The sequence below is a fragment of the Porites lutea genome, chromosome 14, assembly GCF_958299795.1.
Source record: "Porites lutea chromosome 14, jaPorLute2.1, whole genome shotgun sequence".
Lineage (NCBI taxonomy): Eukaryota > Metazoa > Cnidaria > Anthozoa > Scleractinia > Poritidae > Porites > Porites lutea.
In genome coordinates, this window is record NC_133214.1 from 18,987,521 (window position 1) to 19,059,609 (window position 72,089).

Consider the following 72,089-nt stretch of genomic DNA (forward strand, 5'->3'; position numbering starts at 1 on the left):
TCCTTCAAATGCGCTGAAAAAACTGCTTGTGAGGCTAAAGGACGATTATATACCACAGGTAAGGTAATTCAACGTTTATTTATTATAGATTTATATACATAGTTAGCGACATATCGGTATGGGTAAGGCAAACCGTAAATCCAGTAAATCTACTATAAAATAACAATTGGCTACACAAACAGATTGTGTGGGCGCCCTGTGGCAAGATTTGCCCTCCGAGGCAAGAGCATTTTCTTTAACTTCTTTTGAAACGCAAAGCTCTTCTTGCGACTATGTAAGGGTTTCAGGCCGTTTAATTTATTCTCCATGAGTGTCTCCTGGATCTGAATAACTTAAAGCGATTTTCTTTTGTCAGGGAATGTGATGGTTTCCAGCAATGTCATGCCGAGCCCAGCTTATTAGTGTTGTTGTTTGGTGGGATGTTAAATTCTCTCGGATAGTGATTTACAGATTAAACAAAAAAACTGAAGCTACATAAACTATAGAGAACTGCATTATGACTCAGTCAAAATTGCTGATTGGTTCTCCACGCTAACTTCATCAGTTGCCGGGTTAGCTTTGTTCTTAGATGCTTTTACAAGAGCACTCTAGTTGTCTGTGCCTTGGCGAGAACGGTAAGCCGTTCTGTCTAGCTGAGCTTTGACCTGCATTGATCGTTCGGATTCATTGGGATTTCACCATTAACGCCGTCCAGCGTTCCGAAATACAAAAAATTATATATTTTGGTTTCACACACGCGCCTTTAAAGTTCATTTCCGCTCCACGGAAAGACAAACATTTTATTGGCCAATTATGACAGCTGATCACAGCATCAAATGTCGATGGGTGAACTCAAGCATGACAGGCCAAGAGGGTGGTTTTCAAAATCGAGGGGTTTGTCTGCAAGCGTTTCCTTCCTTTCTACCCCACCCCTCCCCGCTCTTTTACTTACGCCATTTTTCGCGCGGTCTTTGACCCTCGTTCCTCGTTCTTTTCTCCTAAACCGCACAGAAAGGCTATTCATCAGGTATTATTATGCGAGCTCCCCGCACTGCCGACAGGAGCTATACAACTGAGCTAAAGCCAACAGCATCTTTTCCTTTTTTCGTCCTTAATAGCACACTGTTTTATATTTTCCTTTACACACAGTGTAGTGAGTTTCCTTGACGTCCTATAGAGAAACCTGTATCCCACAACTAACGATACGTGCGGACGGTTTGAGATTTACAGTCAAGCGACGATCCTGAAGAAAAAAATCTTGGGACAAATTTGTAGTTGTGGGACTTTTTTTAATTCACACATGCCCAACCCCTCACTTCACCCCTCAAACATTGTTGGAAGTTTGTATCCAGTAGGGTTCCAGAGTTTTAACATTGTATAAGGTGGGCATGGAAAACTGCAAGCAATTCTCAAAAGTGATGCACTGTTTGACAAGGCTAGGGCACACAGAAATTAAAGGAAATTATGAATACTGCATTACTGTCCCAAAGACTATTGCCCAGATTGTAGGCCAAACGTACCCCCAACGTTACATTAATGAATTTTGAATTTCAAAGTTGAATCCGTTTGTTAGTGCCGCAACTAGAGTCAAATAAACCAATTTCGACATATCAAAATTCAGATTAGGCATCGTGGCGTATGGGAATATAATAAAACAAGAGAATTATTCATTGGTGAGGCTCGAAAAGATTTCTTTTGCTTTATTTCCCCTAAGCCTCTGTGCCGAACCCGAATTTTAATATATCTCTGGTTTGAATATCTATTTAAGTCTGCATTCCTGCATGCATAACGAGAAATGAATTTTTTACGACAGCTTCTTTGTATTCTATCAGATTGAGATATCTTTGACAGGACAAATGGACAAAATAGCGTCAATGACATCTACATCAAATTCAGGAAAACTGAGCACGAAGCAATTTCATGACTATCTTGCCTGCTCGTTACGTGTTACGCACGCAGCAACGAAGAAATGATTCTGGATTCTACAACTATCAACGGATTCAACTTTCGAATAACAACTTCATTAATGGAATCTTGGAGGGTACGTTTGACCTGGCTTGACTGTAATTTTATCATGACTTTATTGTAACAAACCCCAACTTTGCTCAGGCTCCTTTAAAGCAACCTGCAGAAGAACCTTCAAATGATGATCGGATACATGCATATACAAATGTAAATGGGCCATCCGAGTATGCAGGCCGCTATGATCCGCACGCGATCAGCGCTCCGCGCGCACAAAAAAGTTCACTTTGCGAGAGTTAACAATTACAATTAAATACACCGTTGCAAAGTAAAGTAGCTACGCATTATCTCACCTGGTAGTGGGGAAAGAAATTGATATAATAGTCGATAAGGATGTTGACCGTGATGTGAACACTGTTGACAATTCTGTTTCCGTCTGAGGTGGGAACGATTCCGAGCTAGTGACAAAAACAGCGTTTCTAGTTAGCAAAGAAAATTATTAACTGTAAGTATCATAAAAATCGAAAAAGTGGTCGGGAAGTCGTAATAATGGAAAGGTTTAATGCAGTAATTTCATAGCTTCAATTGTGATTTATCATCAAACAGTTATTGAAATAAGGTATTTCTGGAACAAAAATAGTAATTTTAAACTGATTTCCGATAATGACATAAATCTCTAGTTTAAAAGATATTACAAGAAAGTCACTTAATAAAAATCCGATCTGTAGTGGTGTGTTGACAAACTAGTGGATATTAGAACCAAAAAGTATAAGGGCCACTACCTAATTGGAGGTGCAATTGATGATGTTGTTGTTGGTGTTAACACCGGCCTCAAGGTCGACACCCTTGACATTTTAAAATATCTTGTTGATTACCTAGTGGACACGATCGTTGCGTTTGAGATTTCTGTCACTGTCAGAAGTTTATGTGTTGTTGTGGTCCTAATGCCTCCTTTTGTCTTTCAACTCAATAAACGAGGCAGAAGCTTAGAGAACATTATAATTCCTACCTTGTAAAAATACTCGTTGTCGACACAGATGACAATGTGGAGACAGAGCTTAATGTTGAAACACTTGATGATGTTGATATGGAGGATGAGGTTGACACAGAACTTGAAGTTGACACACTTGAAGACGTCGACGAAGACGTGGAAGTTGAGACACTTGTGGTAGTTGGTGTTGACACACTTGATGATGTTGATACTGACGAGGATGTGGACACAGAGCTTGAGGTCGATGTACTTGATGATGTGGACACAGAAGAAGAAGTCGACACACTTGACGATGAGGACACCGAGCTCGAAGTGGACACACTTGATGATGCCGAAACAGACGACGATGTCGAAGTGCTAGTTGTGGTTGGTGTTGAAACACTTGATGACGTTGATATCGAGGACGATGTGGACACAGAACTTGAAGTCGACACACTCGAGGACGTCGAAACAGACGACGAAGTTGAGATACTTGTGGTGGTTGGTGTCGAGACACTCGATGATGTTGATAGTGAGGAAGATGTGGAGACAGAACTTGAAGTTGAAACACTTGATGATGTAGAAACACTCGATGAAGTTGATATGGAGGATGATGTTGACACAGAACTTGAAGTTGACACACTTGAAGACGTCGACGAAGACGTGGAAGTTGAGACACTTGTGGTAGTTGGTGTTGACACACTTGATGATGTTGATACTGACGAGGATGTGGACACAGAGCTTGAGGTCGATGTACTTGATGATGTGGACACAGAAGAAGAAGTCGACACACTTGACGATGAGGACACCGAGCTCGAAGTGGACACACTTGATGATGTCGAAACAGACGACGATGTCGAAGTGCTAGTTGTGGTTGGTGTTGAAACACTTGATGACGTTGATATCGAGGACGATGTGGACACAGAACTTGAAGTCGACACACTCGACGACGTCGAAACAGACGACGAAGTTGAGATACTTGTGGTGGTTGGTGTCGAGACACTCGATGATGTTGATACTGACGAAGATGTGGAGACAGAACTTGATGTTGAAACACTTGATGATGTAGAAACACTCGATGAAGTTGATATGGAGGATGATGTTGACACAGAACTTGAAGTTGACACACTTGAAGACGTCGACGAAGACGTGAAAGTTGAGACACTTGTGGTAGTTGGTGTTGACACACTTGATGATGTTGATACTGACGAGGATGTGGACACAGAGCTTGAGGTCGATGTACTTGATGATGTGGACACAGAAGAAGAAGTCGACACACTTGACGATGAGGACACAGAGCTCGAAGTGGACACACTTGATGATGTCGAAACAGACGACGATGACGAAGTGCTAGTTGTGGTTGGTGTTGAAACACTTGATGACGTTGATATCGAGGACGATGTGGACACAGAACTTGAAGTCGACACACTCGAGGACGTCGAAACAGACGACGAAGCTGAGCTACTTGTGGTGGTTGGTGTCGAGACACTGGATGATGTTGATAGTGAGGAAGATGTGGAGACAGAACTTGATGTTGAAACACTTGATGATGTAGAAACACTCGATGAAGTTGATATGGAGGATGATGTTGACACAGAACTTGAAGTTGACACACTTGAAGACGTCAACGAAGACGTGGAAGTTGAGACACTTGTGGTAGTTGGTGTTGACACACTTGATGATGTTGATACTGACGAGGATGTGGACACAGAGCTTGAGGTCGATGTACTTGATGATGTGGACACAGAAGAAGAAGTCGACACACTTGACGATGAGGACACCGAGCTCGAAGTGGACACACTTGATGATGTCGAAACAGACGACGATGTCGAAGTGCTAGTTGTGGTTGGTGTTGAAACACTTGATGACGTTGATATCGAGGACGATGTGGACACAGAACTTGAAGTCGACACACTCGACGACGTCGAAACAGACGACGAAGTTGAGATACTTGTGGTGGTTGGTGTCGAGACACTCGATGATGTTGATACTGACGAAGATGTGGAGACAGAACTTGATGTTGAAACACTTGATGATGTAGAAACACTCGATGAAGTTGATATGGAGGATGATGTTGACACAGAACTTGAAGTTGACACACTTGAAGACGTCGACGAAGACGTGGAAGTTGAGACACTTGTGGTAGTTGGTGTTGACACACTTGATGATGTTGATACTGACGAAGATGTGGACACAGAGCTTGAGGTCGATGTACTTGATGATGTGGACACAGAAGAAGAAGTCGACACACTTGACGATGAGGACACAGAGCTCGAAGTGGACACACTTGATGATGTCGAAACAGACGACGATTTCGAAGTGCTAGTTGTGGTTGGTGTTGAAACACTTGATGACGTTGATATCGAGGACGATGTGGACACAGAACTTGAAGTCGACACACTCGACGACGTCGAAACAGACGACGAAGTTGAGATACTTGTGGTGGTTGGTGTCGAGACACTCGATGATGTTGATACTGAGGAAGATGTGGAGACAGAACTTGATGTTGAAACACTTGATGATGTAGAAACACTCGATGAAGTTGATATGGAGGATGATGTTGACACAGAACTTGAAGTTGACACACTTGAAGACGTCGACGAAGACGTGGAAGTTGAGACACTTGTGGTAGTTGGTGTTGACACACTTGATGATGTTGATACTGACGAGGATGTGGACACAGAGCTTGAGGTCGATGTACTTGATGATGTGGACACAGAAGGAGAAGTCGACACACTTGACGATGAGGACACCGAGCTCGAAGTGGACACACTTGATGATGTCGAAACAGACGACGATGTCGAAGTGCTAGTTGTGGTTGGTGTTGAAACACTTGATGACGTTGAAATCGAGGACGATGTGGACACAGAACTTGAAGTCGACACAATCGACGACGTCGAAACAGACGACGAAGTTGAGCTACTTGTGGTTGTTGGTGTCGAGACACTCGATGATGTTGATAGTGAGGAAGATGTGGAGACAGAACTTGATGTTGAAACACTTGATGATGTAGAAACACTCGATGAAGTTGATATGGAGGATGATGTTGACACAGAACTTGAAGTTGACACACTTGAAGACGTCGACGAAGACGTGGAAGTTGAGACACTTGTGGTAGTTGGTGTTGACACACTTGATGATGTTGATACTGACGAGGATGTGGACACAGAGCTTGAGGTCGATGTACTTGATGATGTGGACACAGAAGAAGAAGTCGACACACTTGACGATGAGGACACCGAGCTCGAAGTGGACACACTTGATGATGTCGAAACAGACGACGATGTCGAAGTGCTAGTTGTGGTTGGTGTTGAAACACTTGATGACGTTGATATCGAGGACGATGTGGACACAGAACTTGAAGTCGACACACTCGACGACGTCGAAACAGACGACGAAGTTGAGATACTTGTGGTGGTTGGTGTCGAGACACTCGATGATGTTGATACTGAGGAAGATGTGGAGACAGAACTTGAAGTTGAAACACTTGATGATGTAGAAACACTCGATGAAGTTGATATGGAGGATGATGTTGACACAGAACTTGAAGTTGACACACTTGAAGACGTCGACGAAGACGTGGAAGTTGAGACACTTGTGGTAGTTGGTGTTGACACACTTGATGATGTTGATACTGACGAGGATGTGGACACAGAGCTTGAGGTCGATGTACTTGATGATGTGGACACAGAAGAAGAAGTCGACACACTTGACGATGAGGACACCGAGCTCGAAGTGGACACACTTGATGATGTCGAAACAGACGACGATGTCGAAGTGCTAGTTGTGGTTGGTGTCGAAACACTTGATGACGTTGATATCGAGGACGATGTGGACACAGAACTTGAAGTCGACACACTCGAGGACGTCGAAACAGACGACGAAGTTGAGATACTTGTGGTGGTTGGTGTCGAGACACTCGATGATGTTGATACTGAGGAAGATGTGGAGACAGAACTTGATGTTGAAACACTTGATGATGTAGAAACACTCGATGAAGTTGATATGGAGGATGATGTGGACACAGAACTTGAAGTTGACACACTTGAAGACGTCGACGAAGACGTGGAAGTTGAGACACTTGTGGTAGTTGGTGTTGACACACTTGATGATGTTGATACTGACGAGGATGTGGACACAGAGCTTGAGGTCGATGTACTTGATGATGTGGACACAGAAGAAGAAGTCGACACACTTGACGATGAGGACACCGAGCTCGAAGTGGACACACTTGATGATGTCGAAACAGACGACGATGTCGAAGTGCTAGTTGTGGTTGGTGTTGAAACACTTGATGACGTTGATATCGAGGACGATGTGGACACAGAACTTGAAGTCGAAACACTCGAGGACGTCGAAACAGACGGCGAAGTTGAGATACTTGTGGTGGTTGGTGTCGAGACACTCGATGATGTTGATACTGAGGAAGATGTGGAGACAGAACTTGATGTTGAAACACTTGATGATGTAGAAACACTCGATGAAGTTGATATGGAGGATGATGTTGACACAGAACTTGAAGTTGACACACTTGAAGACGTCGACGAAGACGTGGAAGTTGAGACACTTGTGGTAGTTGGTGTTGACACACTTGATGATGTTGATACTGACGAGGATGTGGACACAGAGCTTGAGGTCGATGTACTTGATGATGTGGACACAGAAGAAGAAGTCGACACACTTGACGATGAGGACACCGAGCTCGAAGTGGACACACTTGATGATGTCGAAACAGACGACGATGTCGAAGTGCTAGTTGTGGTTGGTGTTGAAACACTTGATGACGTTGATATCGAGGACGATGTGGACACAGAACTTGAAGTCGACACACTCGACGACGTCGAAACAGACGACGAAGTTGAGATACTTGTGGTGGTTGGTGTCGAGACACTCGATGATGTTGATACGGAGGAAGATGTGGAGACAGAACTTGATGTTGAAACACTTGATGATGTAGAAACACTCGATGAAGTTGATATGGAGGATGATGTTGACACAGAACTTGAAGTTGACACACTTGAAGACGTCGACGAAGACGTGGAAGTTGAGACACTTGTGGTAGTTGGTGTTGACACACTTGATGATGTTGATACTGACGAGGATGTGGACACAGAGCTTGAGGTCGATGTACTTGATGATGTGGACACAGAAGAAGAAGTCGACACACTTGACGATGAGGACACAGAGCTCGAAGTGGACACACTTGATGATGTCGAAACAGACGATGATGTCGAAGTGCTAGTTGTGGTTGGTGTTGAAACACTTGATGACGTTGATATCGAGGACGATGTGGACACAGAACTTGAAGTCGACACACTCGAGGACGTCGAAACAGACGACGAAGTTGAGATACTTGTGGTGGTTGGTGTCGAGACACTCGATGATGTTGATACTGAGGAAGATGTGGAGACAGAACTTGATGTTGAAACACTTGATGATGTAGAAATACTCGATGAAGTTGATATGGAGGATGATGTTGACACAGAACTTGAAGTTGACACACTTGAAGACGTCGACGAAGACGTGGAAGTTGAGACACTTGTGGTAGTTGGTGTTGACAAACTTGATGATGTTGATAGTGACGAGGATGTGGACACAGAGCTTGAGGTGGATGTACTTGATGATGTGGACACAGAAGAAGAAGTTGAGACACTTGACGATGTCGACACCGAGCTTGAAGTTGACACACTTGATGATGTCGACACCGAGCTTGATGTTGATACACTTGATGAACTGGACACAGAGGACGATGTTGACACACTTGTTGTGGTTGGTGTCGAAACACTTGATGATGTTGATACCGAGGACGATGTCGACGCCGAACTAGATAAAGAAATAAAGTTAATTACGTACAATAATTTACAGACTCAATTGTAGAATGTAAAGCAAGGAGCACCAAATAGTAATGTTATTGCTTTGATGTCATCTGTTTGTGATAATGTCTCAGGGGCTTTCTCGCGAATAGTGTTAATAAAGACCTCTGTAGAAAAGGTGTGCCAGAGTTAATATATGCGTTACGTACGTAAGAAATACTTAAAAGTTGGGTGAAATATGCTGAAATGAAACCTTAAAAGAGAATCTGACCTAGCTGGCAACGTTTCTGAAAACCGCACTAACATACAAGTGAGCGTATTTACCATTACCTGACAGATTTAAGCAAGGGGATTTATTTTATTGTTTTATTATCATTTTGCCAAAAAACACAAAATATACTTATAACATAGCGCGCGTGCTTGCCCTATATAAGTCCTATTGAGCCGCTATGAACAAAATCTTTATTTACGCACGGGCGTGCGTAAATAAGATGACGTGAGCATTTTTTTTTACCAGGCTGCAAGGTTGTCGTCTTTCAAGCTGTAGTGCACTTTTCCTTCTCTTTAAAATATGGAAGAAACCAGCGAAGAACTGCCCAATTTTTCTATCGGCATTGACCTTTTAGGTCCTGATCCAACAAGCAGCAAAAATAAAGCCGAATTAAAAAAAAACTCGCAAGTTGCGCGCTGTTCGCAAATTTGTCGAAGACCAGCGGCAGCAAATTTTGGCCGAAAGACATTCACTGGGAACAGAACAGACACCAACTGGTCATCAACAACACTTAAAGGCAAAATTTCCGTTTTTATTGTTGTTTTTAAATTTGTTGTGCACTTTGTTATCTCTGGACAATCCGACTGAAGCAGGAAAATTTCTGTCGCAATAACAACACAAATTACACAAGAAGACATAAATTTATTACTCACAAAAACAACTGCTGCCAGGTCTTCTCAAGAAGCCGTAATGACCAGCCAATGTTCGTAAATGAAAATAAGTTTAAAGAAGGATGACAGTCGTCTTCGCTAACATGTTTTCTGGATTTCGCCGAGCAAAACGTAAACATCTTTTCAGCAAATCCAAACCATACTCCACGACTTCTTATGAACAGGTTAGTTTTAACTTTAGGTGAACTTTAAGACTCTTTTACCTTTGTTTCTGCTTAGTTTCCATTGATCGTTAACGAATAAAGAAGCAAATTTTCTTTCTCACTTTTACAGAAAGAATATTTTCATTCAAACTAGACGATTGTGGCGTGTTCGTGATCAGCTAATAGAACCGTTTGTTATTGTGTCGCGCGTTACGAGAATTTTGCAGTTAATCAAAAAGCAAGCATTATTGTGAGCTGTGTTATAAAAGAATTTGCTCATGCTTTTAGCTGTGCGTATATCGAGTTATGGACGCACTTGAGAAGTTTGGAGAGAACTCAAGAAGCTAGAGTTGCACTCGGCTATTGCCTCGTGCAACTCTTACGCATCTTTCGTGCTCTCCAAACTTCCCGCGTGCATCCATAACTCGATATACGCACGCTAAGCATGAACAAATTCTTAAATTTTCAATTCTACAAAAAAGATGAGGAAAGGGAGCCCAAGGAAGCCAATAAACCTTTTGTATAGGACCACCTTTTAAAATTATGTCATCCAATTACTAATTACAATACTGACATCGGAAATTTAACTCTAAGTTCACAATTTGTTTGGAACATAGAAAATGATCATTAAATAGGATAAAAATACAAACGGCTGAACGTGTAAGTGCAAAAACGAGAAAGAAAAGCAAGAAAAAATTATGCAAGAATAAACGAGAAAAAAAGCGAAAGAAGCGAAAAACTACACACAAGCATTAGGAGAGCTAAAGCGTGCTTATACCAAGAAAAGAGAGACTTAAGTTTAGAGTTAAACAAAGCAGCACCAGAGGCATTTTGAATTTCAGGGCTAAGGGAATTAAGAGCGACGGTCAGGAAAAATCGACCAAAATCTTAATTTCGTGGCAAGAGTTTAAAAATCAATTTCTTTCATTTTTTGTTCATAGATAGCTGTTAGGTAGATAAGAAACCTAATGTAGTTTGTCCCTGCCAAAAACCTTTTATTTGTGAGAAAAATTAGAATATCGGTTTTCGATGTCGAAGTCTCAGACTGCCCTAATCTTTAACCCGAAATTCGCTAAAATCAACTTTCCTCGCGCTCGCAAAAAAAGCCGCATGGAGAAATTTGGACACTTTCAATGAACAGAAAAATTCTCCTTCTTCCACTAAAAGATACTTTCAGGGCAATAGCGAAGTTCGTCGTACAGAAATAATGAAAAAATGAGGGATCGGTTTTCAGGATGACAAAAACTTAAGTTCCTTACTCATTTTCGACAGCAACATTTAACAATGGTATAACTCCAAATTCTCTTCATGCTATTTAAATCACACATTTAGACATTGATTTAAAACATACCTGGGAATTGGCTTGTGTTATTAAAGGAAATCTCTGTAAGACACCATCGAACTTCAGGAATTTTCATTGTAGGCCGGCGGTAATTTTGTAAACACTTCCAATTTTGAAACGCACAAAAGTAGATATTTACAGCCTTTTTTTCTGCTTCTTGTGGGTTTTCCCAATGCAAAGTTGCTTTTTTTCAACCAAAGAGTGGGGTAAAAAGGTGAAACTGGGTCAATTTTAGCCACTTTGAAATACTGAACTCAACCAGCCGGCGACTCTGCGTGACAATCTGTTCCATGACTGCACGTGACACAACATACAGCCGTCAAAATGACAGTCACGGAATCAAGGTAGTAACGCAACGCAATTCTTAAAATAGGAACATTTTCGATGCCGACAGGCAGTTTTGAAGAAGAAAAAATCAAACGTACTAGTATTCTGGTACTCACTTTTTATCGAAAAATAAGGACTTTAACAATCGTACTTCGCTAAGGATGGGGGAACAGGAAGATATTTCTTCTTGTTACTTCACGATCGAGGAAACTTGGTGCCGTTAAATATGTTATTTTGGTCCACTTCACTATATTTACCGGACTTCGATGCTTTCGTTTGGAGGCTGCCTTCAGGAACCCAAGCCAATTCTCAGGTATGTTTTAGATGAATGTCTAAATGTTTGAATAATCGAGGACTGGGAAAATTTGGAGCTATACCACAGGAAAAATAATGCCGCAGAAAACAACTACTAAATTAAGGTTTTTGTCACCGTAGAAAAATGTTCTTCGTTTTTGAATTATGTCAGTTCAACGAGTCTTGATATTGCTTTGAAAGTATCTTCTAGTGAAATAAGAAGAGTTGTTCGATTGATGGGAAGTGTCCAAATTCCTCCTTGCGCTTTTATTTGCGAACGCGAGGAGAGTTGATGTTAGCAAATTTCGGGTTGAAAAGACAGCCATTTTAAGACTCCGACCACGAAAACTAATATTCTTACGTTTCTCGAAAATAAAAGGGTTTTTGCGAGGACAACTTACATCAGATTACTTATCTACCAAAAAACTATTTATGGACAAAAAATGAAGCAAATCGATTTTTCAACTCTTGCCACTCGATGGTCGATATTTCCTGACCATCGCTATTAAATATTTTGTGCCCTTGAAAACGAAGTGAAAATTTTCTTACATTTGTCCTACAGTAGGGCAAACGGAAGGAATTCCTACTTTAAGTTTCTATGTTTTGTTGGAGCCTCAAACAAAAAAAAAAGAAAATAGTCAAATGAGTTGCGCAGAAAATGATTTTCGAAAGTTGTTCGCACATAAATAAAGGTACTACAGGTCCGTTTTCCACTCGCCTAACGAATAACACATATGTTATACAACAAACATACCACGCAAGGTAGAAACATTACCGTCATAAACTCTCCTGCTGTTGAGAATTTGTAGTTAGATTTTCTGTGAATCAACGCCGGCTAGCGGTTAGAGTGGAGGGTAAACCACAGCTCTCCAGATTTAAAGTTACGTTAAGAAATCGAAAAATAAACGCCACATAATTAAAATGTCAAAGTACCTAGGGCTATAGGGCTAATCGAAAACAATATTTTTAGAAACGCCATTTTACAGGGTCATAAAAGCTAAGCTGAGGTCTAGCTTTTGTAAAGAAAAAAGCATCAGCTTCTTTCAACAGGAACTTCAAGACCTTCAGAATTTTTTAGTGGCACTGGCCGGGTATGTAAACTCTATCCACGACCTCCCCGCACTGCCGCCAGGAGCTCGACAACTGAGCTAAAACCAAAAGCATCGTTTCCCTTTTTCGTCCTTATAAATAGCACACTAGTGCGTTTCCTTGAGGTCCTATAGAGAAACCTGTATCCCACAACTAACGATACGGGCGGACGGTTTGAGATTTACAGTCAAACGACGATCCTGAAGAAAAAAATCTTGGGACAAATTTGTATTTGTGGGACTTTTTTTAATTCACACATGCCCAATCCCTCACTTCACCCCTCAAACAACGTTGGAAGTTTGTATTCAGAAGGCTTCCAGAGATTTAACTATGTATAAGGTGGGCATGGAAAACTGCAAGCAATTCTCGAAAGTGATGCACTGTTTAACAAGGGCACACAGAAATTAAAGGAAATTATGAATACTGCATTACTGTCCCAAAGACTATTGCCAAGATTGCAGGCCAAACGTACCCCCAATGTTACATTAATGAATTTTGAATTGGATAGTTGAATCCGTTTGTCAGTGCCGCAACTAGTGTCAAATAAACCAATTTCGATATATCAAAATTCAGGTTTGGCACTGTGGCGTATGGGATATAACAAAACAAGAGAATTATTCATTGGTGAGCCTCGAAAAGATTTCTTTTGTTTTATTTCCCCTAAGCCTCTGTGCCAAACCCGAATTTTAATATATCTCTGGTTTGAATATTTATTTAAGTCTGCATTCCTGCATGCATAACGAGCAATAAATTTTTTACGACAGCTTCTTTGTATTCTATCAGATTGAGATATCTTTGACTGGACAAATGGACAAAATAGCGTCAATGACATTTACATCAAATTCAGGAAAACTGAGCACGTAGCAATTTCATAGCTACCTTGCCTGCTCGTTACGCGTTACGCATGCAGCAACGAAGAAATGATTCTGGATTCTACAACTATCAACGGATTCAACTTTCGAATAACAACTTCATTAATGGAATCTTGGAGGGTACGTTTGACCTGGCTTGACTGTAATTTTATCATGACTTTATTGTAACAAACCCCAACTTTGCTCAGGCTCCTTTAAAGCAACCTGCAGAAGAACCTTCAAATGATGATCGGATACATGCATATACAAATGTAAATGGGCCATCCGAGTATGCAGGCCGCTATGATCCGCACGCCATCAGCGCCCCGCGCGCACAACAAAGTTCACTTTGCGAGAGTTAACAATTACAATTAAATAAACCGTTGCAAGGAAAGTAGCTACGCATTATCTCACCTGGTAGTTGGGAAAGAAATTGATATAATAGTCGATAAGGATGTTGACCGTGATGTGAACACTGTTGACAATTCTGTTTCCGTCTGAGGTGGGAACGATTCCGAGCTAGTGACAAAAACAGTGTTTCGAGTTAGCAAAGAAAATTATTAACTGTAAGTATCATAAAAATTGAAAAAGTGGTCGGGAAGTCGTAATAATGGAAAGGTTTAATGCAGTAATTTCATAGCTTCAATTGTGATTTATCATCAAACAGTTATTGAAATAAGGTATTTCTGGAACAAAAATAGTAACTTTAAACTGATTTCCGATAATGACATAAATCTCTAGTTTAAAAGATATTACAAGAAAGTCACTTAATAAAAATCCGGTCTGTAGTGGTGTGTTGAGAAACTAGTGGATATTAGAACCAAAAAGTATAAGGGCTACTACCTAATTGGAGGTGCAATTGATAATGATGTTGTTGGTGTTGACACCGGCCTCAAGGTCGACACACTTGACATTTTAAAATATCTTGTTGATTACCTAGTGGACACGATCGTTGCGTTTCAGATTTCTGTCACTGCCTGAAGTTTATGTGTTGTTGTGGTCCTAATGAATCCTTTTGTCTTTCAACTCAATAAACGAGGCAGGAGCTTAGAGAACATTATAATTCCTACCTTGTAAAAATACTCGTTGTCGACACAGATGACAATGTGGAGACAGAGCTTAATGTTGAAACACTTGATGATGTTGATATGGAGGATGAGGTTGACACAGAACTTGAAGTTGACACACTTGAAGACGTCGACAAAGACGTGGAAGTTGAAACACTTGTGGTAGTTGGTGTTGACACACTTGATGATGTTGATACTGACGAAGATGTGGACACAGAGCTTGAGGTCGATGTACTTGATAAAGTGGACACAAAAGAAGAAGTCGACACACTTGACGATGAGGACACCGAGCTCGAAGTGGACACACTTGATGATGTCGAAACAGACGACGATGTCGAAGTGCTAGTTGTTGTTGGTGTTGAAACACTTGATGACGTTGATATCGAGGACGATGTGGACACAGAACTTGAAGTCGACACACTCGACGACGTCGAAACAGACGACGAAGTTGAGATACTTGTGGTGGTTGGTGTCGAGACACTCGATGATGTTGATACTGAGGAAGATGTGGAGACAGAACTTGATGTTGAAACACTTGATGATGTAGAAACACTCGATGAAGTTGATATGGAGGATGATGTGGACACTGAACTTGAAGTTGACACACTTGAAGACGTCGACGAAGACGTGGAAGTTGAGACACTTGTGGTAGTTGGTGTTGACACACTTGATGATGTTGATACTGACGAGGATGTGGACACAGAGCTTGAGGTCGATGTACTTGATGATGTGGACACAGAAGAAGAAGTCGACACACTTGACGATGAGGACACCGAGCTCGAAGTGGACACACTTGATGATGTCGAAACAGACGACGATGTCGAAGTGCTAGTTGTGGTTGGTGTTGAAACACTTGATGACGTTGATATCGAGGACGATGTGGACACAGAACTTGAAGTCGACACACTCGAGGACGTCGAAACAGACGACGAAGTTGAGCTACTTGTGGTGGTTGGTGTCGAGACACTCGATGATGTTGATACTGAGGAAGATGTGGAGACAGAACTTGATGTTGAAACACTTGATGATGTAGAAACACTCGATGAAGTTGATATGGAGGATGATGTTGACACAGAACTTGAAGTTGACACACTTGAAGACGTCGACGAAGACGTGGAAGTTGAGACACTTGTGGTAGTTGGTGTTGACACACTTGATGATGTTGATACTGACGAGGATGTGGACACAGAGCTTGAGGTCGATGTACTTGATGATGTGGACACAGAAGAAGAAGTCGACACACTTGACGATGAGGACACCGAGCTCGAAGTGGACACACTTGATGATGTCGAAACAGACGACGATGTCGAAGTGCTAGTTGTGCTTGGTGTTGAAACACTTGATGACGTTGATATCGAGGACGATGTGGACACAGAACTTGAAGTCGACACACTCGAGGACGTCAAAACAGACGACGAAGTTGAGATACTTGTGGTGGTTGGTGTCGAGACACTCGATGATGTTGATAGTGAGGAAGATGTGGAGACAGAACTTGATGTTGAAACACTTGATGATGTAGAACCACTCGATGAAGTTGATATGGAGGATGATGTTGACACAGAACTTGAAGTTGACACACTTGAAGACGTCGACGAAGACGTGGAAGTTGAGACACTTGTGGTAGTTGGTGTTGACACACTTGATGATGTTGATACTGACAACGATGTGGACACAGAGCTTGAGGTCGATGTACTTGATGATGTGGACACAGAAGAAGAAGTCGACACACTTGACGATGAGGACACCGAGCTCGAAGTGGACACACTTGATGATGTCGAAACAGACGACGATGTCGAAGTGCTAGTTGTGCTTGGTGTTGAAACACTTGATGACGTTGATATCGAGGACGATGTGGACACAGAACTTGAAGTCGACACACTCGACGACGTCGAAACAGACGACGAAGTTGAGATACTTGTGGTGGTTGGTGTCGAGACACTCGATGATGTTGATACTGAGGAAGATGTGGAGACAGAACTTGATGTTGAAACACTTGATGATGTAGAAACACTCGATGAAGTTGATATGGAGGATGATGTGGACACAGAACTTGAAGTTGACACACTTGAAGACGTCGACGAAGACGTGGAAGTTGAGACACTTGTGGTAGTTGGTGTTGACACACTTGATGATGTTGATACTGACAAGGATGTGGACACAGAGCTTGAGGTCGATGTACTTGATGATGTGGACACAGAAGAAGAAGTCGACACACTTGACGATGAGGACACCGAGCTCGAAGTGGACACACTTGATGATGTCGAAACAGACGACGATGTCGAAGTGCTAGTTGTGGTTGGTGTTGAAACACTTGATGACGTTGATATCGAGGACGATGTGGACACAGAACTTGAAGTCGACACACTCGACGACGTCGAAACAGACGACGAAGTTGAGATACTTGTGGTGGTTGGTGTCGAGACGCTCGATGATGTTGATACTGAGGAAGATGTGGAGACAGAACTTGATGTTGAAACACTTGATGATGTAGAAACACTCGATGAAGTTGATATGGAGGATGATGTGGACACAGAACTTGAAGTTGACACACTTGAAGACGTCGACGAAGACGTGGAAGTTGAGACACTTGTGGTAGTTGGTGTTGACACACTTGATGATGTTGATACTGACGAGGATGTGGACACAGAGCTTGAGGTCGATGTACTTGATGATGTGGACACAGAAGAAGAAGTCGACACACTTGACGATGAGGACACCGAGCTCGAAGTGGACACACTTGATGATGTCGAAACAGACGACGATGTCGAAGTGCTAGTTGTGGTTGGTGTTGAAACACTTGATGACGTTGATATCGAGGACGATGTGGACACAGAACTTGAAGTCGACACACTCGACGACGTCGAAACAGACGACGAAGTTGAGATACTTGTGGTGGTTGGTGTCGAGACACTCGATGATGTTGATACTGAGGAAGATGTGGAGACAGAACTTGATGTTGAAACACTTGATGATGTAGAAACACTCGATGAAGTTGATATGGAGGATGATGTGGACACAGAACTTGAAGTTGACACACTTGAAGACGTCGACGAAGACGTGGAAGTTGAGACACTTGTGGTAGTTGGTGTTGACACACTTGATGATGTTGATACTGACGAGGATGTGGACACAGAGCTTGAGGTCGATGTACTTGATGATGTGGACACAGAAGAAGAAGTCGACACACTTGACGATGAGGACACCGAGCTCGAAGTGGACACACTTGATGATGTCGACACCGAGCTTGATGTTGATACACTTGATGAACTGGACACAGAGGACGATGTTGACACACTTGTTGTGGTTGGTGTCGAAACACTTGATGATGTTGATACAGAGGACGATGTCGACGCCGAACTAGATAAAGAAATAGAGTGAATTACGTACAATAATTTACAGACTCATTTGTAGAATGTAAAGCAAGGAGCACCAAATAGTAGTGTTATTGCGTTGATGTCATCTGTTTGTGATAATGTCTCAGGGGCTTTCTCGCGAATAGTGTTAATAAAGACTTCTGTAAAAAAGGTGTGCGCGAGTTAATATATGCGTTACGTACGTAAGAAATACTTAAAAGTTGGGTGAAATATGCTGAAATGAAACCTTAAAAGACAATCTGACCTGGCTGGCAACGTTTCTCAAACCCGCACTAACATACAAGTGAGCGTATTTACCATTACCTGACAGATTCAAGCAAGGGATTTATTTTATTGTTTTATTATCATTTTGCCAAAAAACACAAAATATACATTTTAAATTCTACAAAAAAGATGAGGCAAGGGAGCCCAAGGAAGCCAATAAACCTTTTGTATAGGACCACCTTTTAAAATTATGTCATCTAATTACTAATTACAATACTGACATCGGAAATTTAAATCTAAGTTCACAATTTGTTTGGAACACAGAAAATGATCATTAAATACGATAAAAATACAAACGGCTGAACGTGTAAGTGCAAAAACGAGAAAGAAAAGTAAGAAAAAATTATGCAAGAATAAACGAGAAAAAAAGCGAAAGAAGCGAAAAACTACACACAAGCATTAGGAGAGCTAAAGCGTGCTTATACCAAGAAAAAAGAGACGTAAGTTTAGAGTTAAACAAAGCAGCACCAGAGGCATTCTGAATTTCAGGGCTAAGGGAATTAAGAGCGACGGTCAGGAAAAATCGACCAAAATCTTAATTTCGTGGCAAGAGTTGAAAAATCAATTTCTTTCATTTTTTGTTCATAGATAGCTGTTAGGTAGATAAGAAACCTAATGTAGTTTGTTCCTGCCAAAAACCTTTTATTTGTGAGGAAAATTAGAATATCGGTTTTCGATGTCGAAGTCTCAGACTGCCCTAATCTTTAACCCGAAATTCGCTAAAATCAACTGAAATTTGGACACTTTCAATGAACAGAAAAATTCTCCTTCTTCCACTAAAAGAGACTTTCAGGGCAATAGCGAAGCTCGTCGTACAGAAATAATTAAAAAATGAGGGATCGGTTTTCAGGATGACAAAAACTTAAGTTCGTTACTCATTTTCGACAGCAACATTTAACAGTGGTATAACTCCAAATTCTCTTCATGCTATTTAAATCACACATTTAGACATTGATTTAAAACATACCTGGGAATTGGCTTGTGTTATTAAAGGAAATCTCTGTAAGACACCATCGAATTTCAATAATTTTTATTGTAGGCCAGCGGTAATTTTGTAAACACTTCCAATTTTGAAACGCACAAAAGTAGATATTTACAGCCTTTTTTTCTGCTTCTTGTGGGTTTTCCCAATGCAAAGTTGCTTTTTTTCAACCAAAGAGTGGGGTAAAAAGGTGAAACTGGGTCAATTTTAGCCACTTTGAAATACTGAACTCAACCAGCCGGCGACTCTGCGTGACAATCTGTTCCATGACTGCACGTGACACAACATACAGCCGTCAAAATGACAGTCACGGAATCAAGGTAGTAACGCAACGCAATTCTTAAAATAGGAACATTTTCGATGCCGACAGGCAGTTTTGAAGAAGAAAAAATCAAACGTACTAGTATTCTGGTACTCACTTTTTATCGAAAAATAAGGACTTTAACAATCGTACTTCGCTAAGGATGGGGGAACAGGAAGATATTTCTTCTTGTTACTTCACGATCGAGGAAACTTGGTGCCGTTAAATATGTTATTTTGGTCCACTTCACTATATTTACCGGACTTCGATGCTTTCGTTTGGAGGCTGCCTTCAGGAACCCAAGCCAATTCTCAGGTATGTTTTAGATGAATGTCTAAATGTTTAAATAATCGAGGACTGGGAAAATTTGGAGCTATACCACAGGAAAAATAATGCCGCAGAAAACAACTACTAAATTAAAGTTTTTGTCACCGTAGAAAAATGTTCTTCGTTTTTGAATTATGTCAGTTCAGCGAGTCTTGATATTGCTTTGAAAGTATCTTCTAGTGAAATATGACCCATTATTGACTCGGCGCGATAATGGGTTTTATGATGAGGCGGGCATTATCTTATCTTTAAGTGCAAGCTGCAGAGGTGGATAGTCAAGATAACGATAGTTGGCTAGGCACCACACACAGAGCGGGCTATAAATTCGTGAGCTTCGCTATCGCTCGCCCCTTTTTCTGCCAACGCCGATCGTGAGCTGTTTAGCTTTTCAATAGTGAACTTATTTCTTTCTCCGAAGGAACAAGCCAACAAACAATCAGGCAAGTGCAATTTTTCCCCCACCCCTGTTGGTTTTTTGTATTCAGGTAGCTTTTCATTTTATTTTATTATTTTTTTTTTCCTTTTTCGTGTTGGGGTGCCCTAGCTGAGGACTCTGTTTGTTTTTCCTTAGCGCCCGCTAATTTTCCAAATATTTTCTTTAACCTAATGGCTAAACAGCGCGTATTAATAATAGGGCACTCCTTTGTTCATCGTCTTAAGGCGTTTGTGCAGAAAAAGAGGCACATGCAGGCTTTTAGCAGCCTTAGGGGTATGGCAGATATTTATTTTCATGGAGTTGGCGGCCGCACGATAGCAAAATTTCGTAAATTCGACTTTAATGTGGTGCGCCAACTGGTCCCAGATGTGATTATTTTGGAGCTCGGCTCCAACGATTTGGTGGAGCTCTCGCCGCAGACAGTGGGTTCAGAACTGGAAAGTTTAGTTCGGGAACTGTACGAGATTGACTCTGTTCAATTTGTTGTCGTGGGGCAAGTTCTCCGTAGGCATACACCGAACTCGGTCGAGTATAATTGTAAGGTAGGCAAGCTTCACCAATATCTTAAGGTTGTCCTAGAGCCGTTGCCTTTTTGTTATTACTGGCGGCATAGAGGTTTCTGGAAATCCAAAAGCGAACTCTTCTTACCCGATGGAGTCCATCTTAACAATTTAGGTAACTATAAATTTATGCGCAGCATTCGAGGGGCGGTTTTGCAGGCCTTAAAGTTAGTGGGTGCGTCCATAGTTTAGTCAATGCTGTGCCCTGTAGTGGCCAGTTCGATATTTAAATGGCGATGTTATAATACATTTATGAGATGCTGTGTCACATGTACATTTACAACTTTGCAGGCTATATCATATGTCATCAGGCATTTTAAATGCATTCTTGTGGCATGTTTTGTACTTGACATTTATGGCTATTTTGGTGTGTTACTCTCCTGGCGGCTATTGTTTACTACATTAGTGTGCCCAACTCACTAAAGCCATTATAGGACAAATGTCCTTTTTACAATGTCTCGGATTATTTTTTGTCATTATGTTGCCTGCTCTTGATTTGCACTTGACATTCTTTGGCTTCCGTTTTTTACTTGGAGCCTCGTTGGAGCGTGTTTAGCCCAACTCTCGTACGCCATTGTGGAATGTCTCGGATGTCTTTTTCGTCACTTAGACGCGTTTCCGTTTCAATTTACAATCGCCATGGGCTCAATGAAAGCCCGCCAAAAACCAAGGAACACACCCACTAAGTTTGAGGGTATCACAAGATTTTTAATTTTTGTTGGAGTAATATAGTGTACATTTTTCATAAGAATGCCTCCTAAACGAGCATCAAAGCGCCAGGCAGCAAAAAGACCAGCCCCTGCAGTCGCACCAAAACAACACCGGGCAGAAAGTCGCCCTAATTCCACGGCCCTGCCGGAGAGCTCAGCACAGCCACCGGAGTCCTCCTCGAAATTAAGCCCCTCCGAGCTTGGGGCAATAATTTCCCAAGCTATCTCGGGCGCGTTGCAGTCAGTCGGCATCGTCCAAACAAACCTTGCTCCCGCGGAAAGGAATTCAAGAACGAACACCCAGCCCACGCCCCAGCCCACCGTGGTTGAGGACGCCACATCAAAGGAAATCGAGGCATTGACGAACACCGTGGCTGCTGGTAGGCTAACCTTTCCGACTGAGAAACCAGAAGAAACGTTTTCGAGCGTCACTTTCGACCTCGAATCTCGGGTCTCAGATCGTGTCAAGGCAAAGATTTGGGCGAACGAATATGTAGATTTTGGGTCACTCCTCACGGTGTCCCCGGACGAGTCAAAGTATCGTATATCTGTCACGGATGATCACGATCACCCTAGTCTTTGCCTTGAGCACGTTAAAACAAAGCGGCGTAGCTTAACTATCGACCAATGGCTGACCGCGTTTAATGTATTCGTAGCTGTTTATACAATTAAGACTCCTAGTGCGATAAGCTCCCTAATGAAGTATTGTGAGGTGGTTCGGGACATCGCAGCAAAGCAAGGTAATTGGCGTTATTATGACGAACAATTCCGCTTTCTTCGTCAATCAAAACCGGACAGATACCCTTGGGACAACGTAGCTTGGGAATTGTGGCATCAGGCCTTACATAGCTCCCTTACCACCTCTCGGCCAAACTCTAACAATGATTTTCGAACCCGTCGGCCCAACCAGCGTCCCTTTCAGTCTTTTCCCAAGGGAGTGTGTTGGCGGTTTCATGCCGGTCAATTCTGCAGGGGATGCAATTTCAAACACTCCTGCTTCAAATGCGGATCTGTCCACCCAGCGTCCCAATGTACCGCTAACAGATCGAACACAAACAACCGTCCAGCACCAAACCTGCCCTCCGGGAGTGACAGTCAGGGACGAGCTTCTGTTGAGCCGCGGGCCAACCCCGGTAAAGCCCGTCCAACTCGCGTTTTACCTTAGGGGTTATAATAACCCCATTTCCGACTATCTTATACAAGGCTTTGTTCACGGTTTTTCCATACGATATTTAGGTTCTTTAATTGCAATGCGATCCCAAAATCTTAAAAGTGCCAAGGACAATCCGACTAGCGTGACTGAGAAGTTGTCTAAGGAGCTCACAGCAGGCAGAATTGTAGGTCCATTCGACGTACCACCTTTCGACCCCTTTAGGGTATCCCCCCTGGGCATTATTCCCAAAAAGTCTCCGGGCGAATTCAGGTTAATTCACCATCTCTCCTACCCGGCTGGGTCATCGGTTAATGATGGTATCCCTAAAGAGCTAGCCACCGTGAGATATGCAACCATTGATGATGCCATTCGTCTTATTAAATCGTTAGGGAAGGGCTGTTTTCTGGCGAAAACAGACATTAAATCAGCTTTCCGAATTATTCCCGTATCCCCCCACGATTTTCCGTTGCTCGGCATGGAATGGCAGGGAAAGTTCTATTTTGACAAATGCCTTCCCATGGGGTGCTCCTCGTCGTGTAATATATTTGAAACCTTCAGCACTGCGTTAGAATGGATCGCTATGAACAAACTAAACGCGTCGGCGGTCATACACATTTTAGACGACTTTTTATTTATTGCGCCCTCTAACGAAAAATGTCAAGGAGACCTCAATAATTTTCTTACTGTTTGCCAACGTATAGGCATTCCGATCGCCAACGAAAAGACTATGGGGCCTGACAGAGCTTTACAATTTGCAGGCATCACTTTAGATACCGAATTGATGGAGGCTCGCCTTCCTGAGGAAAAACTTGACAAATGCCTATCCCAGTTGAGCTACTTTTGTTCGCGTAAAAGCGTTACTTTAAAAGAGCTGCAGTCATTAATAGGGCTTCTCAATTTTGCCTGCTGTGTTGTGGTGCCCGGACGCGCTTTTCTCCGCCGTTTAATTGACTTGACAAGAGGCGTCCGGAAACCTACCCATCACGTTAGATTAACAAGGGAAAGTAAATATGATCTACAAGTTTGGCTCAATTTTTTGCGATCGTATAACGGCAAATCCTTTTTCCTCGGCTCACGCTGGTACACTTCCAAAACCCTCAAATTATTTACGGACGCGGCGGGTTCCCTTGGTTATGCCGCGATATTTGGAAAGCACTGGTTTTTCGGGGAATGGCCTACCGTTTGGAAAACATTTAACATCACTATCTTAGAGTTCTTTCCTATTGTCCTGGCAATCGAAATTTGGGGACCGCTTATGCGCAACAAATGTATTGTTTTCTTTTCGGATAACCAAGCAGTGGTTGAAATAATCAATAAGCAAACTTCTAAGGACCGTTCAATCATGGTTCTACTCAGGCACTTTGTTCTTTCCACACTCAAATACAATATTTTGTTTCATGCTAAGCATATCGCTGGTTGCATTAACCGCGAAAGCGATGCTTTATCTCGCCTACAGGTAGAGAAATTCAGATTACTAGCACCTTCCGCAGACCCACAACCGACGCCGGTTCCGGGGGGCCTACTACCCAACAACTGGCACATCACTTGACCGAGCTTCTGCACTCAGCCATTACGAAGGGATCGCGTAGGACTTACGAACGAGCGTGGAAGACATATGTCGAGTTTTCCTCTGAATTTTGCGATTCTCGCCGCTCGTTGCTTCCAGTCTCCGTCAACAATTTAGCGTTGTTTATATCTTATCTTTCAGCGAAGAAGTTTGCATCCTCCACAATCTCGACATACGTCTCCGCGTTAAGTTACGTCCACAAACTTGGTAATTTCCCGGATCCCACCAAAAATTTTTTAGTGCAGAAGCTTTTAACGGCTCACAGTAAGCTTCACTCCTCACCGGATGTTCGGCTTCCCATCACACGCAGCGTGTTGCAGCACTTAGTGCTCGCCTTAAATCACACCAATTCATCGGCATTTCAAAGATTGTTATATCAAACCATGTTTTTAGTAGCCTTCTACGGCTTTTTTCGTGTGGGTGAACTCACGGTCAAGGGCGCGAATTTGAAATCCCTAGTACACGTGCAAGACCTCCATTTTCAATTTTCGAACAATGTCGTGACCTCGGCGACCATTGTCATAAAAGACTTTAAACACAACAACACCAGGCGCCCCTTTTCAGTGTTTTTGGAACGCGCTGAGGGATCTACGCTTTGCCCAGTGGCTTATTTACAACGCTATTTCTCTACAAGGGGTGCAACCCCGGGTCCCTTGTTTTGCTTTGCTGACGGATCTCCAGTTAAAACTAGCCAGTTTACGCAGCAGCTGCAACAAGCCTTGAATTTTTGTGGCCTTGATTCAACTAAATACAAATCTCACTCTTTCCGGATCGGCGCCGCCTCTCTAGCAGCTGAAAAAGGCTTATCGGATGCTCAAATTCGTCACCTTGGCCGTTGGAAATCCGACGCATTTAAACTATACATTCGTCAACCTACAGGAGTATCTAAGGATTAAGCTCGCCTTTCAGTCATGGGCTGGGGCAACGCATATTTCTAGATTTTGCCTATTTTTTATTTATTTATTTTTTATTTTTTATTTTATTTTAATTTTTAGTTTGTCTTAGTGACTCTGACACAGCTCAGACATGGGCTGGTTGTGTCTTACTGCACGTAAGCCCGCCTTACAGTCAGGGGCTGGGGCAGCCATGACATGTTTATTTCCGGTTTTTTCTGTTACATTCCAACTTTGACATATTATTATAACTAGCTTGGGGGCTTCGAAGCTCGCCTGTCAGACTTGGGCTGGGGCGGCAATTCTCCCATTTCAAACAGAGCAGTTGTTCAGGTACCTCTTATTTTAACTCGTAAGGTCTCCAGGAACATGTCAGAAATCGGCCTGGTGTTCTCCTTTTTTGCCTTTTCGTGTTGGGATCTTGTCTTGCGTGCGTGCCCGCGGCTTTGGTTGGGGCTCGCCACAGAATGTGGCTTGTGGCTAATTTTCGCCCCAACTTAATTCACTGAATCAAATAACTGTCATGTTACACTAAGCGATGATTCTCGGTTAACGTGACACTTAAGCACTTGTAATCGGTTTGTAATAAACGCCACTTGAGTGGCCAAATTATTCCAAATACGTGTCTCCTTCATTCAGTGAATCCTGGCTGCGTGCACGAACGCAATTATAAATATTTCAGTCTATTGTCTATATAGTTGGTATAACTGAGCCGCTCTCGGCATAAAAGAAGAGTTGTTTGATTGATGGAAAGTGTCCAAATTCCTCCTTGCGCTTTTATTTGCGAACGCGAGGAGAGTTGATGTTAGCAAATTTCGGGTTGAAAAGACAGCCATTTTAATACTCCGACCACGAAAACTAATATTCTTACGTTTCTCGAAAATAAAAGGGTTTTTGCGAGGACAACTTACATCAGATTACTTATCTACCAAAAAACTATTTATGGACAAAAAATGAAGCAAATCGATTTTTCAACTCTTGCCACTCGATGGTCGATATTTCCTGACCATCGCTATTAAATATTTTGTGCCCTTGAAAACGAAGTGAAAATTTTCTTACATTTGTCCTACAGTAGGGCAAACGGAAGGAATTCCTACTTTAAGTTTCTATGTTTTGTTGGAGCCTCAAACAAAAAAAAAAGAAAATAGTCAAATGAGTTGCGCAGAAAATGATTTTCGAAAGTTGTTCGCACATAAATAAAGGTACTACAGGTCCGTTTTCCACTCGCCTAACGAATAACACATATGTTATACAACAAACATACCACGCAAGGTAGAAACATTACCGTCATAAACTCTCCTGCTGTTGAGAATTTGTAGTTAGATTTTCTGTGAATCAACGCCGGCTAGCGGTTAGAGTGGAGGGTAAACCACAGCTCTCCAGATTTAAAGTTACGTTAAGAAATCGAAAAATAAACGCCACATAATTAAAATGTCAAAGTACCTAGGGCTATAGGGCTAATCGAAAACAATATTTTTAGAAACGCCATTTTACAGGGTCATAAAAGATAAGCTGAGGTCTAGCTTTTGTAAAGAAAAAAGCATCAGCTTCTTTCAACAGGAACTTCAAGACCTTCAGAATTTTTTAGTGGCACTGGCCGGGTATGTAAACTCTATCCACGACCTCCCCGCACTGCCGCCAGGAGCTCGACAACTGAGCTAAAACCAAAAGCATCGTTTCCCTTTTTCGTCCTTATAAATAGCACACTAGTGCGTTTCCTTGAGGTCCTATAGAGAAACCTGTATCCCACAACTAACGATACGGGCGGACGGTTTGAGATTTACAGTCAAACGACGATCCTGAAGAAAAAAATCTTGGGACAAATTTGTATTTGTGGGACTTTTTTTAATTCACACATGCCCAATCCCTCACTTCACCCCTCAAACAACGTTGGAAGTTTGTATTCAGAAGGCTTCCAGAGATTTAACTATGTATAAGGTGGGCATGGAAAACTGCAAGCAATTCTCGAAAGTGATGCACTGTTTAACAAGGGCACACAGAAATTAAAGGAAATTATGAATACTGCATTACTGTCCCAAAGACTATTGCCAAGATTGCAGGCCAAACGTACCCCCAATGTTACATTAATGAATTTTGAATTGGATAGTTGAATCCGTTTGTCAGTGCCGCAACTAGTGTCAAATAAACCAATTTCGATATATCAAAATTCAGGTTTGGCACTGTGGCGTATGGGATATAACAAAACAAGAGAATTATTCATTGGTGAGCCTCGAAAAGATTTCTTTTGTTTTATTTCCCCTAAGCCTCTGTGCCAAACCCGAATTTTAATATATCTCTGGTTTGAATATTTATTTAAGTCTGCATTCCTGCATGCATAACGAGCAATAAATTTTTTACGACAGCTTCTTTGTATTCTATCAGATTGAGATATCTTTGACTGGACAAATGGACAAAATAGCGTCAATGACATTTACATCAAATTCAGGAAAACTGAGCACGTAGCAATTTCATAGCTACCTTGCCTGCTCGTTACGCGTTACGCATGCAGCAACGAAGAAATGATTCTGGATTCTACAACTATCAACGGATTCAACTTTCGAATAACAACTTCATTAATGGAATCTTGGAGGGTACGTTTGACCTGGCTTGACTGTAATTTTATCATGACTTTATTGTAACAAACCCCAACTTTGCTCAGGCTCCTTTAAAGCAACCTGCAGAAGAACCTTCAAATGATGATCGGATACATGCATATACAAATGTAAATGGGCCATCCGAGTATGCAGGCCGCTATGATCCGCACGCCATCAGCGCCCCGCGCGCACAACAAAGTTCACTTTGCGAGAGTTAACAATTACAATTAAATAAACCGTTGCAAGGAAAGTAGCTACGCATTATCTCACCTGGTAGTTGGGAAAGAAATTGATATAATAGTCGATAAGGATGTTGACCGTGATGTGAACACTGTTGACAATTCTGTTTCCGTCTGAGGTGGGAACGATTCCGAGCTAGTGACAAAAACAGTGTTTCGAGTTAGCAAAGAAAATTATTAACTGTAAGTATCATAAAAATTGAAAAAGTGGTCGGGAAGTCGTAATAATGGAAAGGTTTAATGCAGTAATTTCATAGCTTCAATTGTGATTTATCATCAAACAGTTATTGAAATAAGGTATTTCTGGAACAAAAATAGTAACTTTAAACTGATTTCCGATAATGACATAAATCTCTAGTTTAAAAGATATTACAAGAAAGTCACTTAATAAAAATCCGGTCTGTAGTGGTGTGTTGAGAAACTAGTGGATATTAGAACCAAAAAGTATAAGGGCTACTACCTAATTGGAGGTGCAATTGATAATGATGTTGTTGGTGTTGACACCGGCCTCAAGGTCGACACACTTGACATTTTAAAATATCTTGTTGATTACCTAGTGGACACGATCGTTGCGTTTCAGATTTCTGTCACTGCCTGAAGTTTATGTGTTGTTGTGGTCCTAATGAATCCTTTTGTCTTTCAACTCAATAAACGAGGCAGGAGCTTAGAGAACATTATAATTCCTACCTTGTAAAAATACTCGTTGTCGACACAGATGACAATGTGGAGACAGAGCTTAATGTTGAAACACTTGATGATGTTGATATGGAGGATGAGGTTGACACAGAACTTGAAGTTGACACACTTGAAGACGTCGACAAAGACGTGGAAGTTGAAACACTTGTGGTAGTTGGTGTTGACACACTTGATGATGTTGATACTGACGAAGATGTGGACACAGAGCTTGAGGTCGATGTACTTGATAAAGTGGACACAGAAGAAGAAGTCGACACACTTGACGATGAGGACACCGAGCTCGAAGTGGACACACTTGATGATGTCGAAACAGACGACGATGTCGAAGTGCTAGTTGTGGTTGGTGTTGAAACACTTGATGACGTTGATATCGAGGACGATGTGAACACAGAACTTGAAGTCGACACACTCGACGACGTCGAAACAGACGACGAAGTTGAGATACTTGTGGTGGTTGGTGTCGAGACACTCGATGATGTTGATACTGAGGAAGATGTGGAGACAGAACTTGATGTTGAAACACTTGATGATGTAGAAACACTCGATGAAGTTGATATGGAGGATGATGTGGACACTGAACTTGAAGTTGACACACTTGAAGACGTCGACGAAGACGTGGAAGTTGAGACACTTGTGGTAGTTGGTGTTGACACACTTGATGATGTTGATACTGACGAGGATGTGGACACAGAGCTTGAGGTCGATGTACTTGATGATGTGGACACAGAAGAAGAAGTCGACACACTTGACGATGAGGACACCGAGCTCGAAGTGGACACACTTGATGATGTCGAAACAGACGACGATGTCGAAGTGCTAGTTGTGCTTGGTGTTGAAACACTTGATGACGTTGATATCGAGGACGATGTGGACACAGAACTTGAAGTCGACACACTCGAGGACGTCAAAACAGACGACGAAGTTGAGATACTTGTGGTGGTTGGTGTCGAGACACTCGATGATGTTGATAGTGAGGAAGATGTGGAGACAGAACTTGATGTTGAAACACTTGATGATGTAGAACCACTCGATGAAGTTGATATGGAGGATGATGTTGACACAGAACTTGAAGTTGACACACTTGAAGACGTCGACGAAGACGTGGAAGTTGAGACACTTGTGGTAGTTGGTGTTGACACACTTGATGATGTTGATACTGACAACGATGTGGACACAGAGCTTGAGGTCGATGTACTTGATGATGTGGACACAGAAGAAGAAGTCGACACACTTGACGATGAGGACACCGAGCTCGAAGTGGACACACTTGATGATGTCGAAACAGACGACGATGTCGAAGTGCTAGTTGTGCTTGGTGTTGAAACACTTGATGACGTTGATATCGAGGACGATGTGGACACAGAACTTGAAGTCGACACACTCGACGACGTCGAAACAGACGACGAAGTTGAGATACTTGTGGTGGTTGGTGTCGAGACACTCGATGATGTTGATACTGAGGAAGATGTGGAGACAGAACTTGATGTTGAAACACTTGATGATGTAGAAACACTCGATGAAGTTGATATGGAGGATGATGTGGACACAGAACTTGAAGTTGACACACTTGAAGACGTCGACGAAGACGTGGAAGTTGAGACACTTGTGGTAGTTGGTGTTGACACACTTGATGATGTTGATACTGACAAGGATGTGGACACAGAGCTTGAGGTCGATGTACTTGATGATGTGGACACAGAAGAAGAAGTCGACACACTTGACGATGAGGACACCGAGCTCGAAGTGGACACACTTGATGATGTCGAAACAGACGACGATGTCGAAGTGCTAGTTGTGGTTGGTGTTGAAACACTTGATGACGTTGATATCGAGGACGATGTGGACACAGAACTTGAAGTCGACACACTCGACGACGTCGAAACAGACGACGAAGTTGAGATACTTGTGGTGGTTGGTGTCGAGACGCTCGATGATGTTGATACTGAGGAAGATGTGGAGACAGAACTTGATGTTGAAACACTTGATGATGTAGAAACACTCGATGAAGTTGATATGGAGGATGATGTGGACACAGAACTTGAAGTTGACACACTTGAAGACGTCGACGAAGACGTGGAAGTTGAGACACTTGTGGTAGTTGGTGTTGACACACTTGATGATGTTGATACTGACGAGGATGTGGACACAGAGCTTGAGGTCGATGTACTTGATGATGTGGACACAGAAGAAGAAGTCGACACACTTGACGATGAGGACACCGAGCTCGAAGTGGACACACTTGATGATGTCGAAACAGACGACGATGTCGAAGTGCTAGTTGTGGTTGGTGTTGAAACACTTGATGACGTTGATATCGAGGACGATGTGGACACAGAACTTGAAGTCGACACACTCGACGACGTCGAAACAGACGACGAAGTTGAGATACTTGTGGTGGTTGGTGTCGAGACACTCGATGATGTTGATACTGAGGAAGATGTGGAGACAGAACTTGATGTTGAAACACTTGATGATGTAGAAACACTCGATGAAGTTGATATGGAGGATGATGTGGACACAGAACTTGAAGTTGACACACTTGAAGACGTCGACGAAGACGTGGAAGTTGAGACACTTGTGGTAGTTGGTGTTGACACACTTGATGATGTTGATACTGACGAGGATGTGGACACAGAGCTTGAGGTCGATGTACTTGATGATGTGGACACAGAAGAAGAAGTCGACACACTTGACGATGAGGACACCGAGCTCGAAGTGGACACACTTGATGATGTCGACACCGAGCTTGATGTTGATACACTTGATGAACTGGACACAGAGGACGATGTTGACACACTTGTTGTGGTTGGTGTCGAAACACTTGATGATGTTGATACAGAGGACGATGTCGACGCCGAACTAGATAAAGAAATAGAGTGAATTACGTACAATAATTTACAGACTCATTTGTAGAATGTAAAGCAAGGAGCACCAAATAGTAGTGTTATTGCGTTGATGTCATCTGTTTGTGATAATGTCTCAGGGGCTTTCTCGCGAATAGTGTTAATAAAGACTTCTGTAAAAAAGGTGTGCGCGAGTTAATATATGCGTTACGTACGTAAGAAATACTTAAAAGTTGGGTGAAATATGCTGAAATGAAACCTTAAAAGACAATCTGACCTGGCTGGCAACGTTTCTCAAACCCGCACTAACATACAAGTGAGCGTATTTACCATTACCTGACAGATTCAAGCAAGGGATTTATTTTATTGTTTTATTATCATTTTGCCAAAAAACACAAAATATACATTTTAAATTCTACAAAAAAGATGAGGCAAGGGAGCCCAAGGAAGCCAATAAACCTTTTGTATAGGACCACCTTTTAAAATTATGTCATCTAATTACTAATTACAATACTGACATCGGAAATTTAAATCTAAGTTCACAATTTGTTTGGAACACAGAAAATGATCATTAAATACGATAAAAATACAAACGGCTGAACGTGTAAGTGCAAAAACGAGAAAGAAAAGTAAGAAAAAATTATGCAAGAATAAACGAGAAAAAAAGCGAAAGAAGCGAAAAACTACACACAAGCATTAGGAGAGCTAAAGCGTGCTTATACCAAGAAAAAAGAGACGTAAGTTTAGAGTTAAACAAAGCAGCACCAGAGGCATTCTGAATTTCAGGGCTAAGGGAATTAAGAGCGACGGTCAGGAAAAATCGACCAAAATCTTAATTTCGTGGCAAGAGTTGAAAAATCAATTTCTTTCATTTTTTGTTCATAGATAGCTGTTAGGTAGATAAGAAACCTAATGTAGTTTGTTCCTGCCAAAAACCTTTTATTTGTGAGGAAAATTAGAATATCGGTTTTCGATGTCGAAGTCTCAGACTGCCCTAATCTTTAACCCGAAATTCGCTAAAATCAACTGAAATTTGGACACTTTCAATGAACAGAAAAATTCTCCTTCTTCCACTAAAAGAGACTTTCAGGGCAATAGCGAAGCTCGTCGTACAGAAATAATTAAAAAATGAGGGATCGGTTTTCAGGATGACAAAAACTTAAGTTCGTTACTCATTTTCGACAGCAACATTTAACAGTGGTATAACTCCAAATTCTCTTCATGCTATTTAAATCACACATTTAGACATTGATTTAAAACATACCTGGGAATTGGCTTGTGTTATTAAAGGAAATCTCTGTAAGACACCATCGAATTTCAATAATTTTTATTGTAGGCCAGCGGTAATTTTGTAAACACTTCCAATTTTGAAACGCACAAAAGTAGATATTTACAGCCTTTTTTTCTGCTTCTTGTGGGTTTTCCCAATGCAAAGTTGCTTTTTTTCAACCAAAGAGTGGGGTAAAAAGGTGAAACTGGGTCAATTTTAGCCACTTTGAAATACTGAACTCAACCAGCCGGCGACTCTGCGTGACAATCTGTTCCATGACTGCACGTGACACAACATACAGCCGTCAAAATGACAGTCACGGAATCAAGGTAGTAACGCAACGCAATTCTTAAAATAGGAACATTTTCGATGCCGACAGGCAGTTTTGAAGAAGAAAAAATCAAACGTACTAGTATTCTGGTACTCACTTTTTATCGAAAAATAAGGACTTTAACAATCGTACTTCGCTAAGGATGGGGGAACAGGAAGATATTTCTTCTTGTTACTTCACGATCGAGGAAACTTGGTGCCGTTAAATATGTTATTTTGGTCCACTTCACTATATTTACCGGACTTCGATGCTTTCGTTTGGAGGCTGCCTTCAGGAACCCAAGCCAATTCTCAGGTATGTTTTAGATGAATGTCTAAATGTTTAAATAATCGAGGACTGGGAAAATTTGGAGCTATACCACAGGAAAAATAATGCCGCAGAAAACAACTACTAAATTAAAGTTTTTGTCACCGTAGAAAAATGTTCTTCGTTTTTGAATTATGTCAGTTCAACGAGTCTTGATATTGCTTTGAAAGTATCTTCTAGTGAAATATGACCCATTATTGACTCGGCGCGATAATGGGTTTTATGATGAGGCGGGCATTATCTTATCTTTAAGTGCAAGCTGCAGAGGTGGATAGTCAAGATAACGATAGTTGGCTAGGCACCACACACAGAGCGGGCTATAAATTCGTGAGCTTCGCTATCGCTCGCCCCTTTTTCTGCCAACGCCGATCGTGAGCTGTTTAGCTTTTCAATAGTGAACTTATTTCTTTCTCCGAAGGAACAAGCCAACAAACAATCAGGCAAGTGCAATTTTTCCCCCACCCCTGTTGGTTTTTTGTATTCAGGTAGCTTTTCATTTTATTTTATTATTTTTTTTTTCCTTTTTCGTGTTGGGGTGCCCTAGCTGAGGACTCTGTTTGTTTTTCCTTAGCGCCCGCTAATTTTCCAAATATTTTCTTTAACCTAATGGCTAAACAGCGCGTATTAATAATAGGGCACTCCTTTGTTCATCGTCTTAAGGCGTTTGTGCAGAAAAAGAGGCACATGCAGGCTTTTAGCAGCCTTAGGGGTATGGCAGATATTTATTTTCATGGAGTTGGCGGCCGCACGATAGCAAAATTTCGTAAATTCGACTTTAATGTGGTGCGCCAACTGGTCCCAGATGTGATTATTTTGGAGCTCGGCTCCAACGATTTGGTGGAGCTCTCGCCGCAGACAGTGGGTTCAGAACTGGAAAGTTTAGTTCGGGAACTGTACGAGATTGACTCTGTTCAATTTGTTGTCGTGGGGCAAGTTCTCCGTAGGCATACACCGAACTCGGTCGAGTATAATTGTAAGGTAGGCAAGCTTCACCAATATCTTAAGGTTGTCCTAGAGCCGTTGCCTTTTTGTTATTACTGGCGGCATAGAGGTTTCTGGAAATCCAAAAGCGAACTCTTCTTACCCGATGGAGTCCATCTTAACAATTTAGGTAACTATAAATTTATGCGCAGCATTCGAGGGGCGGTTTTGCAGGCCTTAAAGTTAGTGGGTGCGTCCATAGTTTAGTCAATGCTGTGCCCTGTAGTGGCCAGTTCGATATTTAAATGGCGATGTTATAATACATTTATGAGATGCTGTGTCACATGTACATTTACAACTTTGCAGGCTATATCATATGTCATCAGGCATTTTAAATGCATTCTTGTGGCATGTTTTGTACTTGACATTTATGGCTATTTTGGTGTGTTACTCTCCTGGCGGCTATTGTTTACTACATTAGTGTGCCCAACTCACTAAAGCCATTATAGGACAAATGTCCTTTTTACAATGTCTCGGATTATTTTTTGTCATTATGTTGCCTGCTCTTGATTTGCACTTGACATTCTTTGGCTTCCGTTTTTTACTTGGAGCCTCGTTGGAGCGTGTTTAGCCCAACTCTCGTACGCCATTGTGGAATGTCTCGGATGTCTTTTTCGTCACTTAGACGCGTTTCCGTTTCAATTTACAATCGCCATGGGCTCAATGAAAGCCCGCCAAAAACCAAGGAACACACCCACTAAGTTTGAGGGTATCACAAGATTTTTAATTTTTGTTGGAGTAATATAGTGTACATTTTTCATAAGAATGCCTCCTAAACGAGCATCAAAGCGCCAGGCAGCAAAAAGACCAGCCCCTGCAGTCGCACCAAAACAACACCGGGCAGAAAGTCGCCCTAATTCCACGGCCCTGCCGGAGAGCTCAGCACAGCCACCGGAGTCCTCCTCGAAATTAAGCCCCTCCGAGCTTGGGGCAATAATTTCCCAAGCTATCTCGGGCGCGTTGCAGTCAGTCGGCATCGTCCAAACAAACCTTGCTCCCGCGGAAAGGAATTCAAGAACGAACACCCAGCCCACGCCCCAGCCCACCGTGGTTGAGGACGCCACATCAAAGGAAATCGAGGCATTGACGAACACCGTGGCTGCTGGTAGGCTAACCTTTCCGACTGAGAAACCAGAAGAAACGTTTTCGAGCGTCACTTTCGACCTCGAATCTCGGGTCTCAGATCGTGTCAAGGCAAAGATTTGGGCGAACGAATATGTAGATTTTGGGTCACTCCTCACGGTGTCCCCGGACGAGTCAAAGTATCGTATATCTGTCACGGATGATCACGATCACCCTAGTCTTTGCCTTGAGCACGTTAAAACAAAGCGGCGTAGCTTAACTATCGACCAATGGCTGACCGCGTTTAATGTATTCGTAGCTGTTTATACAATTAAGACTCCTAGTGCGATAAGCTCCCTAATGAAGTATTGTGAGGTGGTTCGGGACATCGCAGCAAAGCAAGGTAATTGGCGTTATTATGACGAACAATTCCGCTTTCTTCGTCAATCAAAACCGGACAGATACCCTTGGGACAACGTAGCTTGGGAATTGTGGCATCAGGCCTTACATAGCTCCCTTACCACCTCTCGGCCAAACTCTAACAATGATTTTCGAACCCGTCGGCCCAACCAGCGTCCCTTTCAGTCTTTTCCCAAGGGAGTGTGTTGGCGGTTTCATGCCGGTCAATTCTGCAGGGGATGCAATTTCAAACACTCCTGCTTCAAATGCGGATCTGTCCACCCAGCGTCCCAATGTACCGCTAACAGATCGAACACAAACAACCGTCCAGCACCAAACCTGCCCTCCGGGAGTGACAGTCAGGGACGAGCTTCTGTTGAGCCGCGGGCCAACCCCGGTAAAGCCCGTCCAACTCGCGTTTTACCTTAGGGGTTATAATAACCCCATTTCCGACTATCTTATACAAGGCTTTGTTCACGGTTTTTCCATACGATATTTAGGTTCTTTAATTGCAATGCGATCCCAAAATCTTAAAAGTGCCAAGGACAATCCGACTAGCGTGACTGAGAAGTTGTCTAAGGAGCTCACAGCAGGCAGAATTGTAGGTCCATTCGACGTACCACCTTTCGACCCCTTTAGGGTATCCCCCCTGGGCATTATTCCCAAAAAGTCTCCGGGTGAATTCAGGTTAATTCACCATCTCTCCTACCCGGCTGGGTCATCGGTTAATGATGGTATCCCTAAAGAGCTAGCCACCGTGAGATATGCAACCATTGATGATGCCATTCGTCTTATTAAATCGTTAGGGAAGGGCTGTTTTCTGGCGAAAACAGACATTAAATCAGCTTTCCGAATTATTCCCGTATCCCCCCACGATTTTCCGTTGCTCGGCATGGAATGGCAGGGAAAGTTCTATTTTGACAAATGCCTTCCCATGGGGTGCTCCTCGTCGTGTAATATATTTGAAACCTTCAGCACTGCGTTAGAATGGATCGCTATGAACAAACTAAACGCGTCGGCGGTCATACACATTTTAGACGACTTTTTATTTATTGCGCCCTCTAACGAAAAATGTCAAGGAGACCTCAATAATTTTCTTACTGTTTGCCAACGTATAGGCATTCCGATCGCCAACGAAAAGACTATGGGGCCTGACAGAGCTTTACAATTTGCAGGCATCACTTTAGATACCGAATTGATGGAGGCTCGCCTTCCTGAGGAAAAACTTGACAAATGCCTATCCCAGTTGAGCTACTTTTGTTCGCGTAAAAGCGTTACTTTAAAAGAGCTGCAGTCATTAATAGGGCTTCTCAATTTTGCCTGCTGTGTTGTGGTGCCCGGACGCGCTTTTCTCCGCCGTTTAATTGACTTGACAAGAGGCGTCCGGAAACCTACCCATCACGTTAGATTAACAAGGGAAAGTAAATATGATCTACAAGTTTGGCTCAATTTTTTGCGATCGTATAACGGCAAATCCTTTTTCCTCGGCTCACGCTGGTACACTTCCAAAACCCTCAAATTATTTACGGACGCGGCGGGTTCCCTTGGTTATGCCGCGATATTTGGAAAGCACTGGTTTTTCGGGGAATGGCCTACCGTTTGGAAAACATTTAACATCACTATCTTAGAGTTCTTTCCTATTGTCCTGGCAATCGAAATTTGGGGACCGCTTATGCGCAACAAATGTATTGTTTTCTTTTCGGATAACCAAGCAGTGGTTGAAATAATCAATAAGCAAACTTCTAAGGACCGTTCAATCATGGTTCTACTCAGGCACTTTGTTCTTTCCACACTCAAATACAATATTTTGTTTCATGCTAAGCATATCGCTGGTTGCATTAACCGCGAAAGCGATGCTTTATCTCGCCTACAGGTAGAGAAATTCAGATTACTAGCACCTTCCGCAGACCCACAACCGACGCCGGTTCCGGGGGGCCTACTACCCAACAACTGGCACATCACTTGACCGAGCTTCTGCACTCAGCCATTACGAAGGGATCGCGTAGGACTTACGAACGAGCGTGGAAGACATATGTCGAGTTTTCCTCTGAATTTTGCGATTCTCGCCGCTCGTTGCTTCCAGTCTCCGTCAACAATTTAGCGTTGTTTATATCTTATCTTTCAGCGAAGAAGTTTGCATCCTCCACAATCTCGACATACGTCTCCGCGTTAAGTTACGTCCACAAACTTGGTAATTTCCCGGATCCCACCAAAAATTTTTTAGTGCAGAAGCTTTTAACGGCTCACAGTAAGCTTCACTCCTCACCGGATGTTCGGCTTCCCATCACACGCAGCGTGTTGCAGCACTTAGTGCTCGCCTTAAATCACACCAATTCATCGGCATTTCAAAGATTGTTATATCAAACCATGTTTTTAGTAGCCTTCTACGGCTTTTTTCGTGTGGGTGAACTCACGGTCAAGGGCGCGAATTTGAAATCCCTAGTACACGTGCAAGACCTCCATTTTCAATTTTCGAACAATGTCGTGACCTCGGCGACCATTGTCATAAAAGACTTTAAACACAACAACACCAGGCGCCCCTTTTCAGTGTTTTTGGAACGCGCTGAGGGATCTACGCTTTGCCCAGTGGCTTATTTACAACGCTATTTCTCTACAAGGGGTGCAACCCCGGGTCCCTTGTTTTGCTTTGCTGACGGATCTCCAGTTAAAACTAGCCAGTTTACGCAGCAGCTGCAACAAGCCTTGAATTTTTGTGGCCTTGATTCAACTAAATACAAATCTCACTCTTTCCGGATCGGCGCCGCCTCTCTAGCAGCTGAAAAAGGCTTATCGGATGCTCAAATTCGTCACCTTGGCCGTTGGAAATCCGACGCATTTAAACTATACATTCGTCAACCTACAGGAGTATCTAAGGATTAAGCTCGCCTTTCAGTCATGGGCTGGGGCAACGCATATTTCTAGATTTTGCCTATTTTTTATTTATTTATTTTTTATTTTTTATTTTATTTTAATTTTTAGTTTGTCTTAGTGACTCTGACACAGCTCAGACATGGGCTGGTTGTGTCTTACTGCACGTAAGCCCGCCTTACAGTCAGGGGCTGGGGCAGCCATGACATGTTTATTTCCGGTTTTTTCTGTTACATTCCAACTTTGACATATTATTATAACTAGCTTGGGGGCTTCGAAGCTCGCCTGTCAGACTTGGGCTGGGGCGGCAATTCTCCCATTTCAAACAGAGCAGTTGTTCAGGTACCTCTTATTTTAACTCGTAAGGTCTCCAGGAACATGTCAGAAATCGGCCTGGTGTTCTCCTTTTTTGCCTTTTCGTGTTGGGATCTTGTCTTGCGTGCGTGCCCGCGGCTTTGGTTGGGGCTCGCCACAGAATGTGGCTTGTGGCTAATTTTCGCCCCAACTTAATTCACTGAATCAAATAACTGTCATGTTACACTAAGCGATGATTCTCGGTTAACGTGACACTTAAGCACTTGTAATCGGTTTGTAATAAACGCCACTTGAGTGGCCAAATTATTCCAAATACGTGTCTCCTTCATTCAGTGAATCCTGGCTGCGTGCACGAACGCAATTATAAATATTTCAGTCTATTGTCTATATAGTTGGTATAACTGAGCCGCTCTCGGCATAAAAGAAGAGTTGTTTGATTGATGGAAAGTGTCCAAATTCCTCCTTGCGCTTTTATTTGCGAACGCGAGGAGAGTTGATGTTAGCAAATTTCGGGTTGAAAAGACAGCCATTTTAATACTCCGACCACGAAAACTAATATTCTTACGTTTCTCGAAAATAAAAGGGTTTTTGCGAGGACAACTTACATCAGATTACTTATCTACCAAAAAACTATTTATGGACAAAAAATGAAGCAAATCGATTTTTCAACTCTTGCCACTCGATGGTCGATATTTCCTGACCATCGCTATTAAATATTTTGTGCCCTTGAAAACGAAGTGAAAATTTTCTTACATTTGTCCTACAGTAGGGCAAACGGAAGGAATTCCTACTTTAAGTTTCTATGTTTTGTTGGAGCCTCAAACAAAAAAAAAAGAAAATAGTCAAATGAGTTGCGCAGAAAATGATTTTCGAAAGTTGTTCGCACATAAATAAAGGTACTACAGGTCCGTTTTCCACTCGCCTAACGAATAACACATATGTTATACAACAAACATACCACGCAAGGTAGAAACATTACCGTCATAAACTCTCCTGCTGTTGAGAATTTGTAGTTAGATTTTCTGTGAATCAACGCCGGCTAGCGGTTAGAGTGGAGGGTAAACCACAGCTCTCCAGATTTAAAGTTACGTTAAGAAATCGAAAAATAAACGCCACATAATTAAAATGTCAAAGTACCTAGGGCTATAGGGCTAATCGAAAACAATATTTTTAGAAACGCCATTTTACAGGGTCATAAAAGATAAGCTGAGGTCTAGCTTTTGTAAAGAAAAAAGCATCAGCTTCTTTCAACAGGAACTTCAAGACCTTCAGAATTTTTTAGTGGCACTGGCCGGGTATGTAAACTCTATCCACGACCTCCCCGCACTGCCGCCAGGAGCTCGACAACTGAGCTAAAACCAAAAGCATCGTTTCCCTTTTTCGTCCTTATAAATAGCACACTAGTGCGTTTCCTTGAGGTCCTATAGAGAAACCTGTATCCCACAACTAACGATACGGGCGGACGGTTTGAGATTTACAGTCAAACGACGATCCTGAAGAAAAAAATCTTGGGACAAATTTGTATTTGTGGGACTTTTTTTAATTCACACATGCCCAATCCCTCACTTCACCCCTCAAACAACGTTGGAAGTTTGTATTCAGAAGGCTTCCAGAGATTTAACTATGTATAAGGTGGGCATGGAAAACTGCAAGCAATTCTCGAAAGTGATGCACTGTTTAACAAGGGCACACAGAAATTAAAGGAAATTATGAATACTGCATTACTGTCCCAAAGACTATTGCCAAGATTGCAGGCCAAACGTACCCCCAATGTTACATTAATGAATTTTGAATTGGATAGTTGAATCCGTTTGTCAGTGCCGCAACTAGTGTCAAATAAACCAATTTCGATATATCAAAATTCAGGTTTGGCACTGTGGCGTATGGGATATAACAAAACAAGAGAATTATTCATTGGTGAGCCTCGAAAAGATTTCTTTTGTTTTATTTCCCCTAAGCCTCTGTGCCAAACCCGAATTTTAATATATCTCTGGTTTGAATATTTATTTAAGTCTGCATTCCTGCATGCATAACGAGCAATAAATTTTTTACGACAGCTTCTTTGTATTCTATCAGATTGAGATATCTTTGACTGGACAAATGGACAAAATAGCGTCAATGACATTTACATCAAATTCAGGAAAACTGAGCACGTAGCAATTTCATAGCTACCTTGCCTGCTCGTTACGCGTTACGCATGCAGCAACGAAGAAATGATTCTGGATTCTACAACTATCAACGGATTCAACTTTCGAATAACAACTTCATTAATGGAATCTTGGAGGGTACGTTTGACCTGGCTTGACTGTAATTTTATCATGACTTTATTGTAACAAACCCCAACTTTGCTCAGGCTCCTTTAAAGCAACCTGCAGAAGAACCTTCAAATGATGATCGGATACATGCATATACAAATGTAAATGGGCCATCCGAGTATGCAGGCCGCTATGATCCGCACGCCATCAGCGCCCCGCGCGCACAACAAAGTTCACTTTGCGAGAGTTAACAATTACAATTAAATAAACCGTTGCAAGGAAAGTAGCTACGCATTATCTCACCTGGTAGTTGGGAAAGAAATTGATATAATAGTCGATAAGGATGTTGACCGTGATGTGAACACTGTTGACAATTCTGTTTCCGTCTGAGGTGGGAACGATTCCGAGCTAGTGACAAAAACAGTGTTTCGAGTTAGCAAAGAAAATTATTAACTGTAAGTATCATAAAAATTGAAAAAGTGGTCGGGAAGTCGTAATAATGGAAAGGTTTAATGCAGTAATTTCATAGCTTCAATTGTGATTTATCATCAAACAGTTATTGAAATAAGGTATTTCTGGAACAAAAATAGTAACTTTAAACTGATTTCCGATAATGACATAAATCTCTAGTTTAAAAGATATTACAAGAAAGTCACTTAATAAAAATCCGGTCTGTAGTGGTGTGTTGAGAAACTAGTGGATATTAGAACCAAAAAGTATAAGGGCTACTACCTAATTGGAGGTGCAATTGATAATGATGTTGTTGGTGTTGACACCGGCCTCAAGGTCGACACACTTGACATTTTAAAATATCTTGTTGATTACCTAGTGGACACGATCGTTGCGTTTCAGATTTCTGTCACTGCCTGAAGTTTATGTGTTGTTGTGGTCCTAATGAATCCTTTTGTCTTTCAACTCAATAAACGAGGCAGGAGCTTAGAGAACATTATAATTCCTACCTTGTAAAAATACTCGTTGTCGACACAGATGACAATGTGGAGACAGAGCTTAATGTTGAAACACTTGATGATGTTGATATGGAGGATGAGGTTGACACAGAACTTGAAGTTGACACACTTGAAGACGTCGACAAAGACGTGGAAGTTGAAACACTTGTGGTAGTTGGTGTTGACACACTTGATGATGTTGATACTGACGAAGATGTGGACACAGAGCTTGAGGTCGATGTACTTGATAAAGTGGACACAGAAGAAGAAGTCGACACACTTGACGATGAGGACACCGAGCTCGAAGTGGACACACTTGATGATGTCGAAACAGACGACGATGTCGAAGTGCTAGTTGTGGTTGGTGTTGAAACACTTGATGACGTTGATATCGAGGACGATGTGGACACAGAACTTGAAGTCGACACACTCGACGACGTCGAAACAGACGACGAAGTTGAGATACTTGTGGTGGTTGGTGTCGAGACACTCGATGATGTTGATACTGAGGAAGATGTGGAGACAGAACTTGATGTTGAAACACTTGATGATGTAGAAACACTCGATGAAGTTGATATGGAGGATGATGTGGACACTGAACTTGAAGTTGACACACTTGAAGACGTCGACGAAGACGTGGAAGTTGAGACACTTGTGGTAGTTGGTGTTGACACACTTGATGATGTTGATACTGACGAGGATGTGGACACAGAGCTTGAGGTCGATGTACTTGATGATGTGGACACAGAAGAAGAAGTCGACACACTTGACGATGAGGACACCGAGCTCGAAGTGGACACACTTGATGATGTCGAAACAGACGACGATGTCGAAGTGCTAGTTGTGGTTGGTGTTGAAACACTTGATGACGTTGATATCGAGGACGATGTGGACACAGAACTTGAAGTCGACACACTCGAGGACGTCGAAACAGACGACGAAGTTGAGCTACTTGTGGTGGTTGGTGTCGAGACACTCGATGATGTTGATACTGAGGAAGATGTGGAGACAGAACTTGATGTTGAAACACTTGATGATGTAGAAACACTCGATGAAGTTGATATGGAGGATGATGTTGACACAGAACTTGAAGTTGACACACTTGAAGACGTCGACGAAGACGTGGAAGTTGAGACACTTGTGGTAGTTGGTGTTGACACACTTGATGATGTTGATACTGACGAGGATGTGGACACAGAGCTTGAGGTCGATGTACTTGATGATGTGGACACAGAAGAAGAAGTCGACACACTTGACGATGAGGACACCGAGCTCGAAGTGGACACACTTGATGATGTCGAAACAGACGACGATGTCGAAGTGCTAGTTGTGCTTGGTGTTGAAACACTTGATGACGTTGATATCGAGGACGATGTGGACACAGAACTTGAAGTCGACACACTCGAGGACGTCAAAACAGACGACGAAGTTGAGATACTTGTGGTGGTTGGTGTCGAGACACTCGATGATGTTGATAGTGAGGAAGATGTGGAGACAGAACTTGATGTTGAAACACTTGATGATGTAGAAACACTCGATGAAGTTGATATGGAGGATGATGTTGACACAGAACTTGAAGTTGACACACTTGAAGACGTCGACGAAGACGTGGAAGTTGAGACACTTGTGGTAGTTGGTGTTGACACACTTGATGATGTTGATACTGACAACGATGTGGACACAGAGCTTGAGGTCGATGTACTTGATGATGTGGACACAGAAGAAGAAGTCGACACACTTGACGATGAGGACACCGAGCTCGAAGTGGACACACTTGATGATGTCGAAACAGACGACGATGTCGAAGTGCTAGTTGTGCTTGGTGTTGAAACACTTGATGACGTTGATATCGAGGACGATGTGGACACAGAACTTGAAGTCGACACACTCGAGGACGTCGAAACAGACGACGAAGTTGAGATACTTGTGGTGGTTGGTGTCGAGACACTCGATGATGTTGATACTGAGGAAGATGTGGAGACAGAACTTGATGTTGAAACACTTGATGATGTAGAAACACTCGATGAAGTTGATATGGAGGATGATGTGGACACAGAACTTGAAGTTGACACACTTGAAGACGTCGACGAAGACGTGAAAGTTGAGACACTTGTGGTAGTTGGTGTTGACACACTTGATGATGTTGATACTGACAACGATGTGGACACAGAGCTTGAGGTCGATGTACTTGATGATGTGGACACAGAAGAAGAAGTCGACACACTTGACGATGAGGACACCGAGCTCGAAGTGGACACACTTGATGATGTCGAAACAGACGACGATGTCGAAGTGCTAGTTGTGGTTGGTGTTGAAACACTTGATGACGTTGATATCGAGGACGATGTGGACACAGAACTTGAAGTCGACACACTCGACGACGTCGAAACAGACGACGAAGTTGAGATACTTGTGGTGGTTGGTGTCGAGACACTCGATGATGTTGATACTGAGGAAGATGTGGAGACAGAACTTGATGTTGAAACACTTGATGATGTAGAAACACTCGATGAAGTTGATATGGAGGATGATGTGGACACAGAACTTGAAGTTGACACACTTGAAGACGTCGACGAAGACGTGAAAGTTGAGACACTTGTGGTAGTTGGTGTTGACACACTTGATGATGTTGATACTGACAACGATGTGGACACAGAGCTTGAGGTCGATGTACTTGATGATGTGGACACAGAAGAAGAAGTCGACACACTTGACGATGAGGACACCGAGCTCGAAGTGGACACACTTGATGATGTCGAAACAGACGACGATGTCGAAGTGCTAGTTGTGGTTGGTGTTGAAACACTTGATGACGTTGATATCGAGGACGATGTGGACACAGAACTTGAAGTCGACACACTCGACGACGTCGAAACAGACGACGAAGTTGAGATACTTGTGGTGGTTGGTGTCGAGACGCTCGATGATGTTGATACTGAGGAAGATGTGGAGACAGAACTTGATGTTGAAACACTTGATGATGTAGAAACACTCGATGAGGTTGATATGGAGGATGATGTGGACACAGAACTTGAAGTTGACACACTTGAAGACGTCGACGAAGACGTGGAAGTTGAGACACTTGTGGTAGTTGGTGTTGACACACTTGATGATGTTGATACTGACGAGGATGTGGACACAGAGCTTGAGGTCGATGTACTTGATGATGTGGACACAGAAGAAGAAGTCGACACACTTGACGATGAGGACACCGAGCTCGAAGTGGACACACTTGATGATGTCGAAACAGACGACGATGTCGAAGTGCTAGTTGTGGTTGGTGTTGAAACACTTGATGACGTTGATATCGAGGACGATGTGGACACAGAACTTGAAGTCGACACACTCGACGACGTCGAAACAGACGACGAAGTTGAGATACTTGTGGTGGTTGGTGTCGAGACACTCGATGATGTTGATACTGAGGAAGATGTGGAGACAGAACTTGATGTTGAAACACTTGATGATGTAGAAACACTCGATGAAGTTGATATGGAGGATGATGTGGACACAGAACTTGAAGTTGACACACTTGAAGACGTCGACGAAGACGTGGAAGTTGAGACACTTGTGGTAGTTGGTGTTGACACACTTGATGATGTTGATACTGACGAGGATGTGGACACAGAGCTTGAGGTCGATGTACTTGATGATGTGGACACAGAAGAAGAAGTCGACACACTTGACGATGAGGACACCGAGCTCGAAGTGGACACACTTGATGATGTCGAAACAGACGACGATGTCGAAGTGCTAGTTGTGGTTGGTGTTGAAACACTTGATGACGTTGATATCGAGGACGATGTGGACACAGAACTTGAAGTCGACACACTCGACGACGTCGAAACAGACGACGAAGTTGAGATACTTGTGGTGGTTGGTGTCGAGACACTCGATGATGTTGATACTGAGGAAGATGTGGAGACAGAACTTGATGTTGAAACACTTGATGATGTAGAAACACTCGATGAAGTTGATATGGAGGATGATGTGGACACAGAACTTGAAGTTGACACACTTGAAGACGTCGACGAAGACGTGGAAGTTGAGACACTTGTGGTAGTTGGTGTTGACACACTTGATGATGTTGATACTGACGAGGATGTGGACACAGAGCTTGAGGTCGATGTACTTGATGATGTGGACACAGAAGAAGAAGTCGACACACTTGACGATGAGGACACCGAGCTCGAAGTGGACACACTTGATGATGTCGACACCGAGCTTGATGTTGATACACTTGATGAACTGGACACAGAGGACGATGTTGACACACTTGTTGTGGTTGGTGTCGAAACACTTGATGATGTTGATACAGAGGACGATGTCGACGCCGAACTAGATAAAGAAATAGAGTGAATTACGTACAATAATTTACAGACTCATTTGTAGAATGTAAAGCAAGGAGCACCAAATAGTAGTGTTATTGCGTTGATGTCATCTGTTTGTGATAATGTCTCAGGGGCTTTCTCGCGAATAGTGTTAATAAAGACTTCTGTAAAAAAGGTGTGCGCGAGTTAATATATGCGTTACGTACGTAAGAAATACTTAAAAGTTGGGTGAAATATGCTGAAATGAAACCTTAAAAGACAATCTGACCTGGCTGGCAACGTTTCTCAAACCCGCACTAACATACAAGTGAGCGTATTTACCATTACCTGACAGATTCAAGCAAGGGATTTATTTTATTGTTTTATTATCATTTTGCCAAAAAACACAAAATATACATTTTAAATTCTACAAAAAAGATGAGGCAAGGGAGCCCAAGGAAGCCAATAAACCTTTTGTATAGGACCACCTTTTAAAATTATGTCATCTAATTACTAATTACAATACTGACATCGGAAATTTAAATCTAAGTTCACAATTTGTTTGGAACACAGAAAATGATCATTAAATACGATAAAAATACAAACGGCTGAACGTGTAAGTGCAAAAACGAGAAAGAAAAGTAAGAAAAAATTATGCAAGAATAAACGAGAAAAAAAGCGAAAGAAGCGAAAAACTACACACAAGCATTAGGAGAGCTAAAGCGTGCTTATACCAAGAAAAAAGAGACGTAAGTTTAGAGTTAAACAAAGCAGCACCAGAGGCATTCTGAATTTCAGGGCTAAGGGAATTAAGAGCGACGGTCAGGAAAAATCGACCAAAATCTTAATTTCGTGGCAAGAGTTGAAAAATCAATTTCTTTCATTTTTTGTTCATAGATAGCTGTTAGGTAGATAAGAAACCTAATGTAGTTTGTTCCTGCCAAAAACCTTTTATTTGTGAGGAAAATTAGAATATCGGTTTTCGATGTCGAAGTCTCAGACTGCCCTAATCTTTAACCCGAAATTCGCTAAAATCAACTGAAATTTGGACACTTTCAATGAACAGAAAAATTCTCCTTCTTCCACTAAAAGAGACTTTCAGGGCAATAGCGAAGCTCGTCGTACAGAAATAATTAAAAAATGAGGGATCGGTTTTCAGGATGACAAAAACTTAAGTTCGTTACTCATTTTCGACAGCAACATTTAACAGTGGTATAACTCCAAATTCTCTTCATGCTATTTAAATCACACATTTAGACATTGATTTAAAACATACCTGGGAATTGGCTTGTGTTATTAAAGGAAATCTCTGTAAGACACCATCGAATTTCAATAATTTTTATTGTAGGCCAGCGGTAATTTTGTAAACACTTCCAATTTTGAAACGCACAAAAGTAGATATTTACAGCCTTTTTTTCTGCTTCTTGTGGGTTTTCCCAATGCAAAGTTGCTTTTTTTCAACCAAAGAGTGGGGTAAAAAGGTGAAACTGGGTCAATTTTAGCCACTTTGAAATACTGAACTCAACCAGCCGGCGACTCTGCGTGACAATCTGTTCCATGACTGCACGTGACACAACATACAGCCGTCAAAATGACAGTCACGGAATCAAGGTAGTAACGCAACGCAATTCTTAAAATAGGAACATTTTCGATGCCGACAGGCAGTTTTGAAGAAGAAAAAATCAAACGTACTAGTATTCTGGTACTCACTTTTTATCGAAAAATAAGGACTTTAACAATCGTACTTCGCTAAGGATGGGGGAACAGGAAGATATTTCTTCTTGTTACTTCACGATCGAGGAAACTTGGTGCCGTTAAATATGTTATTTTGGTCCACTTCACTATATTTACCGGACTTCGATGCTTTCGTTTGGAGGCTGCCTTCAGGAACCCAAGCCAATTCTCAGGTATGTTTTAGATGAATGTCTAAATGTTTAAATAATCGAGGACTGGGAAAATTTGGAGCTATACCACAGGAAAAATAATGCCGCAGAAAACAACTACTAAATTAAAGTTTTTGTCACCGTAGAAAAATGTTCTTCGTTTTTGAATTATGTCAGTTCAACGAGTCTTGATATTGCTTTGAAAGTATCTTCTAGTGAAATATGACCCATTATTGACTCGGCGCGATAATGGGTTTTATGATGAGGCGGGCATTATCTTATCTTTAAGTGCAAGCTGCAGAGGTGGATAGTCAAGATAACGATAGTTGGCTAGGCACCACACACAGAGCGGGCTATAAATTCGTGAGCTTCGCTATCGCTCGCCCCTTTTTCTGCCAACGCCGATCGTGAGCTGTTTAGCTTTTCAATAGTGAACTTATTTCTTTCTCCGAAGGAACAAGCCAACAAACAATCAGGCAAGTGCAATTTTTCCCCCACCCCTGTTGGTTTTTTGTATTCAGGTAGCTTTTCATTTTATTTTATTATTTTTTTTTTCCTTTTTCGTGTTGGGGTGCCCTAGCTGAGGACTCTGTTTGTTTTTCCTTAGCGCCCGCTAATTTTCCAAATATTTTCTTTAACCTAATGGCTAAACAGCGCGTATTAATAATAGGGCACTCCTTTGTTCATCGTCTTAAGGCGTTTGTGCAGAAAAAGAGGCACATGCAGGCTTTTAGCAGCCTTAGGGGTATGGCAGATATTTATTTTCATGGAGTTGGCGGCCGCACGATAGCAAAATTTCGTAAATTCGACTTTAATGTGGTGCGCCAACTGGTCCCAGATGTGATTATTTTGGAGCTCGGCTCCAACGATTTGGTGGAGCTCTCGCCGCAGACAGTGGGTTCAGAACTGGAAAGTTTAGTTCGGGAACTGTACGAGATTGACTCTGTTCAATTTGTTGTCGTGGGGCAAGTTCTCCGTAGGCATACACCGAACTCGGTCGAGTATAATTGTAAGGTAGGCAAGCTTCACCAATATCTTAAGGTTGTCCTAGAGCCGTTGCCTTTTTGTTATTACTGGCGGCATAGAGGTTTCTGGAAATCCAAAAGCGAACTCTTCTTACCCGATGGAGTCCATCTTAACAATTTAGGTAACTATAAATTTATGCGCAGCATTCGAGGGGCGGTTTTGCAGGCCTTAAAGTTAGTGGGTGCGTCCATAGTTTAGTCAATGCTGTGCCCTGTAGTGGCCAGTTCGATATTTAAATGGCGATGTTATAATACATTTATGAGATGCTGTGTCACATGTACATTTACAACTTTGCAGGCTATATCATATGTCATCAGGCATTTTAAATGCATTCTTGTGGCATGTTTTGTACTTGACATTTATGGCTATTTTGGTGTGTTACTCTCCTGGCGGCTATTGTTTACTACATTAGTGTGCCCAACTCACTAAAGCCATTATAGGACAAATGTCCTTTTTACAATGTCTCGGATTATTTTTTGTCATTATGTTGCCTGCTCTTGATTTGCACTTGACATTCTTTGGCTTCCGTTTTTTACTTGGAGCCTCGTTGGAGCGTGTTTAGCCCAACTCTCGTACGCCATTGTGGAATGTCTCGGATGTCTTTTTCGTCACTTAGACGCGTTTCCGTTTCAATTTACAATCGCCATGGGCTCAATGAAAGCCCGCCAAAAACCAAGGAACACACCCACTAAGTTTGAGGGTATCACAAGATTTTTAATTTTTGTTGGAGTAATATAGTGTACATTTTTCATAAGAATGCCTCCTAAACGAGCATCAAAGCGCCAGGCAGCAAAAAGACCAGCCCCTGCAGTCGCACCAAAACAACACCGGGCAGAAAGTCGCCCTAATTCCACGGCCCTGCCGGAGAGCTCAGCACAGCCACCGGAGTCCTCCTCGAAATTAAGCCCCTCCGAGCTTGGGGCAATAATTTCCCAAGCTATCTCGGGCGCGTTGCAGTCAGTCGGCATCGTCCAAACAAACCTTGCTCCCGCGGAAAGGAATTCAAGAACGAACACCCAGCCCACGCCCCAGCCCACCGTGGTTGAGGACGCCACATCAAAGGAAATCGAGGCATTGACGAACACCGTGGCTGCTGGTAGGCTAACCTTTCCGACTGAGAAACCAGAAGAAACGTTTTCGAGCGTCACTTTCGACCTCGAATCTCGGGTCTCAGATCGTGTCAAGGCAAAGATTTGGGCGAACGAATATGTAGATTTTGGGTCACTCCTCACGGTGTCCCCGGACGAGTCAAAGTATCGTATATCTGTCACGGATGATCACGATCACCCTAGTCTTTGCCTTGAGCACGTTAAAACAAAGCGGCGTAGCTTAACTATCGACCAATGGCTGACCGCGTTTAATGTATTCGTAGCTGTTTATACAATTAAGACTCCTAGTGCGATAAGCTCCCTAATGAAGTATTGTGAGGTGGTTCGGGACATCGCAGCAAAGCAAGGTAATTGGCGTTATTATGACGAACAATTCCGCTTTCTTCGTCAATCAAAACCGGACAGATACCCTTGGGACAACGTAGCTTGGGAATTGTGGCATCAGGCCTTACATAGCTCCCTTACCACCTCTCGGCCAAACTCTAACAATGATTTTCGAACCCGTCGGCCCAACCAGCGTCCCTTTCAGTCTTTTCCCAAGGGAGTGTGTTGGCGGTTTCATGCCGGTCAATTCTGCAGGGGATGCAATTTCAAACACTCCTGCTTCAAATGCGGATCTGTCCACCCAGCGTCCCAATGTACCGCTAACAGATCGAACACAAACAACCGTCCAGCACCAAACCTGCCCTCCGGGAGTGACAGTCAGGGACGAGCTTCTGTTGAGCCGCGGGCCAACCCCGGTAAAGCCCGTCCAACTCGCGTTTTACCTTAGGGGTTATAATAACCCCATTTCCGACTATCTTATACAAGGCTTTGTTCACGGTTTTTCCATACGATATTTAGGTTCTTTAATTGCAATGCGATCCCAAAATCTTAAAAGTGCCAAGGACAATCCGACTAGCGTGACTGAGAAGTTGTCTAAGGAGCTCACAGCAGGCAGAATTGTAGGTCCATTCGACGTACCACCTTTCGACCCCTTTAGGGTATCCCCCCTGGGCATTATTCCCAAAAAGTCTCCGGGCGAATTCAGGTTAATTCACCATCTCTCCTACCCGGCTGGGTCATCGGTTAATGATGGTATCCCTAAAGAGCTAGCCACCGTGAGATATGCAACCATTGATGATGCCATTCGTCTTATTAAATCGTTAGGGAAGGGCTGTTTTCTGGCGAAAACAGACATTAAATCAGCTTTCCGAATTATTCCCGTATCCCCCCACGATTTTCCGTTGCTCGGCATGGAATGGCAGGGAAAGTTCTATTTTGACAAATGCCTTCCCATGGGGTGCTCCTCGTCGTGTAATATATTTGAAACCTTCAGCACTGCGTTAGAATGGATCGCTATGAACAAACTAAACGCGTCGGCGGTCATACACATTTTAGACGACTTTTTATTTATTGCGCCCTCTAACGAAAAATGTCAAGGAGACCTCAATAATTTTCTTACTGTTTGCCAACGTATAGGCATTCCGATCGCCAACGAAAAGACTATGGGGCCTGACAGAGCTTTACAATTTGCAGGCATCACTTTAGATACCGAATTGATGGAGGCTCGCCTTCCTGAGGAAAAACTTGACAAATGCCTATCCCAGTTGAGCTACTTTTGTTCGCGTAAAAGCGTTACTTTAAAAGAGCTGCAGTCATTAATAGGGCTTCTCAATTTTGCCTGCTGTGTTGTGGTGCCCGGACGCGCTTTTCTCCGCCGTTTAATTGACTTGACAAGAGGCGTCCGGAAACCTACCCATCACGTTAGATTAACAAGGGAAAGTAAATATGATCTACAAGTTTGGCTCAATTTTTTGCGATCGTATAACGGCAAATCCTTTTTCCTCGGCTCACGCTGGTACACTTCCAAAACCCTCAAATTATTTACGGACGCGGCGGGTTCCCTTGGTTATGCCGCGATATTTGGAAAGCACTGGTTTTTCGGGGAATGGCCTACCGTTTGGAAAACATTTAACATCACTATCTTAGAGTTCTTTCCTATTGTCCTGGCAATCGAAATTTGGGGACCGCTTATGCGCAACAAATGTATTGTTTTCTTTTCGGATAACCAAGCAGTGGTTGAAATAATCAATAAGCAAACTTCTAAGGACCGTTCAATCATGGTTCTACTCAGGCACTTTGTTCTTTCCACACTCAAATACAATATTTTGTTTCATGCTAAGCATATCGCTGGTTGCATTAACCGCGAAAGCGATGCTTTATCTCGCCTACAGGTAGAGAAATTCAGATTACTAGCACCTTCCGCAGACCCACAACCGACGCCGGTTCCGGGGGGCCTACTACCCAACAACTGGCACATCACTTGACCGAGCTTCTGCACTCAGCCATTACGAAGGGATCGCGTAGGACTTACGAACGAGCGTGGAAGACATATGTCGAGTTTTCCTCTGAATTTTGCGATTCTCGCCGCTCGTTGCTTCCAGTCTCCGTCAACAATTTAGCGTTGTTTATATCTTATCTTTCAGCGAAGAAGTTTGCATCCTCCACAATCTCGACATACGTCTCCGCGTTAAGTTACGTCCACAAACTTGGTAATTTCCCGGATCCCACCAAAAATTTTTTAGTGCAGAAGCTTTTAACGGCTCACAGTAAGCTTCACTCCTCACCGGATGTTCGGCTTCCCATCACACGCAGCGTGTTGCAGCACTTAGTGCTCGCCTTAAATCACACCAATTCATCGGCATTTCAAAGATTGTTATATCAAACCATGTTTTTAGTAGCCTTCTACGGCTTTTTTCGTGTGGGTGAACTCACGGTCAAGGGCGCGAATTTGAAATCCCTAGTACACGTGCAAGACCTCCATTTTCAATTTTCGAACAATGTCGTGACCTCGGCGACCATTGTCATAAAAGACTTTAAACACAACAACACCAGGCGCCCCTTTTCAGTGTTTTTGGAACGCGCTGAGGGATCTACGCTTTGCCCAGTGGCTTATTTACAACGCTATTTCTCTACAAGGGGTGCAACCCCGGGTCCCTTGTTTTGCTTTGCTGACGGATCTCCAGTTAAAACTAGCCAGTTTACGCAGCAGCTGCAACAAGCCTTGAATTTTTGTGGCCTTGATTCAACTAAATACAAATCTCACTCTTTCCGGATCGGCGCCGCCTCTCTAGCAGCTGAAAAAGGCTTATCGGATGCTCAAATTCGTCACCTTGGCCGTTGGAAATCCGACGCATTTAAACTATACATTCGTCAACCTACAGGAGTATCTAAGGATTAAGCTCGCCTTTCAGTCATGGGCTGGGGCAACGCATATTTCTAGATTTTGCCTATTTTTTATTTATTTATTTTTTATTTTTTATTTTATTTTAATTTTTAGTTTGTCTTAGTGACTCTGACACAGCTCAGACATGGGCTGGTTGTGTCTTACTGCACGTAAGCCCGCCTTACAGTCAGGGGCTGGGGCAGCCATGACATGTTTATTTCCGGTTTTTTCTGTTACATTCCAACTTTGACATATTATTATAACTAGCTTGGGGGCTTCGAAGCTCGCCTGTCAGACTTGGGCTGGGGCGGCAATTCTCCCATTTCAAACAGAGCAGTTGTTCAGGTACCTCTTATTTTAACTCGTAAGGTCTCCAGGAACATGTCAGAAATCGGCCTGGTGTTCTCCTTTTTTGCCTTTTCGTGTTGGGATCTTGTCTTGCGTGCGTGCCCGCGGCTTTGGTTGGGGCTCGCCACAGAATGTGGCTTGTGGCTAATTTTCGCCCCAACTTAATTCACTGAATCAAATAACTGTCATGTTACACTAAGCGATGATTCTCGGTTAACGTGACACTTAAGCACTTGTAATCGGTTTGTAATAAACGCCACTTGAGTGGCCAAATTATTCCAAATACGTGTCTCCTTCATTCAGTGAATCCTGGCTGCGTGCACGAACGCAATTATAAATATTTCAGTCTATTGTCTATATAGTTGGTATAACTGAGCCGCTCTCGGCATAAAAGAAGAGTTGTTTGATTGATGGAAAGTGTCCAAATTCCTCCTTGCGCTTTTATTTGCGAACGCGAGGAGAGTTGATGTTAGCAAATTTCGGGTTGAAAAGACAGCCATTTTAATACTCCGACCACGAAAACTAATATTCTTACGTTTCTCGAAAATAAAAGGGTTTTTGCGAGGACAACTTACATCAGATTACTTATCTACCAAAAAACTATTTATGGACAAAAAATGAAGCAAATCGATTTTTCAACTCTTGCCACTCGATGGTCGATATTTCCTGACCATCGCTATTAAATATTTTGTGCCCTTGAAAACGAAGTGAAAATTTTCTTACATTTGTCCTACAGTAGGGCAAACGGAAGGAATTCCTACTTTAAGTTTCTATGTTTTGTTGGAGCCTCAAACAAAAAAAAAAGAAAATAGTCAAATGAGTTGCGCAGAAAATGATTTTCGAAAGTTGTTCGCACATAAATAAAGGTACTACAGGTCCGTTTTCCACTCGCCTAACGAATAACACATATGTTATACAACAAACATACCACGCAAGGTAGAAACATTACCGTCATAAACTCTCCTGCTGTTGAGAATTTGTAGTTAGATTTTCTGTGAATCAACGCCGGCTAGCGGTTAGAGTGGAGGGTAAACCACAGCTCTCCAGATTTAAAGTTACGTTAAGAAATCGAAAAATAAACGCCACATAATTAAAATGTCAAAGTACCTAGGGCTATAGGGCTAATCGAAAACAATATTTTTAGAAACGCCATTTTACAGGGTCATAAAAGATAAGCTGAGGTCTAGCTTTTGTAAAGAAAAAAGCATCAGCTTCTTTCAACAGGAACTTCAAGACCTTCAGAATTTTTTAGTGGCACTGGCCGGGTATGTAAACTCTATCCACGACCTCCCCGCACTGCCGCCAGGAGCTCGACAACTGAGCTAAAACCAAAAGCATCGTTTCCCTTTTTCGTCCTTATAAATAGCACACTAGTGCGTTTCCTTGAGGTCCTATAGAGAAACCTGTATCCCACAACTAACGATACGGGCGGACGGTTTGAGATTTACAGTCAAACGACGATCCTGAAGAAAAAAATCTTGGGACAAATTTGTATTTGTGGGACTTTTTTTAATTCACACATGCCCAATCCCTCACTTCACCCCTCAAACAACGTTGGAAGTTTGTATTCAGAAGGCTTCCAGAGATTTAACTATGTATAAGGTGGGCATGGAAAACTGCAAGCAATTCTCGAAAGTGATGCACTGTTTAACAAGGGCACACAGAAATTAAAGGAAATTATGAATACTGCATTACTGTCCCAAAGACTATTGCCAAGATTGCAAGCCAAACGTACCCCCAATGTTACATTAATGAATTTTGAATTGGATAGTTGAATCCGTTTGTCAGTGCCGCAACTAGTGTCAAATAAACCAATTTCGACATATCAAAATTCAGGTTTGGCACTGTGGCGTATGGGATATAACAAAACAAGAGAATTATTCATTGGTGAGCCTCGAAAAGATTTCTTTTGTTTTATTTCCCCTAAGCCTCTGTGCCAAACCCGAATTTTAATATATCTCTGGTTTGAATATTTATTTAAGTCTGCATTCCTGCATGCATAACGAGCAATAAATTTTTTACGACAGCTTCTTTGTATTCTATCAGATTGAGATATCTTTGACTGGACAAATGGACAAAATAGCGTCAATGACATTTACATCAAATTCAGGAAAACTGAGCACGTAGCAATTTCATAACTACCTTGCCTGATCGTTACGCGTTACGCATGCAGCAACGAAGAAATGATTCTGGATTCTACAACTATCAACGGATTCAACTTTCGAATAACAACTTCATTAATGGAATCTTGGAGGGTACGTTTGACCTGGCTTGACTGTAATTTTATCATGGCTTTATTGTAACAAACCCCAACTTTGCTCAGGCTCCTTTAAAGCAACCTGCAGAAGAACCTTCAAATGATGATCGGATACATGCATATACAAATGTAAATGGGCCATCCGAGTATGCAGGCCGCTATGATCCGCACGCCATCAGCGCCCCGCGCGCACAACAAAGTTCACTTTGCGAGAGTTAACAATTACAATTAAATAAACCGTTGCAAGGAAAGTAGCTACGCATTATCTCACCTGGTAGTTGGGAAAGAAATTGATATAATAGTCGATAAGGATGTTGACCGTGATGTGAACACTGTTGACAATTCTGTTTCCGTCTGAGGTGGGAACGATTCCGAGCTAGTGACAAAAACAGTGTTTCGAGTTAGCAAAGAAAATTATTAACTGTAAGTATCATAAAAATTGAAAAAGTGGTCGGGAAGTCGTAATAATGGAAAGGTTTAATGCAGTAATTTCATAGCTTCAATTGTGATTTATCATCAAACAGTTATTGAAATAAGGTATTTCTGGAACAAAAATAGTAACTTTAAACTGATTTCCGATAATGACATAAATCTCTAGTTTAAAAGATATTACAAGAAAGTCACTTAATAAAAATCCGGTCTGTAGTGGTGTGTTGAGAAACTAGTGGATATTAGAACCAAAAAGTATAAGGGCTACTACCTAATTGGAGGTGCAATTGATAATGATGTTGTTGGTGTTGACACCGGCCTCAAGGTCGACACACTTGACATTTTAAAATATCTTGTTGATTACCTAGTGGACACGATCGTTGCGTTTGAGATTTCTGTCACTGCCTAAGTTTATGTGTTGTTGTGGTCCTAATGCCTCCTTTGGTCTTTCAACTCAATAAACGAGGCAGGAGATTAGAGAACATTATAATTCCTACCTTGTAAAAATACTCGTTGTCGACACAGATGACAATGTGGAGACAGAGCTTAATGTTGAAACACTTGATGATGTTGATATGGAGGATGAGGTTGACACAGAACTTGAAGTTGACACACTTGAAGACGTCGACAAAGACGTGGAAGTTGAAACACTTGTGGTAGTTGGTGTTGACACACTTGATGATGTTGATACTGACGAGGATGTGGACACAGAGCTTGAGGTCGATGTACTTGATGATGTGGACACAGAAGAAGAAGTCGACACACTTGACGATGAGGACACCGAGCTCGAAGTGGACACACTTGATGATGTCGAAACAGACGACGATGTCGAAGTGCTAGTTGTGGTTGGTGTTGAAACACTTGATGACGTTGATATCGAGGACGATGTGGACACAGAACTTGAAGTCGACACACTCGACGACGTCGAAACAGACGACGAAGTTGAGATACTTGTGGTGGTTGGTGTCGAGACACTCGATGATGTTGATACTGAGGAAGATGTGGAGACAGAACTTGATGTTGAAACACTTGATGATGTAGAAACACTCGATGAAGTTGATATGGAGGATGATGTGGACACAGAACTTGAAGTTGACACACTTGAAGACGTCGACGAAGACGTGGAAGTTGAGACACTTGTGGTAGTTGGTGTTGACACACTTGATGATGTTGATACTGACGAGGATGTGGACACAGAGCTTGAGGTCGATGTACTTGATGATGTGGACACAGAAGAAGAAGTCGACACACTTGACGATGAGGACACCGAGCTCGAAGTGGACACACTTGATGATGTCGAAACAGACGACGATGTCGAAGTGCTAGTTGTGGTTGGTGTTGAAACACTTGATGACGTTGATATCGAGGACGATGTGGACACAGAACTTGAAGTCGACACACTCGAGAACGTCGAAACAGACGACGAAGTTGAGCTACTTGTGGTGGTTGGTGTCGAGACACTCGATGATGTTGATACTGAGGAAGATGTGGAGACAGAACTTGATGTTGAAACACTTGATGATGTAGAAACACTCGATGAAGTTGATATGGAGGATGAAGTGGACACTGACCTTGAAGTTGACACACTTGAAGACGTCGACGAAGACGTGGAAGTTGAGACACTTGAGGTAGTTGGTGTTGACACACTTGATAATGTTGATACTGACAACGATGTCGACACAGAGCTTGAGGTCGATGTACTTGATGATGTGGACACAGAAGAAGAAGTCGACACACTTGACGATGAGGACACCGAGCTCGAAGTGGACACACTTGATGATGTCGAAACAGACGACGATGTCGAAGTGCTAGTTGTGGTTGGTGTTGAAACACTTGATGACGTTGATATCGAGGACGATGTGGACACAGAACTTGAAGTCGACACACTCGAGGACGTCGAAACAGACGACGAAGTTGAGATACTTGTGGTGGTTGGTGTCGAGACACTCGATGATGTTAATACTGAGGAAGATGTGGAGACAGAACTTGATGTTGAAACACTTGATGATGTAGAAACACTCGATGACGTTGATATGGAGGATGAAGTGGACACTGAACTTGAAGTTGACACACTTGAAGACGTCGACGAAGACGTGGAAGTTGAGACACTTGTGGTTGTTGGTGTTGACACACTTGATGATGTTGATACTGACGAGGATGTGGACACAGAGCTTGAGGTCGATGTACTTGATGATGTGGACACAGAAGAAGAAGTCGACACACTTGACGATGAGGACACCGAGCTCGAAGTGGACACACTTGATGATGTCGAAACAGACGACGATGTCGAAGTGCTAGTTGTGGTTGGTGTTGAAACACTTGATGACGTTGATATCGAGGACGATGTGGACACAGAACTTGAAGTCGACACACTCGAGGACGTCGAAACAGACGACGAAGTTGAGATACTTGTGGTGGTTGGTGTCGAGACACTCGGTGATGTTAATACTGAGGAAGATGTGGAGACAGAACTTGATGTGAAAACACTTGATGATGTAGAAACACTCGATGAAGTTGATATGGAGGATGATGTGGACACAGAACTTGAAGTTGACACACTTGAAGACGTCGACGAAGACGTGGAAGTTGAGACACTTGTGGTAGTTGGTGTTGACACACTTGATGATGTTGATACTGACGAGGATGTGGACACAGAGCTTGAGGTCGATGTACTTGATGATGTGGACACAGAAGATGAAGTCGACACACTTGACGATGAGGACACCGAGCTCGAAGTGGACACACTTGATGATGTCGAAACAGACGACGATGTCGAAGTGCTAGTTGTGGTTGGTGTTGAAACACTTGATGACGTTGACATCGAGGACGATGTGGACACAGAACTTGAAGTCGACACACTCGAGGACGTCGAAACAGACGACGAAGTTGAGATACTTGTGGTGGTTGGTGTCGAGACACTCGATGATGTTGATACTGAGGAAGATGTGGAGACAGAACTTGATGTTGAAACACTTGATGATGTAGAAACACTCGATGAAGTTGATATGGAGGATGATGTTGACACAGAACTTGAAGTTGACACACTTGAAGACGTCGACAAAGACGTGGAAGTTGAGACACTTGTGGTAGTTGGTGTTGACACACTTGATGATGTTGATACTGACGAGGATGTGGACACAGAGCTTGAGGTCGATGTACTTGATGATGTGGACACAGAAGAAGAAGTCGACACACTTGACGATGAGGACACCGAGCTCGAAGTGGACACACTTGATGATGTCGAAACAGACGACGATGTCGAAGTGCTAGTTGTTGTTGGTGTTGAAACACTTGATGACGTTGATATCGAGGACGATGTGGACACAGAACTTGAAGTCGACACACTCGAGGACGTCGAAACAGACGACGAAGTTGAGATATCTGTGGTGGTTGGTGTCGAGACACTCGATGATGTTAATACTGAGGAAGATGTGGAGACAGAACTTGATGTTGAAACACTTGATGATGTAGAAACACTCGATGAAGTTGATATGGAGGATGAAGTGGACACTGAACTTGAAGTTGACACACTTGAAGACGTCGACGAAAACGTGGAAGTTGAGACACTTGTGGTAGTTGGTGTTGACACACTTGATGATGTTGATACTGACGAGGATGTGGACACAGAGCTTGAGGTCGATGTACTTGATGATGTGGACACAGAAGAAGAAGTCGACACACTTGACGATGAGGACACCGAGCTCGAAGTGGACACACTTGATGATGTCGAAACAGACGATGTCGAAGTGCTAGTTGTGGTTGGTGTTGAAACACTTGATGACGTTGATATCGAGGACGATGTGGACACAGAACTTGAAGTCGAAACACTCGAGGACGTCGAAACAGACGACGAAGTTGAGATACTTGTGGTGGTTGGTGTCGAGACACTCGATGATGTTAATACTGAGGAAGATGTGGAGACAGAACTTGATGTTAAAAGACTTGATGATGTAGAAACACTCGATGAAGTTGATATGGAGGATGATGTGGACAGAGAACTTGAAGTTGACACACTTGAAGACGTCGACGAAGACGTGGAAGTTGAGACACTTGTGGTAGTTGGTGTTGACACACTTGATGATGTTGATACTGACGAGGACGTGGACACAGAGCTTGAGGTCGATGTACTTGATGATGTGGACACAGAAGAAGAAGTCGACACACTTGACGATGAGGACACCGAGCTCGAAGTGGACACACTTGATGATGTCGAAACAGACGACGATGTCGAAGTGCTAGTTGTGGTTGGTGTTGAAACACTTGATGACGTTGATATCGAGGACGATGTGGACACAGAACTTGAAGTCGACACACTCGAGGACGTCGAAACAGACGACGAAGTTGAGATACTTGTGGTGGTTGGTGTCGAGACACTCGATGATGTTGATACTGAGGAAGATGTGGAGACAGAACTTGATGTTGAAACACTTGATGATGTAGAAACACTCGATGAAGTTGATATGGAGGATGATGTGGACACTGAACTTGAAGTTGACACACTTGAAGACGTCGACGAAGACGTAGAAGTTGAGACACTTGTGGTAGTTGGTGTTGACACACTTGATGATGTTGATACTGACGAGGATGTGGACACAGAGCTTGAGGTCGATGTACTTGATGATGTGGACACAGAAGAAGAAGTCGACACACTTGACGATGAGGACACCGAGCTCGAAGTGGACACACTTGATGATGTCGAAACAGACGACGATGTCGAAGTGCTAGTTGTGGTTGGTGTTGAAACACTTGATGACGTTGATATCGAGGACGATGTGGACTCAGAACTTGAAGTCGACACACTCGAGGACGTCGAAACAGACGACGAAGTTGAGATACTTGTGGTGGTTGGTGTCGAGACACTCGATGATGTTGATACTGAGGAAGATGTGGAGACAGAACTTGATGTTGAAACACTCGATGATGTAGAAACACTCGATGAAGTTGATATGGAGGATGATGTTGACACAGAACTTGAAGTTGACACACTTGAAGACGTCGACAGAGACGTGGAAGTTGAGACACTTGTGGTAGTTGGTGTTGACACACTTGATGATGTTGATACTGACGAGGATGTGGACACAGAGCTTGAGGTCGATGTACTTGATGATGTGGACACAGAAGAAGAAGTCGACACACTTGACGATGAGGACACCGAGCTCGAAGTGGACACACTTGATGATGTCGAAACAGACGACGATGTCGAAGTGCTAGTTGTGGTTGGTGTTGAAACACTTGTTGACGTTGATATCGAGGACGATGTGGACACAGAACTTGAAGTCGACACACTCGAGGACGTCGAAACAGACGACGAAGTTGAGATACTTGTGGTGGTTGGTGTCGAGACACTCGATGATGTTGATACTGACGAAGATGTGGAGACAGAACTTGATGTTGAAACACTCGATGATGTAGAAACACTCGATGAAGTTGATATGGAGGATGATGTGGACACAGAACTTGAAGTTGACACACTTGAAGACGTCGACGAAGACGTGGAAGTTGAGACACTTGTGGTAGTTGGTGTTGACACACTTGATGATGTTGATACTGACAACGATGTGGACACAGAGCTTGAGGTCGATGTACTTGATGATGTGGACACAGAAGAAGAAGTCGACACACTTGACGATGAGGACACCGAGCTCGAAGTGGACACACTTGATGATGTCGACACCGAGCTTGATGTTGATACACTTGATGAACTGGACACAGAGGACGATGTTGACACACTTGTTGTGGTTGGTGTCGAAACACTTGATGATGTTGATACCGAGGACGATGTCGACGCCGAACTAGATAAAGAAATAGAGTGAATTACGTACAATAATTTACAGACTCATTTGTAGAATGTAAAGCAAGGAGCACCAAATAGTAGTGTTATTGCGTTGATGTCATCTGTTTGTGATAATGTCTCAGGGGCTTTCTCGCGAATAGTGTTAATAAAGACTTCTGTAGAAAAGGTGTGCGCGAGTTAATATATGCGTTACGTACGTAAGAAATACTTAAAAGTTGGGTGAAATATGCTGAAATGAAACCTTAAAAGACAATCTGACCTGGCTGGCAACGTTTCTCAAACCCGCACTAACATACAAGTGAGCGTATTTACCATTACCTGACAGATTCAAGCAAGGGGATTTATTTTATTGTTTTATTATCATTTTGCCAAAAAACACAAAATATACATTTTAAATTCTACAAAAAAGATGAGGCAAGGGAGCCCAAGGAAGCCAATAAACCTTTTGTATAGGACCACCTTTTAAAATTATGTCATCTAATTACTAATTACAATACTGACATCGGAAATTTAACTCTAAGTTCACAATTTGTTCGGAACACAGAAAATGATCATTAAATATGATAAAAATACAAACGGCTGAACGTGTAAGTGCAAAAACGAGAAAGAAAAGTAAGAAAAAATTATGCAAGAATAAACGAGAAAAAAAGCGAAAGAAGCGAAAAACTACACACAAGCATTAGGAGAGCTAAAGCGTGCTTATACCAAGAAAAAAGAGACGTAAGTTTAGAGTTAAACAAAGCAGCACCACAGGGCATTCTGAATTTCAGGGCTAAGGGAATTAAGAGCGACGGTCAGGAAAAATCGACCAAAATCTTAATTTCGTGGCAAGAGTTTAAAAATCAATTTCTTTCATTTTTTTTTCATAGATAGCTGTTAGGTAGATAAGAAACCTAATGTAGTTTGTTCCTGCCAAAAACCTTTTATTTGTGAGGAAAATTAGAATATCGGTTTTCGATGTCGAAGTCTCAGACTGTCCTAATCTTTAACCTGAAATTCGCTAAAATCAACTTTCCTCGCGCTCGCAAAAAAAACCGCATGGAGAAATTTGGACACTTTCAATGAACAGAAAAATTCTCCTTCTTCCACTAAAAGAGACTTTCAGGGCAATAGCGAAGCTCGTCGTACAGAAATAATGAAAAAATGAGGGATCGGTTTTCAGGATGACAAAAACTTAAGTTCGTTACTCATTTTCGACAGCAACATTTAACAATGGTATAACTCCAAATTCTCTTCATGCTATTTAAATCACACATTTAGACATTGATTTAAAACATACCTGGGAATTGGCTTGTGTTATTAAAGGAAATCTCTGTAAGACACCATCGAACTTCAGGAATTTTCATTGTAGGCCGGCGGTAATTTTGTAAACACTTCCAATTTTGAAACGCACAAAAGTAGATATTTACAGCCTTTTTTTCTGCTTCTTGTGGGTTTTCCCAATGCAAAGTTGCTTTTTTTCAACCAAAGAGTGGGGTAAAAAGGTGAAACTGGGTCAATTTTAGCCACTTTGAAATACTGAACTCAACCAGCCGGCGACTCTGCGTGACAATCTGTTCCATGACTGCACGTGACACAACATACAGCCGTCAAAATGACAGTCACGGAATTAAGGTAGTAACGCAACGCAATTCTTAAAATAGGAACATTTTCGATGCCGACAGGCAGTTTTGAAGAAGAAAAAATCAAACGTACTAGTATTCTGGTACTCATTTTTTATCGAAAAATAAGGACTTTAACAATCGTACTTCGCTAAGGATGGGGGAACAGGAAGATATTTCTTCTTGTTACTTCACGATCGAGGAAACTTGGTGCCGTTAAATATGTTATTTTGGTCACGCTTCACTATATTTACCGGACTTCGATGTTTTCGTTTGGAGGCTGCCTTCAGGAACCCAAGCCAATTCTCAGGTATGTTTTAGATGAATGTCTAAATGCTTGAATAATCGAGGACTGGGAAAATTTGGAGCTATACCACAGGAAAAATAATGCCGCAGAAAACAACTACTTAATTAAAGTTTTTGTCACCGTAGAAAAATGTTCTTCGTTTTTGAATTATGTCAGTTCAACGAGTCTTGATATTGCTTTGAAAGTATCTTCTAGTGAAATAAGAAGAGTTGTTCTATTGATGGGAAGTATCCAAATTCCTCCTTGCGCTTTTATTTGCGAACGCGAGGAGAGTTGATCTTAGCAAATTTCGGGTTGAAAAGACAGCCATTTTAAGACTCCTACCACGAAAACTAATATTCTTACTTTTCTCGAAAATAAAAGGGTTTTTGCGAGGACAACTTACACCAGATTACTTATCTACCAAAAAACTATCTATGGACAAAAAATGAAGCAAATCGAATTTTCAACTCTTGCCACTCGATGGTCGATATTTCCTGACCATCGCTATTAAATATTTTGTGCCCTTGAAAACGAAGTGAAAATTTTCTTACATTTGTCCTACAGTAGGGCAAACGAAAGGAATTCTTACTTTAAGTTTCTATGTTTTGTTGGAGCCTCAAACAAAAAAAAAAAGAAAATAGTCAAATGAGTTGCGCAGAAAATGATTTTCGAAAGTTGTTCGCACATAAATAAAGGTACTACAGGTCCGTTTTCCACTCGCCTAACGAATAACACATCTGTTATACAACAAACATACCACGCAAGGTAGAAACATTACTGTCATAAATTCTCCTGCTGTTGAGAATTTGTAGTTAGATTTTCTGTGAATCAACGCCGGCTAGCGGTTAGAGTGGAGGGTAAACCACAGCTCTCCAGATTTAAAGTTACGTTAAGAAATCGAAAAATAAACGCCACATAATTAAAATGTCAAAGTACCTAGGGCTATAGGGCTAATCGAAAACAATATTTTTAAAAACGCCATTTTACAGGGTCATAAAAGCTAAGCTGAGGTCTAGCTTTTGTAAAGAAAAAAGCATCAGCTTCTTTCAACAGGAACTTCAAGACCTTCAGAATTTTTTAGTGGCCCTGGCCGGGTACGTAAACTCTATCCACGACCTCCCCGCACTGCCGCCAGGAGCTCGACAACTGAGCTAAAACCAAAAGCATCGTTTCCTTTTTTCGCCCTTATAAATAGCACACTGTTTCATATAATTTTTCCTTTACAACAATTTAGTGAGTTTCCTTGAGGTCCTATAGAGAAACCTGTATCCCACAACTAACGATACGGGCGGACGGTTTGAGATTTACAGTCAAACGACGATCCTGAAGAAAAAAATCTTGGGACAAATTTGTATTTGTGGGGCTTTTTTTAATTGACACATGCCCAACCCGTCACTTCACCCCTCAAACAACGTTGGAAGTTTGTATTCAGAAGGCTTCCAGAGATTTAACATTGTATAAGGTGGGCATGGAAAACTGCAAGCAATTCTCGAAAATGATGCACTGTTTGACGAGGGCACACAGAAATTAAAGGAAATTATGAATACTAGATTACTGTCCCAAAGACTATTGCCCAGATTGGAAGCCAAACGTACCCCCAATGTTACATTAATGAATTTTGAATTGGATAGTTGAATCCGTTTGTCAGTGCCGCAACTAGTGTCAAATAAACCAATTTCGACATATCAAAATTCAGGTTTGGCACTGTGGCGTATGGGATATAACAAAACAAGAGAATTATTCATTGGTGAGCCTCGAGAAGATTTCTTTTGTTTTATTTCCCCTAAGCCTCTGCGCCGAACCCGAATTTTAATATATCTAACGAGCAATGCATTTTTTACGACAGCTTCTTTGTATTCTATCAGATTGAGATATCTTTGACTGGACAAATGGACAAAATAGCGTCAATGACATTTACATCAAATTCAGGAAAACTGAGCACGTAGCAATTTCATAACTACCTTGCCTGCTCGTTACGCGTTACGCATGCAGCAACGAAGAAATGATTCTGGATTCTACAACTATCAACGGATCAACTTTCGAATAACAACTTTATTAATGGAATCTTGGAGGGCACGTTTGACCTGGCTTGACTGTAATTTGATCATGACTTTATTGTAACAAACCCCAACTTTTTTTCAGGCTCCTTTGAAGCAACCTGCAGAAGAACCTTCAAATGATGATCGGATACATGCATATACAAATAAATATAATTGGGCCATCCGAGTATGCAGGCCGCTATGATCCGCACGCGATCATCGCCCCGCGCGCACAACAAAGTTCACTTTGCGAGAGTTAACAATTACAATTAAATACACCGTTGCAAGGAAAGTAGCTACGCATTATCTCACCTGGTAGTTGGGAAAGAAATTGATATAATAGTCGATAAGGATGTTGACCGTGATGTGAACACTGTTGACAATTCTGTTTCCGTCTGAGGTGGGAACGATTCCGAGCTAGTGACAAAAACAGTGTTTCGAGTTAGCAAAGAAAATTATTAACTGTAAGTATCATAAAAATTGAAAAAGTGGTCGGGAAGTCGTAATAATGGAAAGGTTTAATGCAGTAATTTCATAGCTTCAATTGTGATTTATCATCAAACAGTTATTGAAATAAGGTATTTCTGGAACAAAAATAGTAATTTTAAACTGATTTCCGACAATGACATAAATCTCTAGTTTTAAACATATTACAAGAAAGTCACTGAATAAAAATCCGGTCTGTAGTGGTGTGTTGAGAAACTAGTGGATATTAGAACCAAAAAGTATAAGGGCTACTACCTAATTGGAGGAGCAATTGATGATGTTGTTGTTGGTGTTGACACCGGCCTCGAGGTCGACACACTTGACATTTTAAAATATCTTGTTGATTACCTAGTGGACACGATCGTTGCGTTTGAGATTTCTGTCACTGTCTGAAGTTTATGTGTTGTTGTGGTCCTAATGCCTCCTTTGGTCTTTCAACTCAATAAACGAGGCAGGAGCTTAGAGAACATTATAATTCCTACCTTGTAAAAATACTCGTTGTCGACACAGATGACAATGTGGAGACAGAGCTTAATGTTGAAACACTTGATGATGTTGATATGGAGGATGATGTTGACACAGAACTTGAAGTTGACACACTTGAAGACGTCGACGAAGACGTGGAAGTTGAGACACTTGTGGTAGTTGGTGTTGACACACTTGATGACGTTGATACTGACGAGGATGTGGACACAGAGCTTGAGGTCGATGTACTTGATGATGTGGACACAGAAGAAGAAGTCGACACACTTGACGATGAGGACACCGAGCTGGAAGTGGACACACTTGATGATGTCGAAACAGACGACGATGTCGAAGTGCTAGTTGTGGTTGGTGTTGAAACACTTGATGACGTTGATATCGAGGACGATGTGGACACAGAACTTGAAGTCGACACACTCGAGGACGTCGAAACAGACGACGAAGTTGAGATGCTTGTGGTGGTTGGTGTCGAGACACTCGATGATGTTGATAGTGACGAAGATGTGGAGACAGAACTTGATGTTGAAACACTTGATGATGTAGAAACACTCGATGAAGTTGATATGGAGGATGATGTGGACACAGAACTTGAAGTTGACACACTTGAAGACGTCGACGAAGACGTGGAAGTTGAGACACTTGTGGTAGTTGGTGTTGACACACTTGATGATGTTGATATTGACGAGGATGTGGACACAGAGCTTGAGGTCGATGAACTTGATGATGTGGACACAGAAGAAGAAGTCGACACACTTGACGATGAGGACACCGAGCTGGAAGTGGACACACTTGATGATGTCGAAACAGACGACGATGTCGAAGTGCTAGTTGTGGTTGGTGATGAAACACTTGATGACGTTGATATCGAGGAAGATGTGGAGACAGAACTTGAAGTCGACACACTCGAGGACGTCGAAACAGACGACGAAGTTGAGATACTTGTGGTGGTTGGTGTCGAGACACTCGATGATGTTGATACTGAGGAAGATGTGGAGACAGAACTTGATGTTGAAACACTTGATGATGTAGAAACACTCGATGAAGTTGATATGGAGGATGATGTGGACACAGAACTTGAAGTTGACACACTTGAAGACGTCGACGAAGACGTGGAAGTTGAGACACTTGTGGTAGTTGGTGTTGACACACTTGATGTAGTTGATACTGACGAGGATGTGGACAAAGAGCTTGAGGTCGATGTACTTGATGATGTGGACACAGAAGAAGTTGAGACACTTGATGATGAGGACACCGAGCTGGAAGTGGACACACTTGATGAAGTCGAAACAGACGACGATGTCGAAGAACTTGTTGTGGTTGGTGTTGAAACACTCGATGACGTCGATGCCGAGGATGACCTGGACACACTTGATGACGTAGAGAAAGAGCTTGAAGTGGGCACACTTGATGATGTTGACACAGATGACGATGTTGAAACACTTGTTGTGATTGGTGTCGAAACACTCGAGGACGTCGATATCGATGATGAGGTGGACACCGTGCTTGACGTGGATACACTTGATGATGTTGACACAGATGACGATGTTGAAACACTTGTTGTTGTTGGTGTTGACACACTGGATGATGTTGATACGGAGGAGGACGTGGACACCGAGCTTGAGGTGGAAACACTAATAGAGAAAAAAGACATTAAAGTCATATTTCTGTTGATGTGAAATGTGAAGAATGTAGACTAGCGTCTCTCGCCCTGGTTTTCATAGAAGTAAAAGGTTAACCTTAATTGTTTTTAAAGTTGGCCGTTAGGCTCATTTCATTCGTCGTGCTTATGAGCCGTGCCAAACTCAGTTGATCGAATTTGATTTACCTCAACAGGACACCACATTTAAAACCAAGACGTTCCACTGCTGTGTGGCACGGCAAACCAGCACGCATTGCTGTCAACACGAGACTTGCAGGACTTGAAGCAGAGCCACACCAAGTATTAAATTAAAAAGCAAGTTGCATTGTTGATACAGAAATTAAAGTGGACACACTTGATAATGTCGACACTGGGGACAATACCGACAGTGAACTGGAACTGTACCAGCTAAAAGACAGGTGATTCTAAATTAAATATCGAGTAAGGTTATTGTCCGATATTTTCAAACTCACATATAATCTACATTTCTCGATGTAATTGATTCTGGCGTAGTTGATATTGGGTGTAGGTGATTTTACTGTGGTTGTTTTGGTGTAGTTGTAATTTAAGGCGCAACTTTTTAACTACCTGTCTTTTCCGTGAAGCTTTAAATACTCGCAAAACGAAGCACTGATGAAGAGAGAATTTTCTTTTTCTTGAACTATTAATTTGAATCAATAATTAGACACCCTAAATTAATTTGATATTGTTGATTGATAATTATACCTCTTAACCTTATTACTTATACTTAGTTTACTTTTGTCATTTAGGTATACTTATATAACTCTGAATTTTGTTTGTAAATGGGTAGCCTGAATGTAATAAGCCCCACCTCTTTCTATCCAGGCTTCCCTGCCACTTTTAGTGGTAATCTGATCAATCAATCAATGAATAAATAACTAACGTGGAGAGAGTGGGCTAGGGATCAGGGTAAAATAAGCACACTGTCGGTATCTTAAGCTTGTTTCCTCCTATTCATTTGCTACAGAAGTAGTGGGAGAATTTGATATAAAATATCAAGCAAATTCATAAAAGAGAAATTTGATGCTGACCACTCTTAAGGCTAAAAGGGTTAAAGGTCACGACGATATTTAAAGTATGTATTAAGCGACATTGAAGTCTACATTATTTCAGTTGCTCTAAAGACGCACAAAAACCTTTTTAAAATACAACTACAGATTCACAATCAGCCTTATAAATTCAGATTCACAATCAGCCTTATATGCCACCAAAGTAAAGGTTCCAAGCCTGAAGTACTGTCCAGAATTGTACAGACAACAGCAGCACTAGCAAGGCTCAAGACCATCTGGAGTGATAAGCATATCTCTCTAAGCTCAAAGATCAGACTAATACGCTCCCTAGTTATCTCTGTACTAATGTACGCCTGCAAAACCTGGACATTGACAGCGGACATCCTGAAGAAATTGCAGGCCACTGAGATGAGATGCTTTCGGAAACTGCTTGGCATCTCATACAGAAATCACATCACTAACGATGCAGTCAGAGACAGAATCAGGCAAGCCATTGGGTTCTATGATGATATCTTAGCCACGGTTAAGAAACGCAAGTTAAAGTGGTTTGGGCATGTATCAAGATCATCAGGGCTTGCCAAAACGATTTTACAAGGAACAGTGCAAGGAGGGAGAAGAAGGGGCCGACAAAAGAAGCGTTGGGAAAACAACATCGCTGAATGGGCAGGGTTGAAGTTTTGCCACACCGTAAGAGAAGTTGAGAACAAAATAAAATGGAGGGAGAGGGTTGCAACGTCTGTGGCGCCCCAACGGTCAGTGACTACGGGATAGGTGCAGGTGCACAGATTCACAATAACTCTTTAGCCCGTGGCCGGGAACCTTGTAGTGATTGGTGTCGAGGACGACGATGATGAATTTGTTTACCTGTACGTTTTGGTAAATTCGTTAGGAGGCGGCTTCGCGCTAGAAGGCAATGTATATAACAAACATGACTGAGATTGGCACCGATCTTCTTCTCTTCACAGCTAAACGGCTGATTAAGGGAACCTTCCATCATCTAGTGACTGTATTTACCTCTTCTTTATTGTCTCCGTGCTAGTTTTATACTTAGACAAGCTTTAATGCTTATGGAAACCACTTAGAGCAACACTTAACGGAGGAAGTTAAATGGGCAAAGCTCTTCTCTCCACAGCTGAACGGCTGACTGAGGACAGGTTTAATTTCATATTCTAGTAAATGGTTTTACCTTCCTTCCTTGAGTAGCTGCTAGTTTGTTTTAATACGTCATTTACTATTACATGGAAGCCTTATGGCGTACCACTGATGTCCAGAAAATGTCGGAGATCTGTATCTTTCTTTCGCTCGCCATAGCTAAGCGGCAGATTAAGGAAACCTTTCAATATCGAGTGAATGTATTAAGTTATCCTTCCTTGTCTCGATGCTGGTTTCTTATAGAAGCCCCTTAGGGTACCAGTTATTTGAGAGGATTTCAGAGATTAGCATAATTCACCTTCTCACCAGAGTTATACGGCTGAAAATCTTTTAACATCTGGTAAATTTTCACTTGTTTGCCCTATTCGTATTTATAGACGCGACATTTAAAGCTTGCAGTAGCCTTTTAGAATGCCACAAAGTGGAAAAGATTTCTCAGAATAGCATCGGGATCAATGAAAGTTTCTGGGAAACGGCCCATCCACCCCTCCCCAGAGCCAACATTAATACTTACTTCTCGTTCAGGGCAAAATTTCGATTTAGGGGAGGGGTA

General features: G+C 42.2%; 4 protein-coding genes across 4 annotated transcripts; all 4 read right to left on the minus strand.

Moving 5' to 3' along the window:
* Window positions 1-2,522: 2,522 nt before the first annotated feature.
* LOC140924016 (uncharacterized) lies at window positions 2,523-21,598 on the minus strand. Its single transcript, XM_073374021.1, has 7 exons — window positions 21,554-21,598; window positions 8,475-8,734; window positions 6,133-6,205; window positions 5,168-5,313; window positions 4,155-4,747; window positions 3,129-3,323; window positions 2,523-2,617 (listed from the first exon to the last, which is right to left on the minus strand). The coding sequence occupies exons 1-7, from the start codon at window positions 21,596-21,598 to the stop codon at window positions 2,523-2,525; spliced, it is 1,407 nt and encodes a 468-aa protein (XP_073230122.1).
* A 6,840-nt stretch (window positions 21,599-28,438) lies between these two features.
* LOC140924017 (uncharacterized) lies at window positions 28,439-35,196 on the minus strand. Its single transcript, XM_073374022.1, has 6 exons — window positions 35,152-35,196; window positions 31,601-31,734; window positions 30,739-30,855; window positions 30,631-30,687; window positions 29,585-29,715; window positions 28,439-28,533 (listed from the first exon to the last, which is right to left on the minus strand). The coding sequence occupies exons 1-6, from the start codon at window positions 35,194-35,196 to the stop codon at window positions 28,439-28,441; spliced, it is 579 nt and encodes a 192-aa protein (XP_073230123.1).
* A 6,840-nt stretch (window positions 35,197-42,036) lies between these two features.
* Window positions 42,037-49,779, minus strand: LOC140924019 (uncharacterized). Its single transcript, XM_073374023.1, has 12 exons — window positions 49,766-49,779; window positions 46,657-46,790; window positions 44,733-44,901; window positions 44,541-44,585; window positions 44,377-44,399; window positions 44,055-44,115; window positions 43,891-43,913; window positions 43,569-43,629; window positions 43,365-43,481; window positions 43,251-43,313; window positions 43,069-43,127; window positions 42,037-42,131 (listed from the first exon to the last, which is right to left on the minus strand). Exons 1-12 carry the CDS (start codon window positions 49,777-49,779, stop codon window positions 42,037-42,039), a joined length of 864 nt encoding a protein of 287 aa, XP_073230124.1.
* A 7,313-nt stretch (window positions 49,780-57,092) lies between these two features.
* Window positions 57,093-63,574, minus strand: LOC140924020 (uncharacterized). The gene is made up of 14 exons (XM_073374024.1): window positions 63,522-63,574; window positions 62,553-62,814; window positions 61,537-61,607; window positions 61,333-61,395; window positions 61,224-61,281; window positions 60,887-61,169; window positions 59,278-59,470; window positions 59,110-59,154; window positions 58,906-58,968; window positions 58,792-58,854; window positions 58,624-58,668; window positions 58,306-58,482; window positions 58,124-58,182; window positions 57,093-57,187 (listed from the first exon to the last, which is right to left on the minus strand). The coding sequence occupies exons 1-14, from the start codon at window positions 63,572-63,574 to the stop codon at window positions 57,093-57,095; spliced, it is 1,530 nt and encodes a 509-aa protein (XP_073230125.1).
* Between the last annotated feature and the right edge of the window lie 8,515 nt (window positions 63,575-72,089).

Excerpts from the sequence above, each read along its gene's own strand:
- LOC140924016 (XM_073374021.1), bottom strand. The coding sequence starts at position 21,598 with ATGGCGTACGAGAGTTGGGCTAAACACGCTCCAACGAGGCTCCAA. Across the intron at positions 5,314-6,132 it reads CGGTGTCCTCATCGTCAAGT|AGTGTGTCGACTTCAAGTTC; the intron begins GTGTCGACTTCT and ends TCGACGTCGTCG. Across the intron at positions 4,748-5,167 it reads TCGAGCTCTGTGTCCTCATC|CACTTCGACATCGTCGTCTG; the intron begins GTCAAGTGTGTC and ends AACCACAACTAG.
- LOC140924017 (XM_073374022.1), bottom strand. The coding sequence starts at position 35,196 with ATGGCGTACGAGAGTTGGGCTAAACACGCTCCAACGAGGCTCCAA. Across the intron at positions 31,735-35,151 it reads ACGCTCCAACGAGGCTCCAA|TTCGGCGTCGACATCGTCCT; the intron begins GTAAAAAACGGA and ends TTCTTTATCTAG. Across the intron at positions 29,716-30,630 it reads TCGTCTGTTTCGACATCATC|TGTTTCAACACCAAGCACAA; the intron begins AAGTGTGTCCAC and ends AACGTCATCAAG.
- LOC140924019 (XM_073374023.1), bottom strand. Across the intron at positions 44,400-44,540 it reads GTCTCAACTTTCACGTCTTC|TGTCTCGACACCAACCACCA; the intron begins GTCGACGTCTTC and ends AACATCATCGAG. Across the intron at positions 42,132-43,068 it reads GTCTTCGTCGACGTCTTCAA|AGATTTATGTCATTATCGGA; the intron begins GTGTGTCAACTT and ends CTTTTAAACTAG.
- LOC140924020 (XM_073374024.1), bottom strand. The coding sequence starts at position 63,574 with ATGCCCTGTGGTGCTGCTTTGTTTAACTCTAAACTTACGTCTCTTTTT. Across the intron at positions 59,155-59,277 it reads GTTTCGACATCATCAAGTGT|TGTGTCAACACCAACAACCA; the intron begins GTCCACTTCGAG and ends AACATCATCAAG. Across the intron at positions 58,183-58,305 it reads GTTTCGACATCATCAAGTGT|TGTGTCAACACCAACTACCA; the intron begins GTCCACTTCGAG and ends AACATCATCAAG.